Source organism: Schistocerca cancellata, chromosome 9 (assembly GCF_023864275.1).
Source record: "Schistocerca cancellata isolate TAMUIC-IGC-003103 chromosome 9, iqSchCanc2.1, whole genome shotgun sequence".
In the NCBI taxonomy this organism is placed as follows: domain Eukaryota; kingdom Metazoa; phylum Arthropoda; class Insecta; order Orthoptera; family Acrididae; genus Schistocerca; species Schistocerca cancellata.
Genome location: NC_064634.1, coordinates 31,402,980 through 31,475,068, shown reverse-complemented (window position 1 = coordinate 31,475,068; position 72,089 = coordinate 31,402,980).

Here is a 72,089-nt window from a genome sequence, read left to right as displayed (position 1 = left end):
ATAATAATAATATTAAAGAAAATATAAAGGGATGGAATGTAAATGTGTGTTTTCAAGAAAAAGGGGAAAAGTTTTTAGAAGTTTTGTGGAACAACTATGGAAACTGTATAAACAAAGATACCTTTTGGAAGGAATTAGCAAAGGTAAGTGCAACCTTGTATCCTACATGGCAGACAAGAATCCGTAGTGGACTTTATAAAAAATGGGGTGAAAACAGTAGGTTGTTAAGTGACAACACAGTGTTAAAAGGAACAGATGAAAACAAAGGTTTATGTTTAAATGTCAGTGCTTTGCTAACAGAGAGGGATGTGTCTAAGTCTAGGAAAGAGACATTAGACTTAGGAACTAAAGAAATTGAAAATGATCTATTGTTTGAAAATACAGAAATAGACAAAGATGTTGAGTTAGGTTGTCCATAAGTAAACATTGACAAGTGGGAAGGAAGAGTGTTAGTAGACACAGGAAGTCCTGTTTCTGCCATCACTTCTAGAATTAGAGATAAGCTCAGAAATTCTCAACATTTTCCTGAGATGCCAGTTGTTGGATTAAAAGTGAAAGGAGCTACAGGCAGAGCCAGCAAGGTAGTTAAGAAACAAGTGTTACTTACTTTTAAAATTGATAACCTAAATTTTGAACATGGATGCTCAGTAGTAAATGACCTGAAAGAAAATTTCATTTTAGGTATGGATTGGATATTAAAAGTGAATGCTGGGTTTAATTTTACAGCAAAACAAATGTGTATTTTAGAACCTGTTACGCAACAAAGCTGTGTAGTGAATTTGTTAATTTTAAACTGTGGTGACAGCTGTAACCACATTCAATCAGTGTATCATGAAAATGAGGATGTTTATTACCTGGATGAGAACTTAGAGCAAGATGCAGAGGGTCAAGAGTTTGAGAAGTTAGTAGAGAAAAAACTGGGGGAAGCTGAAAGCCTAAATAGTACACAGAAGGAAAAATTAAAACAGTTATTATGGGAATTCCAGGATGTGTTTGATGATAGACCTGGCAGAGTGAAATATTATCAATGTAAATTACAGTTAAAACCTCATGAGCCTTTGTTTATGAAACCATATGGAATACCATTTGCAAAAAGAGACGCTGTGGAATAAGAAATACAAAAAATGGAAAATTGGGAAGTTATAGAAAGAAGTCGCAGTGCCTACAACAATCCGTTGGTCTTTGTAAAAAAGGGAGACAATAGCGTTAGGATTGTATTAGACTCCAGACATCTGCACAAGTATCTCATCAGAGAAAACGACCACCCAGAAAGTATAGATGAGCTGTTAGGTAAATTTGAGTGTGTCAAACATATGACAAGCCTAGATCTCACCGCTGGTTTTCATCAAGTTGAACTTAGTCCTGATTCGAGAAAATATACAGCCTTTTTATATAATGTTATTAGTATACAGTCGTACCATTTGGTCTCAATGTATCAGTTGCGGAATTCATCAGAGCATTAGATTTTGTACTTGGTCATGAAACTACACTCCTGTAAATGGAAAAAAGAACACATTGACACCGGTGTGTCACACCCACCATACTTGCTCCGGACACTGCGAGAGGGCTGTACAAGCAATGATCACACGCACGGCACAGCGGACACACCAGGAACCGCGGTGTTGGCCGTCGAATGGCACTAGCTGCGCAGCATTTGTGCACCGCCGCCGTCAGTGTCAGCCAGTTTGCCGTGGCATACGGAGCTCCATCGCAGTCTTTAACACTGGTAGCATGCCGCGACAGCGTGGACGTGAACCGTATGTGTAGTTGACGGACTTTGAGCGAGGGCGTATAGTGGGCATGCGGGAGGCTGGGTGGACGTACCGCCGAATTGCTCAACATGTGGGGCGTGAGGTCTCCACAGTACATCGATGTTGTCGCCAGTGGTCGGCGGAAGGTGCACGTGCCCGTCGACCTGGGACCGGACCGCAGCGACGCACGGATGCACGCCAAGACCGTAGGATCCTACGCAGTGCTGTAGGGGACCGCACCGCCACTTCCCAGCAAATTAGGGACACTGTTGCTCCTGGGGTATCGGCGAGAACCATTCGCAACCGTCTCCATGAAGCTGGGCTACGGTCCCGCACACCGTTAGGCCGTCTTCCGCTCACTCCCCAACATCGTGCAGCCCGCCTCCAGTGGTGTCGCGACAGGTGTGAATGGAGGGACGAATGGAGACGTGTCGTCTTCAGCGATGAGAGTCGCTTCTGCCTTGGTGCCAATGATGGTCGTATGCGTGTTTGGCGCCGTGCAGGTGAGCGCCACAATCAGGACTGCATACGACCGAGGCACACAGGGCCAACACCCGGCATCATGGTGTGGGGAGCGATCTCCTACACTGGCCGTACACCACTGGTGATCGTCAAGGGGACACTGAATAGTGCACGGTACATCCAAACCGTCATCGAACCCATCGTTCTACCATTCCTAGGCCGGCAAGGGAACTTGCTGTTCCAACAGGACAATGCACGTCCGCATGTATCCCGTGCCATCCAACGTGCTCTAGAAGGTGTAAGTCAACTACCCTGGCCAGCAAGATCTCCGGATCTGTCCCCCATTGGGCATGTTTGGGACTGGATGAAGCGTCGTCTCACGCGGTCTGCACGTCCAGCACGAATGCTGGTCCAACTGAGGCGCCAGGTGGAAATGGCATGCAAGCCGTTCCACAGGACTACATCCAGCATCTCTACGATCGTCTCCATGGGAGAATAGCAGCCTGCATTGCTGCGAAAGGTGGATATACACTGTACTAGTGCCGACATTGTGCATGCTCTGTTGCCTGTGTCTATGTGCCTGTGGTTCTGTCAGTGTGATCATGTGATGTATCTGACCCCAGGAATGTGCCAATAAAGTTTCCCCATCCTGGGACAATGAATTCACGGTGTTCTTATTTCAATTTCCAGGAGTGTAGTTCAAAATTAATCATTTATGTAGATGACATTTTAATCACAGGGAAAACTTGGGAAGAACACCTTGAACTATTAAGGGAGGTATTTATGAAACTCAGAAATGGAGGAATGACATTAAAATTAGAAAAATGTAATTTTGGGCTAGAGGAGTTAAAATTTTTGGGACACATCATCACAGAACAAGGGATTTTGCCAGACAAAGACAAAATAAAAGCCATAGAAAATTTTCCAACACCTAGAAACAAGAAACAACTCAAATCATTTTTTGGCTTCACAGAATTTTACAGAAAATTCATCAGTAATCAAGCATTAAATGCAGTTTGTTTGTACAACTTACTTAAGAAAAATGTAGTGTGGGATTGGACACCAGAATGTGAAGATGCTTTTAACAAAATCAAAACGCAACTATGTAACAGCCAACTTCTACATCGACCAGACATGACAAGTCCTTTCTGGCTAGCTACTGACAGCAGCGATGCAGGGTTAGGAGTACATTTATTTCAAGAAAAGGAAGTAAATGGAAAAATGGACCACCGAACAATCGCATTTGCCAACAGAATTCTTCAAAAACATGAAAAACACTACACAGTGACAGAAAAGGAATTACTAGCTATACATTGGGGTTTTACAAAATTTAGAAATTACCTCTTGGGACATAAAGTAATAGTACAGACAGACCACAAATCAATAAGCTATCTCCAAGAGTGCAGGTTATACCATAACAGACTCACCAGATGGGCCATGTTTCGCCAGCAGTTTGATTACGAAGTGAGGTACATTCAGGGAAAACAAAATGTGGTAGCAGACGCTTTATCAAGACTACCTTTGGGAAGTGATTTGGAGGGAAGTAGTGGGGAGGATGAGAGAATTTTCAAAATTATGTATCTAAAGGGCATTAAAGGGGAAAAGGAAATACAAAAAATCTGTAACGACATTAGGAGGTTTCAGAACCACTATGACAACTGGAAACTAGTCAAAAGTTACATAGGAAAAACTGGGGGAGAAAAGGTAGAAGCATATTATAAAGTACACATGGGGATACTATTCAGAAGACCTAAACCGGATTTAGACTATTGGAAACTGTGTTGGCCTGAGCAACAAATAGATACGCTCATTACTTATGTACATGAAAGCTTTGGCCACTGTGGCACCACTAAGTGTATTCAGAAAATACAGGAGAACATTTATTTTTACAACATTAGCAGAAGAGTAAAGAAAAAGCTATCAACATGTGACGGATGTCAGAGGGTAAAAGTGACTAACCAAACCACCAGGGGAATAATGCAGAACATATTACCCACAAATAAACTCGATCTCGTTGCAACTGACATCTATGGACCGTTACCCAAGACAGGGGAGGATTACAGTTATATTTATGTCATGGTAGACGTCTTCTCCAAATTTATAAAGCTTTATCCCTTAAGGAAAGCTACCAGCAAACAGATAGTTTCAAAAATTACAAGTAATTATTACAACACTGTGGGAAAACCTAAGGCAATACTTTCAGACAATGGGTCTCAGTTCACCTCTAAATACTGGAAAACTTTTATTGAAGACACAGGAATTAAACACATCTTAATATCTGCTTATCACCCGTCAAGCAACCCGGCTGAGAGATACATGAGAGAGATTGGAAGACTGTGCAGAACCTACTGTAGCCAGAACCACACTAATTGGTTAGAGTACATAAACAGTTTTGAAGAAATAATGAACAGCTTACTGCACTCTCCCACTGGATTTTCCCAACACAAAATAATATACAACCAATACCCCTCTAGTTTCTTCACTGAAAACATAGAGTATCCACCTTGCAAAATTATGTCACCCCAAGAAAGAGAAGAATGTGTACGGGAAACCGTGAAAAAACAAGGGGAATTGAGAAAAAGGCGACATGCAGCCAAGGGAAAAGCTACACAGTTCAAACCAGGGGAACTTGTACTTGTCAAGACACAAGAGAAATCAAAATTATTGTCAGCCGAACTTAAAAAGTTTTTTGATATTTACATTGGTCCATTTGAAATAAAAGAAAGCCCACATCCTAATGCGTATAGACTTATCTTTCCCAGATCAAGAAGGTTATTTGGATTAAGAAACATCACTGATTTGAAACCATATAAACATGATTAAGCACATGTCCCTGTTTGAATACAGTTACTTACCTATTTTCCATAAAGCATGTTATCAGCAAGGATTTTACTGGGTGTGTCAAATAGCAACTACCACTCATCCTACAGACCCTGGAAAAGTTCCAGATCTCTGAGAGAATGTTTTTATATTTTTATTGTTACTATTGAATATTAAATTTTGAGACATCTTCTTTACATGCAACGAGCAAGAAGGTGACAAACATTTATTACTTTCCTTTTGTGTTGTTGAATATGGGACATACTTGCACCAAATAAAAGACAATGTAAAAAAAATTGTTGTGCAAGACCCATCATTTTGTTACTATTCTTTTCTTAGGCATAAGATTTGGGTACAATTTTCTACAGCTAATCAGATGTTCACCAAGTTTGATGTCTGTGTTATGTTGTGACCAATTTAAGTGTCCAATTTTAGTATTCATATGTTCTTGTACTGTCTTGACTATGTCTCGCAATGGGAGACAATATTTAAAAATCTCTTCCTTTTATTCAAATGCATATTATATTCGTACATGTGACTTCTCTAGTGTTTGTGTTTATATATATCATGTCCACACTTATAATTATGTTCTTTGTTTTCATTTCTTTTATGTGGCTCAAAAGGAGCAGACAGTTGCAATATTTTCCTATGGACATATGACCTGTCCATCTATGTAGTATATTTATGTTCCTTCTATTATCTTGATTAATCTGTGACTCAATGAGAACTGACTTTGAAATAATTTACATATATTTTTTATATATCTTAAAATCGCATGTGATATATTTGTGTCTGTTTTTGATCATTTTCCATGGGAGCAAAGATTAACATTTTTTTTTACTTTCATATATTACTAAATATTTTTATTATGCTGTCATGCTGAGAGCCATAACACAAAGTGCATTTGAAAGAACACAACTAAAATATTTGCAGGAAAAAGTCATTTTGAAACGGTGTAACGGTCATTGCATACATACACATTATGACAAAGGTCTTCTTAGACACTTGTGGGTTTTATTGTTGTTCTGAAGAAGGTGGTGTTATCTAAGCCGAAATCTGGGTTAACACTTAACACTAGGTGCTTTTTTCGCAATCGAGGCGGGTTTTTAGTTTTTTAATATATTAACCAACGATTGCTGACATGCTGCGATGTTGAAGGTTCTTAAATTGTACTACTCTATGCTCTTCATTGAACTGACCACTGTACCTCCTTAACATTAAACGTCTTAGGTTTTCTGCAGGTGATGCTGTCGTTTATCGTCTACCAAAGTCATCAGAAGATCGAAGGAAATTGTAAAACGATTCAGAAAAGATATTGGCAATCGACCCTAAATAATGGAAAGTGTGAGATCATCCATATGAATGCTAAAAGGAATCCGTAAAACTTCGGTTGCACGATAATTCTGTCAAATCTGAAGACTGTAAATTCAAGTAAACTACTGGACTTTAAAATGGCTATACCACGAAGATGACATGCAACAGACGCGAAATTTAATCGACAGGAAGAAGATGCTGTGATATGCAAATGATTTGCTTTTCAGAGGATTCACACAAGGTTGGCGCCGGTTGCGACACCTACAACGTGCTGACATGAGGAAAATTTCCAACCGATTTCTCATACACAAACAGAAGTTGACCGGCGTTGCCTGGTGAAACGTTGTTGTGATGCCTCGTGTAAGGGGGAGAAATGCGGACCATCACGTTTCCGACTTTGATAAAGGTCGCATTGTAGCGATTTCTGTTTATTGTATCGTGACATTGCTACTCGCGTTGGTCGAGATCCAATGACTGTTAGCAGAATATGGAATCGGTGGGTGCAGGAGGGTGCTGGATTCCAACGGCCTCGTATCACTAGCAGTCGAGATGACAGGCATCTTATCCGCATGGCTGTAACGGCTCGTGCAGCCACGTCTCGATCCCTGAGTCAATTGATGGGGACGTTTGTAAGACAACAACCATCTGCACGAACAGTTCGACGACGTTTGCAGCAGCATGGACTATCAGCTGGGAGACCATGGCTGCCGTTATCCGTGACGCTGTATCACAGACAGGAGCGCCTGCGATGGTGTACTGAACGACGAACCTGAGTGCACGAATGGCAAAACGTCATTTTTTCGGATGAATACAGGTTCTGTTTACAGCATCATGATGGTCGCATCCGTGTTTGGCGACATCGCGGTTAACGCACATTGGAAGCGTGTATTCGTCATCGTCATACTGGCGTATCACCCGGCGTGATGGTGTGGGGTGCCACTGGTTACACGTCTCGGTCACCTCTTGTTCGCATTGATGGCACTTTGAAAGGTGGACGTTACATTTCAGACGTGTTACGATCCGTGGCTCTACCCTTTATTCGATCCCTACCAAACCCTACTCTTCAGCAGGATAATGCACGACGGCATGTTGCAGGTCCTATACGGGCCTTTCTGGAAACAGAAAACGTTCGACTGCTGCCCTGGCCAGCACATTCTCCAGATCTCTCACGAACTGGAAACGTCTAGTCAATAATGACAGAGCAACTGGCTCGTCACAATACGCCAGTCACTACTCTTGATGAACTGTGGTATCGTGTTGAAGCTGCATAGGCAGCTGTACCTGTGCACGCCATCCAAGCTCTGCTTGACTCAATGCCCAGGCGTATCAAGGCCGTTATTACGGCCAGAGGTTGTTGCTCTGGGTACTGATTTCTCAGTATGTATACACCCAAATTGCGTGAATATGTAATCACATGCCAGTTCTAGTTTACTATATTTGTCCAATGAATACTCGTTTATCATCTGAATTTCTTATTGATGTAGCAATTTCAATGGCCAGTAGTGTACATACCTAGGAATTTCAATTAGGAACAGCTGAAGTTAGAAAGAACACGTAGAAAATGTTGTGGGGTAGGCAAATCACAGACTGCGTGATGACCATCTCAAAAGACCTACTGCCATCTCTGCGAAAGGGTTAGTTTACGCTAAACTGAGGTGTCGCAGGATGCGGGTACTGCGATGTTTGCATGCGTCTGGTTAAGGTTAACGATTAATACGCGCTCATCTCGAGATGGATTGGGTCGAAAGGCGAACGAAGGGTGGCGGTTTGAAGGGCAGAGGGAAAAAAAGTGCCAAGGCAAGGGCCAAGGGAATAAAACCTCTGCGATAGTTAGGTCGGGTGGTAAGAGCAGTAGCGGATCTCTTGCTGCCTGCGACAGATCATGCATGGGTAGGTTTTGTTAGTAGTGGGTATCATGCATGTCGATACCTTTGACGTTGACTGGTGCTGTTACTCGGCGGCTGCCGCTGGGGATCGTTGTTGGTCTCTCGGTCAGAGTCAGCAAACCGCTGCACGGTCTGGGATCCTTACCAGATAGGATTAACGGCGTACATCAAAGAAGAGCAGCATGTTTTGTATTATCGCAGAATAGGCGAGAGAATGTCACTGACACATACAGCATTTGGGGTGGATATGCATAAAACAAAGTCGTTTGTCGTTGAGGTGGAATGTTGTCATGAAATTCCCATCATCAACTTTCTCCTCGGAGTGTGAAAATATTTTGTTGACGCTGACCTACATAGGGTGAAACGATCATCATAATAATATAAGGGAAATCAGAGCTCGCACGGGAAGATATGGGAGTGCGTTTTTCCCGGGCTCAGTTTGAGATTAAAATAACAGACAACCATTGTGAATGTAGTTCGATGAGACCTGTGCCAGGAACTTAAGTGTGATTTGAGGAGTATCGATGTAGATGTAGTAGATGGTCTGTGAGTTGAATTCTCTAATGATTCAATCACCACATCGGAATTTCCACATCGAGGAATTCCTTTGGAACCCTAGCTTTTGAGAAGATTTAGAAATTCATGATTTCATAAGTATGCACAGTCCGGGGTTTTTAAGAGTCAATTTTACATAATTTCCTTCCGCTTGTGGTGAATGGTTACTGACGATCATAAGTTTTGTCTTGTATGGAATCGAATGAACTGCGTCCTTTGTAGTTTAAATTATAGCCCACTTATAGAACACATTCTATATTAATTTTTAATTTTTATTGCACAGGTCCTACAGTTGTTGCAATTGTACATAGAGTACTATTTCTGTTTTGTAAAAGCAAAATGGATAGTCATTTATACTCGTATATAGCAAGGACAACATGGCTCACATATCTGAACCCCTTGGAGTGCGAGTATTAACTTTTGTCCTCATACAGAGAAAGATTCATCATGAGCCGTCTAACTGGTACATGATTCTGATATCGAATGAAACGTAGTTCACGAATTATGTCTATGATAATAAGGTAAACGATGAGGGCTACATAACAACATACTATCAAAGTTTTCAAGTCATCAGTATATCGTAAAACTTACACATTCTACAGTATGTGCAAGACACAGCAGCATGGGGTTAAGTGTATGGATGGGACTCGGTTTGCAAGCAAGAGAGCAGTTGCGACACCCCTCCCCCCCTCACTCACCACCCCTGCCTCACGTGCAAGAGCATTTAAGTGGTGAGCGCCTTCTCAGGAGTGGGGGGGGGCAGGGGGAGGGGAGGACTTAGTAACGGAATTATTAGTTCTTTCTAGCCATGTAGAGAACAGATCCGTAATCGAACAGGTGAAAAGGCTAAAAACGTATTTCATTCCCCAGGATATTCACTTGGGATCTGAGGAAGACAACTTAGAAGGTGGTAAGATCAGGGAGAGCTCCATCAATAGCTATCATCACATGGTGGCGTAATTAACATCGATCAATGGACCCGAGACTGCTCATTGAGTGTCTGACAATGAATATGAGGTCCAGTAACATTTGAATAATTAAACTTAGGATTCTGTTGAAGGCTATGAGCTTCACCATAAAAATACTAGATCTTTCCGGCAACGAACGTTGTTCTTCATCTGTGGGGGATATAATAGCATCCCCTCCTTGCCAAGGTTTTAGAGACGTCAGTGTAAAAGACGGTCGCGCGGCCAAAGGGTCGTGGGGATGATTGACACTTAAGATTCTTTAAATAAATCTCTCATAATTGTTCGTCTCTGTACTAACCAAGAAGGAGTATATGGGAGTAAATGGCAGGTGGGTAGGTGGATGTCCAGGCAGAAGGTGTTGAAGCGCTTTCCGAATGGGGAACCCACCAGAGTGCGAGCATCAGGGAAACTAAAACTCCTGTATGAAAAAAAAAATTATAATTCAGATGATTTGGACATTCGTTGCATGGCTTGCTCGTAAACGACAACATATGAACACAAAGGTTAGGATCCCCACTTCGGTGACTGTCCTGTCTACGGGACTAGGCCACAGTTTCATACTACGTGACAAGTTCAGGTCCAATAATTTCAAAGCTGAAGTGTCACTGAGTCATTAGCCTGGCAACAACAGCCTAGTCTGACGAGACCAGTACTGTACCACGGTCTGCACTTGAAAAAAGGCGAATGTGTACCAGTTTTACGACTCATTCGCGATTCTACCCCTCTGACCCTCGGCTGGATCCATAATGATTGGTTCACGTTATAAGGCTTCGGCATGGAGGAGTGACTGTTGGTTTTCTAACAAATGTATGATTATAGAATGAAGGCTTTCACGGCAGGTGTTGTCATCACTTAACACTTCCGGGGTGAGATACCGTGGTGCATACGTAAAACTCTCCCCTGACGTTTCGCCGTCGACTGTGGAAGGCATCCTCCGAGGATAAGCGGCGAACTGCAACGAGAGCGCGAGTGAGCGCCGTATACGAGGTGCATTCAAGTTCTAAGGCCTCCCATTTTTTGTCTAATTAACTACTCACCCTAAATCGATGAAACTGGCGTTACTTCTCGACGTAATCGCCCTGCAGACGTACACATTTTTCACAACGCTGACGCCATGATTCCATGGCAGCGGCGAAGGCTTCTTTAGGAGTCTGTTTTGACTACTAGTAAATCGCTGAGGCAATAGCAGCACGGCTGGTGAATGTGCGGCCACGGAGAGTGTCTTTCATTGTTGGAAAAAGCCAAAAGTCACTAGGAGCATGAGAAATCACTTCGAAGTTGTTATCACGAAGAAACTGTTGCGCAACGTTAGCTCGATGTGCGGGTGCGTTGTCTTGGTGAAACAGCACACGCGCAGCCCTTCCCGGACGTTTTTGTTGCAGTACAGGAAGGAATTTGTTCTTCAAAACATTTTCGTAGGATGCACCTGTCACCGTAGTGCCCTTTGGAACGCAATAGATAAGGATTACGCCCTCGCTGTCCCAGAACATGGACACCATCATTTTTTCAGCACTGGCGGTTACCCGAAATTTTTTTGGTGGCGGTGAATCTGTGTGCTTCCATTGATCTGACTGGCGCTTTGTTTCTGGATTGGAAAATGGCATCCACGTCTCATCCATTGTCACAACCGACGAAAAGAAAGTCCCATTCATGCTGTCGTTGCGCGTCAACATTGCTCGGCAACATGCCACACGGGCAGCCGTGTGGTCGTCCGTCAGCATTCGTAGCACCCACCTGGATGACACTTTTCGCATTTTCAGGTCGTCATGCAGGATTGTGTGAACAGAACCCACAGAAATGCTAACTCTGGAGGCGATCTGTTCATCAGTCATTCGGCGATCCCCAACAACAATTCTCTCCACTTTCTCGATCGTGTCGTCAGACCGGCTTGTGCGAGCCCGAGGTTGTTTCGGTTTGTTGTCACACGATGTTCTGCCTTCATTAAACTGTCGCACCCACGAACGCACTTTCGACACATCCATAACTCCATCACCACACGTCTCCTTCAACTGTCGATGAATTTCAATTGGTTTCACACCACGCAAATTCAGAAAACGAATGATTGCACACTGTTCAGGTAAGGAAAACGTCGCCATTTTGAGTATTTAAAACAGTTCTCATTCTCGCCGCTGGCGGTAAAATTCCATCTGCCATACGGTGCTGCCATCTCTCGGACGTATTGACAATGAACGCGGCCTCATTTTAAAACAAAGCGCATGTTTCTATCTCTTTCCAGTCCGGAGAAAAAAAATCGGAGGCCTTAGAACTTGAATGCACCTCGTATGTAAGTCATCCAGAGGGCGCCACTGTCAATCACGTGACGTCGGCTGTGCTATAATCTCTGATATTGCCAACTTTCTCAATTGAAATTAATCGATTGTCACGCTGTTGCTGCAATATTGACATCCATATCCTATCCAGCTTAATTCCTTCATCTTTTCTATTAAAATCATTGCAGTGTTTGGCAATCTCAAAAGCCTCTCTGTACATTTTATAGACACCTGGTGTAGCTAGAGGATGTCGTTTAACTTTTGCTGATCTTAAACATTCTTTTATTTTCGTGGTGGGTCTGAAAACAGTTTCCACATCGTACTTGCTTGAAATTTTTCCAATGCGGTCAGTGACCTCACTGATAAATGGTAAGAACACTTCCTGCAGAAAGATTCTAACCACCACCCAAAATGTAAAAGAAGGGTGATTAAAACATTAATAGTCAGGGCGCACAAAATATGTGAACCAGCTCACTTAGTTGATGAGAGTGAACACCTTAGAGCGACTTTCAAGAAGAATGGGAATTCCAACTAAGAGATAGATCGTGCACTGCGCCCTAGACTGACAATCAGGACGGACGAGGATCGACACCAACCCAAGGGAAAAGTGTTCTTACCATTTATCAGTAAGGTCACTGATCGCAGTATCAGAGGTTATAGCACAGCCGACGTCACGTGATTGGCAGCGGCGCTCTCTGGATGGCTCGTATACAGGCTGTTACAAAAAGGTACGGCCAAACTTTCAGGAAACATTCCTCACACACAAACAAAGAAAAGATGTTATGTGGACAAGCGTCCGGAAACGCTTAATTTCCATGTTAGAGCTCATTTTAGTTTCGTCAGTATGTTCTTCCACCTACGCTCAATGGGGCACGTTATCATGATTTTATACGGGATACTCTACCTGAGCTGCTAGAACATGTGCCTTTACAAGTACGACACAACATGTGGTTCATGCACGATGGAGCTCCTGCACATTTCAGTCGAAGTGTTCGTACGCTTCTCAACAACAGATTCGGTGACCGATGGATTGGCAGAGGCGGACCAATTCCATGGCCTCCACGCTCTCCTGACCTCAACCCTCTTGATTTTCATTTATGGGGGCGTTTGAAAGCTATTGTCTGCGCAAACCCCGGTACCAAATGCAGAGACTCTTCGTGCTCGTATTGTGGACGGCTGTGATACAATTCTCCAGGGCTGCATCAGCGCATTAGGGATTCCATGCGACGGAGGATGGATGCATGTATCCTCGCTAACGGAGGACATTTTGAACATTTCCTGTAACAAAGTGTTTGAAGTCACGCTGGTACGTTCTGTTGCTGTGTGTTTCCATTCCATGATTAATGTGATTTGAAGAGAAGTAATAAAATGAGCTCTAACATGGAAAGTAAGCGTTTTCGGACACATGTTCACATAACATATTTTCTTTCTTTGTGTGTGAGGAATGTGTAAGTAGGCTGTTTATGTTTTCTTATTGGCAACGTTACGTATGGGAATCACTGGCTGTGCTGTGTGCAGTCTGTGGCTAGTTTGCATTGTTGTCTGCCATTGTAGTGTTAGGCAGCTGGATGTGAACAGCGCGTAGCGTTGCGCAGTTGGAGGTGAGCCGCCAGCAGTGGTGGCTGTGGGGAGAGAGATGGCGGAGTTTTGAAATTTGTAAGACTGGATGTCATGAACTACTATATATATTATGACTATTAAGGTAAATACATTGTTTGTGCTCTATTAAAATCTTTCATTTGCTAACTATCCCTATCAGTAGTTACTGCCTTCCGTAGTTTGAATCTTTTATTTAGCTGGCAGTAGTGGCGCTCGCTGTATTGCAGTAGTTCGAGTAATGAAGATTTTTGTGAGGTAAGTGATTTGTGAAACGTATAGGTTATTGTTAGTCAGGGCCATTCTTTTGTAGGGATTGTGTGAGGAATGTTTCCTGAAAGTTTGGCCGTACCTTTTTGTAACACCCTGTATACGTCGCTCACTCGCGCTCTCGTTGCAGTTCGCCGCTTGTCCTCGGAGGATGCCTTCCGCAGTCGAAAGGCAAAACATCAGGGGAGAGTTTTATGTATGGACCACGTTATCTGAGCCCGGAAGTATTAAGTGATGAAATGTGTGATTGGCCATTTCTTTGTAGATTTCTTGACACTGGTGGTCGAGAGCTGTACAGACTGTCCAAGCCTACAAAGAATTCAGATAACGATAGAGAACAGAGAGGACACTTGCATATGTATATGTTTACTTGCCACGTCCATTTCGAATATGACTTCGTAGTCAGAGAGGACACATTATACTAGCTGTCGATAGAGAATTGAGGGCAGACTTCCATGTGGTTGTTGGGAGAATGTACACGACACATCATCATGATTCTCGGTTGGGGGAAGTCTTTACTTCTGTTCTCGAAGGAGGATACTTGACTTAGAGATTTCACCTGATGCGTAGCAGTTGTGGAAGACCAATGCGACCACTTCACTACACGCATACGAAAGCTGGTACGACGAGAGTTTACATTATTGGCGAGCTGGGTGCACGAATGTACTGGCATTTATAGACATGCTGTTAGGGCTAGGTATACTTCAGAATTCAAATCGTTCTGCAGGCTCATCAAGCATCGATCATAAATGTTAGTTGCAAGTGTAGTTATCCCTTTCTTTTGGCAGACACTAGCAACCAGTGAGTGATCACCGCAGATCTGAGTGTCGATAAATCATGCATAGATTTCAGCTTTAGCTCATCCACCTGAATTATCCAATCTTTGTCCAGGTGTCTTTGTGTGACATTCATATTTATTTGTTTTAAGAGTTAATAGTTTTCTCATTCTCTGCAATTCTTGTGGTCGACCTCATCAATAACAATTTGTTATTCATGCACGTCAGCAGAGAATATTGAAATAAACCGGAAGAAGTTCTGACGACTGTTTTATTTGGTGGTTGGTTGAACACCCTGTTCGTTATCTTGTGCGAGTTACACCACTCAGGTGGTGAGGGTCACCTCTGCCTCATGAATTATCCATTCCAGGATATCTTTCTCATTAAGTGCTGGTGAGTACATGGGAAGCGATCTGACTATTGGCGAGATTAATCAATGGAGATCATTCTGAAATCCACAGGAGCGTGTTGAATGTTCAATTGTAATTTCACATTAAAAACAAGCGACCCTGTGCTGAATTTCCGTTACCATGGATATCCCGATCCATAATGATATTTTCACTCTGCAGCGGAGTGTGCGCTGATATGAAACTTCCTGGCAGATTAAAACTGTGTGCCCGACCGAGACTCGAACTCGGGACCTTTGCCTTTCGCGGGCAAGTGCTCTACCATCTTTTTTTTTAATTTTTTTTTTACTCTCATTTTGTTCGCATGTGTTCGTTGCATCTGCTCGGGGCGGACGTCGTAAGACATCAGTTTAAGTTCGTTGTTGATTGATTAGCTCAGTTTTTTTATTACAGAGGGCTGCTAACCCTCTGACCGAACACGCTGAGCTACCGTGCCGGCGACCATCTGAGCTACCGAAGCACGACTCACGCCCGGTACTCACAGCTTTACTTCTGCCAGTATCTCGTCTCCTACCTTCCAAACTTTACAGTAGCTCTCCTGCGAACCGAGAAAGAACTCTCTTTGGACTCTCTATAGTCTCTCTTTAGACGAGATACTGGCAGAAGTAAAGCTGTGAGTAGCGGGCGTGAGTCCTGCTTCGGTAGCTCAGATGGCAGTCTGCCTTCGGCAGTGTCACAGTGCGGACCGTGTAGCCTGCCGGCCGCGCTGTGGTGCGCGCGCCGGTTTGTTTACGCCGGAGCAGCTTCGCGTGTGCGGTGTTGTGAGTCTAGAACGAGATGGCACACTCGTACAGAAAAACGACTTTGCAGTTCAGTTTTGCGAACGACTACACACGACCAAAGGCACACGAGATTGAACGTTTCTTAAGAGAAGAGGTAAAAACCGATCCACAGAAAATCGTGGGAATCAATTTATCGATCGTTTCTAGTGTCGTCTACGTCAAGCTTGTTGACGAGGTGGCTTGCGAAAGACTTCTACAACGATCACCGAATGGGTATCGTTTATGTCATGCCGACGGGAATGTTGGTGCGGTTACAATCGATCACGCGGGAATGGGGATCCGCTATATACGAGTCTTCGAACTTCCGTTTGAGGTCCCGTCTGAACTTGTTACCGACGCCTTTCGACCATACAGTACAGTTCTATCCCATGTGGCCGAAAAATGGACGAGTTTTACCACGTACCCCGTTTTAAATGGGGTGAGATAAATATGGATAGAACTGCGAAAGCACGTCCCCTCTTATTTGTACATAGGAGGTTGTCGCACGATTATAATCTATGATGGGCAACCTCGCAATTGCTCGGGGTGCGGGAAAGAAGGTCACGTCCGCTCGGAATGCCTGCAGCGACGTTTAGTACAAACTCCACATGATGACGTTCAGGCGCCACAACAGATGACTGTCTTACCGTTGACCGTTGTGGAAGCCCTGAGAGGCGATGTGAGGGAGATTTCCGATGGGCACCAGCAGCTGCCCCCTATAGAGAACATGGACACCAACGGACTGGAACTCCGACCACCGGTTCCACCACAGCAGACTCAGGACAACACACAATAGATGCAGCTGACGACCGCTCCAGGCTCATCCGTGGTGGCTGCCAGTGCTTCCACCGAGAGCGTGATAGGCCAGGACCAAGACGGAGGATACGAAACCCAAACAGCCGATGCGGAAGCAAGGCAACGGAAACAGCATTCGCCAAAGAGAAGAAAGAAGCGTCGACTGACTGCTGCTGACGATAGCCATAGTCCAGAGGGGACAGTGGACGACAACGACAGTTTCCACTTGAGACCAGTGGATTCAACAGATACCGAGATGACGATGCAGGAATTACACAGCGACGACCACTTGAACTCTCCTTCTGGTGACCGGAAGGCGGAAGTGGTGATGACAACTGTCCAACATCAGAGCGGTGACGACGTTGCCTCCCATCCTTCGACCAGTTCCGGAAATATGCTGGGGGACTGGGCGCAAGAAATGGACCAACGGGAACAGAATGAAAATACGAACACGCCGATTGAGGATAGTCCTGGCCAGAGGCTGGGAGGGGTCGGGAAATGTTGAACAACTTAGTGTGGTGAGGAGCGCCGGGAGTGCAGATAGACGCTTAATGACACCGCCCTACAACTGATGAACACACGCCAGGATTACCGCATTGCCACGATAAACATTAATGGCATTCGGACACCGCTAAAAATTCAAATGCTGAAAGATATGTTACGCGCTGCGGACGTGGATATTGTACTACAAGAAGTGCGTTTCACGTCGCCGCCAGAGTTCTACGGCTACGAGGCACATTATTTAGTGCACGATGAAAGTGGATGCGGTGTGGCGATCCTCACCAGGGAAGGAATAGGACTGGAGGACGTCATGTCCCTCCCTTCGGCACGTGGCATAGCGATCACTGTCGACGGCGTACGTTTCATCAATTTATACGCGCCATCTGGCTCCACAAAACGCAGAGAAAGGGCGACCTTTTACACTGACGAGATAGCACCGTTGTTCGCTGGACGCTATGATAACTATATAGTGGGCGGCGACTTTAATTGTGTCGTCGACAAAAAGGACCAAGTACCACATTATGTGCCATGCATGGAACTGCGCTTCTGGATACCTGGGAACTGCAGCATGGCGACAGACCGGGTTATACGTTTATAACGGGACATTCGGCGAGTAGACTTGATAGGGTGTATGTGACATGAGCTCTATGGACGGCGATACTGGATGCCGAAATCTGGCCAGCGGCTTTTACGGATCATATGGCGTACGTCTTGAAATGACCCCTTTCAACAATTATACATTACTGTGCTTAACCTGACACACAATATTTTTAGAGCAACGCAATCTGACTTTCAAAAATCCCTACAAAAGAATGGGCCAGACTAACATTAAACTATACCTTTCACAAATAACTTACCTCACAAAAATCTTCATTAATATGAAACGTCCCCTTTGAAAAATTATACAAGACTGTGCTTAAACTGACACACAATATTTTTAGCGCAACACAATCTGACTTTCAAAAATCCCTACAAAAGAGTGGCCCTGACTAACATTAACCTATACCTTTCACAAATCACTTACCTCACAAAAATCTTCGTTACTCGAACTACTGCAATACAGCGAGCGCCACTACTGCCAGCTAAATAAAAGATTCAAACTACTGAAGGCACTAACTACTGATAGGCATAGCTAGCAAATTAAAGATTTTAATAGAGAACAAACAATGTATTTACCTTAATAGTCATAATATATGATCATTTAACTGAGAGAGACAAACTTTTTTACTACGGCAGTGACAGATGTTTACGTAATTACACCGTTGGATAACTTCACACTCACGAAATTGTAATTTGTCTGTACTTTGTGAACTGTTCATATTTTTTCAGAACCATTGTGATACTATGAGAACTTTGAATGATGTATTTGGTATGGGATCACGATTTTTAAAGTACATTTGAGGCAGATGACACTTTTGACATGAGCAGAGAATTTTTTTGGGTTTTGAAATTATTGGAGGAAGCTACGACGATTTTGAGAGTTGACTGAGGTGTTATGATGTTATTATTACGACGACTATGTGTATTATGCTGTTGCGGTATGTTTATGATCAATAAGCTGATGCTATATGAGGAATTTGATTATGCTATATATTTATTATGATGAAATATTGAAGTGTCGTCGCGAGATTGACGTGTCGACGAATATGTATATGTGTAATAGGGTAAGGAGTAATGAATAGTGGTTAGGGACTCTGACTTGTGAAAAAGAATGTTGGAAACCAAGAATCGTACTTTAAGAGTTATGAAATGCGTGTAAATGCATGAATGTATCACAATGCCGACGAAAACGTTTTGAACACTGTTATATTCATAGGATTTTGTTTCTACACATTTGCAACGTAAATTCTCGACCTGTGAAATTTTTATATGATACTGTCACTGTAGCGGAAACTGCTGTCGTAAATATTTCGGTAAGAAAGGTAAGTGACCATGACATAATGCATTGTGAGCGGCCAGGTGTGCCAGCCGCCTTGAGAAAAAGCCATTAGGCTGTGCATTTCAGAGGCGCAGGTGGAGAAAAAAAAAGGGGGGGGGCCATTAGCATCGCTATTGACATTCCTTTGCAGAAAGCACCGGAAATACGACACGCTCATTACTAGGAAACATTCTTATATCTGCACACCTGATTATGACAAGTATCTTTCTACGAGAGTTGAGAGAATTTCTACTAACTTATGAAATGCCACATGACTATTAAAGGATTTTTTACGCTTTACTTTGTACATATGCTCATTTCGTTTAATACCTAGTTTCTAGCTGCACTGCAGCATTGTTTAAAATAAAATTTTATGAATGTACTAATATAGATATTTTATGCCTACAGATCCAGTAAACAATAACTTAAAAAAAAAACGAAGGAGCACAAAAAGACATTTCCCTTCACAGGACTTGCATACATAATTTTCTTTTCAACTACTTGGTAATATTTTTCGTAGAATAAGTTGTGGTGCACCACTTTAATTACATAGACATTAAGATGTGATTATACATTTCCTTTATCTGCATTGTTGACTTTAGTGTACTATTTTTTCTGCTTGAGCTTTCTCATGTTTAGATATAAGTTATTAAGCTAGTTTTACTACTGATTTATTTTTCTTGTTTGCTGCACAGTGCCTTATATTAGTTGTAGTCCTGCAATTGCTTTGCCTATTTAAATTTTTGTCATTGAGGTTTGTGTTAATTGTTTTATGCTGCTGCATTGCCTCGTCCCTTAGTTTAGCATCTGATCTCAGTAGATTTAAGTTAGCTTAAGAGGGGGTAGCCTATAAGAGAATGAGTTGCGATGAATTTTAAGACATGCACTGAGAGGTTATATGAGAAAAATACAGAAAGCATGATTGGTTAGGATTTTTTTTTTTTTTTTTTTGGTGGAAGCAAAGGTTGGAATAAGACGAAAGATCTGTGGAATGAAGTTTTGGGTTGGACTGCAGTACCAAATGTTACACTGAAAACAAACCCTGTCCTTTCCTTTTGTGTTATCCCACTATGTGTTTGTGTACCCTTGTGTATTTGTTTTCTTCCTGTCTCTGTGTAGTTTCATAGAATTTTTTCTTCTTCTAATACTAAGCTATATTCACTATGATGAGGAATACTGTCATCCTCACATATAATTGGCATTAATAATATGTTATTTACCTTGTAAATATGCTTAGACATTATTTATTCTGTTTTTTTTAATGCTCATGTGTGAAGTTGATGTTTCAATAACTATTCTGATCTTTTATTTATTCACTTATGTCATAATTCCTGTAACACTGATGTATATGTTAGTTCGATTCTTCTGTAAAGCCTGTACTACAAATGTTATCTGTATTGTTATGTTCTTTAATGATGTATTTTGTACCTTTATAATTGTATTCTCATGTTATAATATTGTAATTGACACCAGTTCATCAAATTAAGTAACTTGTAAGCATTCATTTCATTGCACACATTTCTGTTGGTCATAGTAATGCACAATATTTGAGAAGTTGGGACTGTTAGTGTTTGCACGTGTGTTACTAATTCAGCAAGGGACTGGATAACAGCGTTGCTGGTTCTAAGGACAATTCCAAAAACTTAGCGAGTGTACAAGTGGTGGTTTATTGACTTGCTATATTGTCTGCAAGACTTCTAAGGACAATTCCAAAAACTTCGTGAGTGTACAAGTGGTGGTTCATGGACTTGCTATATTATCCGCAAGACTATTAAATGGTGATTGTGCACCTGCACAGTCACAACAGATGACTGCTGGTCATCTCTACAAGGACTACAGTGGGTCTGCATCTTTGATGACCCACCAGTACCATTATTTCTACAAGGACTGCAGTGGGTCTGCACCTCTGGTGGCCCACCAATACCACAATCTCTACCAGGACTACAGTGGGTCTGCTCTGTGATGACCTACCTACCAATATTCTTCAAAACGTCGAATGACTCTGCTGTGGGTTTGCTCTGTTGTGGCCCATTACCTGTCAGCATGTCAAGAGTCAGCACTGTCTTTCCGTTGGAAGGACATCACTACTTCTTCAAGAGTACATGGAAATCCACTACTTCCGTGAGCATTGTCTTTTACTGCTCAGACTTTGAGAAAAGAAACGGCAGTTTGACTGTGATGTATGATCAGGACTGTGAGAAAATTTTAGTTTTTGACCAACATTGTATCGATAAGTGTGTGCATTTGATTACTTTGTTATTGTAATTATGAAAATTTTTTTCAAATCTGTATTGGCCACTGCCCAAAACAATTTGTAAAATTTTTTGTGGGGAGCATAGGGGCTATGTAAGTAGGCTGTTTATGTTTTCTTATTGGCAATGTTACGTAGCGCTCTGTACGAAAATCTCTGGCTGTGCTGTGTGCAGTCTGTGGCTAGTTTGCATTGTTGTCTGCCATTGTAGTGTTGGGCAGCGGCAGCTGGATGTGAACAGCGCGTAGCGTTCCGCAGTTGGAGGTGAGCCGCCAGCAGTGGTGGATGTGGGGAGGGAGATGGCGGAGTTTTGTAATTTGTCATGAACTGCTATATATATTATGACTATTAAGGTAAATACATTGTTTGTTCTCTATTAATATGTTTCATTTGCTAACTATCCCTATCAGTAGTTAGTGCCTTCTGTAGTTTGAATCTTTTATTTAGCTGGCAATAGTGGCGCTCGCTGTATTGCAGTAGTTCGAGTAATGAAGATTTTTGTGAGGTAAGTTATTTGTGAAAGGTATAGTTTAATGTTAGTCAGGGCCATTCTTTTGTAGGGATTTTTGAAAGTCAGATTGCGTTGCGCTAAAAATATTGTGTGTCAGGTTAAGCCCAGTCGTGTATAATTGTTGAAAGGTGTCGTTTCAGTCTGTACGATTTCACTAACGCGTCAGAAAATATGGCGGAGTAAGGGTCACTGGAAAATGAATTGTGCACTTTTACGTGACACTGAATGTCGCCGGACGATAGAGGCGGCCTGGGAGACCTGCGTTCGCCGCCAACGAGCATACACCTTGGTTCTCCAGTGGTGGATTAAATGCGTAAAACCAACGTTACGGAGAACGTTGATACGATACGGTCAGGACAAATCGCAGTGGAACCGTACGACGGCTGATTTTTATTTTCAAGCTCTGAGGGAGCTGATGACCAAAAACCTTCGCCGGAAAGGCACACGGCCATGCGCAGGATAAAAGCCAAGTTATTACAGCTGACGAGACTAAGAATGGAAGGTATAATGGTCCGGGCGAGATTGGCGGACACAGTTGCTGCCGAAACCCCCTCCATGCACCACGTAATATGTGAACGCCAACGACGACGCAGGACATTGATCAGGGAACTAATCTCTGAAACTGGTCATCAAGTTGTGAACCAGCGTGATATTGCGCATGTGTTTACTGACTATTTCCGCCAGTTATATGGACCTGTACAAGTGAACCACGAGACACTACATGATGTCATCTCGGAAATGCCAGATAGAGGACCACCACTGGATGCAGAGACTTTCATCACAGCGATAACGGAGGACGAGCTGACAGATGCAATTGCCAGGGGGGCTCCGAACAAGTCCCCATGACAGGATGGCTTCCCAATTGAATTTTACCGCGCCTTTGCATCCCTCATGGGACGGACCTGGATTCAGATGTACAACGAACTCCTGTTACCGCAGACTGAGATACCTGCCGAATTCACGGAGGGTATCATCATCCCAATACCCAAACCACGCGGTGGCAGAAGGCCAGGAGATTATAGACCACTCACTCTCTTGAACTGCGACTATAAGATTTTCGCGCGCATCCTTGGGGCTCGCCTGCGGTCTTCACTTTCTGATAGACTCCTCATAGATCAAACTTGCCTCGGCGGTAAGAGTAACGTACATACGGCGCTCGGTGACTACCGAGATATCATCGCATTAGCAGCGGCATGCCGAGTGCGTGGGGCACTCGTCGCAATTGACTTCGATCATGCGTTCGACAAAGTGGATCATACCTTTTTGCATGCGGTGATGGGCAGATTGGCGACTGTTACACGGCGTGCGATCAAGGGTCTCGGTGAATGGACGGGGCAATGACTACATTGTTATTTCAAGGTCAGTTCGTCAAGGTTGCCCCCTTTCGATATTTTTGTATGCAATGGCTTTGGAACCCTGTCTATATGGTCTCTGAAGACGGTTGGAGGGAGTACCGTTGCCACAACTGACCTTTCATTGCCGCGCATATGCTGACGATGTGATGCTGGTGGCACGGACAGGCGAAGAAGTACGTACGGCGTTGGCATGGATACAGCGATAGGGGATGGCGGCAGGAAGCGTGCTTAATCTACAGAAATCACGCTTCATGAATGTCGGTCGAGGATTAAAACCGGGGGAGGAAGGCCCGCTCATGTTAGTTAAGACCATAAAATGCCTAGGTATTACGTTCCACACGGATGTGCAGCGGACAGCAGCGGATAACTACCGACGCGTATTGAAGCTGATGCGGACAATGGTGCTGTTACAGAAATTAAGAGCCTTGGATATGATTCAGAGGGTGACTTATGTTAACGTATACCTCGCACCGAGACTCACTCACGTAGCGCATGTCCTGCCTTTAACGCGCACAATGGCACCACGGATACAAGCAACTTTCGGAACCTACGTGTGTGTGGGACACCTATTTAAGATCCAATACACAACGCTTACGCTACCACCTGGAGAGGGTGGACTTGGTCTAGTGAACGTATATGAAAAGGCACGGGCGTTATTCGTTAGTACGTTTCTCCGACAGTGGCGCGGTCAATTTCACAATATCTCGGGTGCGTTGGCCGATGTACTAGCGCCGACTTCAATGCTGCCCCCAGTGAATGTGGGCCATATTTCACCGAAGCTGTCACATTTCAAGTCTTTTTTTTTTTTTTTTGAGCTTAGCTATGTCAGAGATTCCTTCCCAACAACACGACTACCGACGACGCGAGATGTATACCAACTCTTACTGCGCCGGTGTCCCAGGAATACCCTGGAAAAGAAGTACCCAGACAAGAACTGGCGACAGATATGGCGCATTATACGGAACGTTTATCTCCCAACGTCGGTACGCTCAACATGGTATGTGGTGGTAAATAGGAAGTTCGCAACGAATCAACGGCGGCACGCGATTCATTTGGCAGACACTCCGCTATGTTTAGGCTGCGCAACAGTGGACACTGATGAACATCGTTTAGCATGTAGTGGGACGGCTCCAATGTGGCACTTGGCACAACAGATATTGGCGTTCCTGTTACGCTCCGCCCCTCACACAATTTCATCAGACACACTTTTGTTCCCCCAAGAATCTTATTTTCCGGTCCAAAAAACCAATTCAGTGACATGGGTACGGGGAATGGTGGTGGACTACGTGTATAACGAATCGGAAAAGGACAAAACTGATTTTTGGCATTTTCTCCTGGATGGACACACGAAGCTGCAACAGCATAAGAAATATGGGCAAGACTTCGCTAATTACTTGCGACTTACATTTACCGACCCGCCGGCCAGATGGGGTGTGACGGGTGAGAGATGAGATAGACGAAGAAGCCGAGATAGACATCGATCACACTTACGGACCCTTGGTTAATTTCGAGAAGACGACCCAGTCTTACACCAACGTCTGGAGAACGAGTCGATAGATGGCTCTCTTGCTCTATCGAACGTCGTGTCGTGAGCAGGTGTCGCCCCCGACACGAATTTCATTTCATTGCTACAGGAGCATGTTTCTTTTACATTTGTACTATCCGCAATGCCTTCTGTCTTTCATTTGGACATTTTCAGTTTTATTCATTTCCTTAATTACTTAATTTCCTAATTAGGCACTATTTGTCAACATATGGACATTGTAGACACTATTTATGCGGTAGTACAACAAAATGTATGTCAGCAAAGGTGGTAAGCGTGACATTGGGAATTAAAAAAAAATTTTTTAAAAATAAAAAAAATAAAAAGTGGTAATCTTAAAAAATGGTAGAGCACTTGCCCGCAAAAGGCAAAGGGAAAAAGCGAAAAAAAAAATAAAAAAATAAAATAAAAAAGATGGTAGAGCACTTAAAAGAAAGTTGGTAGAGCACTTGAAAAAAAAAAAGATGGTAGAGCACTTGCCCACGAAAGGCAAAGGTCCCGAGTTCGAGTCTCGGTCGGGCACACAATTTTAACCTCCCAGGATGTTTCATCCCGATCCATAGTTAGGACATATACAGGTAGACTACAGCTGATAATCCTGTGCCAATTTACTGCTACAAAATTTTGATGTGCTTCAACAGTGAGCATTACGGAGATGATATTATTAATGAAGACCAATAAAAATTCCAGTCATAAGTAGAGACTCAGAAATTATCATAATGAAGTCGCATGTGCATAGATACAGTCAATGTACGTTTCTTGCAAAATTTTTGATTCAGTGGTGGTTTGTATTGGTACATCTTGTTGTCTTGAACTGCGTTGACATCGTTACATTTTTGGAGGAGTAATTGCTTATTAATTGCAGAGTTTTATAATGTGATTTAGTATAGGGAGAAGGAAATTAGTGGGATCATTACTTTATAAGTTATTTTTGTTCGAGTAATCACGAGTTTCCAATATTAAAATGTTGTGTTATTGCTAGGGAACGCCTAAATTGACAACGACGCGAACAAGGAATTCAGTCAGCAAGAGTGCAGTGGAAGTAGACTCTGAAAATCGGGAGAGCATAGATAGTAGTTTTAATATGAAGAATCAGCAAGAAGTTAACTAGCAGGCTAGCTTAGCGTATCGCACAGAGGAAATTTACGAATCATTGGTGTTGTGGAAATTGGTCTGACAGGTATTTACAACGGTGTGGACAGTTTAGGTCCCGGTATAAAAGTTAACGAGGAGAATAAGGTAGTTCCACAGAACCCGCCTCTATAGGGCACGAAGAAATGTAACAGTGTCTGTCGTCAGTTGTGAATACTCCTCCTCACCCCACTGCATTTGACTTGACAATATTTTTAGTCCAGACTTTAAAAAAGTGTTAGAAAGGAATAAGAGATATTTTTTCTAAAAAAAATGGCAGACATGGCTAATGATGAGCAGAGCAAGGGGAATAAAGAACAGTTCACAAACGTAGATAAGAAAATTGATGGCGTGAATAAAAGGACTCGGAAGTGTAACGAAATTAAGTCATATGACGCTGTGTTACTTAGTTCGGTCACGCACTGAGCTATAGGCGAAGAAAATGGTTCTCAGAGATTTACTTTTCGTAAGTTTGAGATTCAATTTTGATTATTTATCCTCAAAAGAACCCTTTTTACTTCGAAACTTAACAAAAGTAACTACATCAGTGTTTGGCTACAAACGCCAAAAGAACATAAAACACCAAAACTCCCGTAAATAAGTTCGTGAATAAAAAAGGAAATGGCTATAATTTTATTCAGTTATAATTATAAGAGACAATATAGTGAGAATGCCGTAATATGACGTCTTATTGAATGCTAGCAGTGTTTACGTTGTTGACAGCTCTCAGATTCAGAATTCCCATGTACAGCGTGTCTTGCGTCTACAACAGACGTGTAGCTCTGTTGTGATTTTTTGACCCTTAGAATATAGTGGCGAACGCCGCAACTTACACAGGGTGGCGCAAACCCGGACCAAAAGACGTAAATACGTCTGATAAAACACTGCCCATATACGAGGTGCATTCAGTTCTAAGGCCTACGATTTTTTTTTCTCCGGACTGGAAAGAGATAGACACATGCGCATTGTTTTAAAATGAGGTTCTCGTTCATTGTCAATACATCCCAGAGATGGCAGTACCGTACGGCAGATGGAATTTTGCCGCCAGCGGGGAGAATGAGAACTGTTTTAAATACTTAAAAGGGCGACGTTTTCCTTACTTGAACCGCGTGTAATCATTCCTTTTCTGAATTTGCGTGGTGTGAAGCCAATTGAAATTCATCGACAGTTGAAGGAGACATGTGGTGATGGAGTTATGGATGTGTCGAAAGTGCGTTCGTGTGTGCGACAGTTTAATGAAGGCAGAACATCATGTGACAACAAACCGAAACAACCTCGGGCTCGCACAAGCCGGTCTGACGACATGATCAAGAAAGTGGAGAGAATTGTTTTGGGGGATCGCCGAATGACTGTTGAACATATCGCATCCAGAGTTGGCATTTCTGTGGGTTCTGTGCACACAATCCTGCATGACGACCTGAAAATGCGATAAGTGTCATCCAGGTGGATGCCACAAATGCTGACGGACGACCACATGGCTGCCCGTGTGGCATGTTGCCAAGCAATGTTGACGCACAACGACAGCATGAATGGGACTTTCTTTTAGTCGGTTGTGACAATGGATGAGACGTGGATGCCATTTTTCAATCCAGAAACAAAGCGCCAGGCAGCTCAATGGAAGCACACAGATTCACCGCCATCAAAAAAATTTCGGGTAACCGCCAGTCCTGAAAAAATGATGGTGTCCATGTTCTGGGACAGCGAGGGCGTAATCCTTATCCGTTGCGTTCCAAAGGGCACTACGATAACAGGTGCATCCTACGAAAATGTTTTGAAGAACAAATTCCTTCCTGCACTGCAACAAAAACGTCCAGGAAGGGATGCGCGTGTGCTGTTTCACCAAGACAACGCACCCGCACGTCGAGCTAACGTTACGCAACAGTTTCTTCGTGATAACAACTTTGAAGTGATTCCTCATGCTCCCTACTCACCTGACATGGCTCCTAGTGATTTTTGGCTTTTTCCAACAATGAAAGGCACTCTCCGTGGCCGCACATTCACCAGCCGTGCTGCTATTGCCTCAGCGATTTTCCAGTGGTCAAAACAGACTCCTAAAGAAGCCTTCGCCGCTGCCATGGAATCATGGCGTCAGTGTTGTGAAAAATGTGTACGTCTGCAGGGCGCTTACGTCGAGAAGTAACGCCAGTTTCATCGATTTCTGGTGAGTAGTTAATCAGAAAAAAATCGGAGGCCTTAGAACTTGAATGCACCTCGTACATGAAAACATACCCTCAAACACATGCAATATGAACTGTAGTAAAACATATGATAAGATAAAGTAAATAGTAATAACTTCAGTTTAATATGGACTCAGCAATGTCAACACTGATTTGCGAACACAGTTTATAGAAACTGCCTTAATTTTTTCAAAAAGCAAACACTAAGAAATGCAAAAGAAAATGAGTTTACAACTGAAGCAGTTTGAAGTCCTTTGAGTCTTTGTAAGGGGTGAATGCTTGGCGTAGCTACTTATCCGAGTGTGTTGTCGTGACATCGACGGCAGTTCGTTGATGCTGGCGGCGTAATGACGGTAGCTCCATCACACGTCGAACTGCCTGTTGTTTAGTATATGACTGCTATGCAGTAATATTATCGTCTTTGGTATTTCATTGGTCACAGGCTGGTTTTATTTTTTTTTATTTACTCGTCAAATTCCATAGGACCAAATTGAGGAGCAAATCTCCAAGGACATGGAACGTGTCAGTACATGAAATTACGGATAAAACGGATAAAAATAAAATGGCTCCCAAAAGAAGTCAAGCTATAAGTTTATGTAAACAAAATCAACAATATAACAAGAATCAGCTTAAGTTTTCAAGGAACTCCTCAACAGAATAGAATGAGTGACCCATGTGGAAACTCTTCAGTTTCGATTTGAAAGCGCGTGGATTACTTCTACGATTTTTGAATTCTTGTGGTAGGTTATTGAAGACGTATGCGGCAGTAAACTGCACAAGAGTCAAGTAAGTCCAATCCAAATGCACGTTGGATTTATGCCGAGTATTAATTGAATGAAAGTGAAATTAAATCATTTCGCTTTGCTGAATTGTTTGTTAGAAACGGTAAAAACTTTGTCTTACTGTGATTTACCGTTACTTTATTTTCTACAAGACATGAACTTATGTCATGAACTGCTGTATTTGAAACGAACCATTGTTGCACATACTATCCTTTACTGCCAAAGTAGTGTCATCAGCAAAGAGAAATATTTTAGCTTTACCCGTAATACCAGAGGGCATATGATTTACATAAATAAGGAACGGGAGTGGCCTTAACCCTGATCCCTGGGGCACCCCCCATTTGACCGTACCCCACTCAGACCCCACATCACAGCCATTCTCAGTGCTGTGAATAAAGACCTTTTGCTGTCTGTTGTTAAAGTAAAAGGTGCACCAGTTGTGAGCTACTCCCCGTATTCCGTAATGGTCCAACTTTTGGAGCAATATTTTGTGGTCAATACAATCAAATGCCTCAGTTAAATTAAAAAAATATGCCTACAGTTCGAAACCTTTTGTTGAACTCAGAAGTAGATATCCTTTTGTACTGAAGCAGCTTTATTGAATTAATAAAGGCAACGATCCTGGTGCACATCGTATACCAGTCACTTTCCTTTCGGAGTATGTTGATACAATAACTCCACAGTTACAAAATACAGTCACATGCAACCGCTCGCGTATCTAAAGTTCCATATTTAAACAGTGGAATGTTGCACTAGTCAACCGATACCGAAGAAACTAAACATGAGTAATCCGCTGAATTACAGACCCACATAGCTAACGTCGATTTGGAATACGATTTTGGAACACATACTGTATTCGGACATTATCGAGTCCATCGAAGAGAAGTTTTTACTGGCAAACTCTCAACAGGAATTCAGAAAATTACGTTCCTGTGAAACTCAACTGGCTATTTATTGTCACGAAGTTATGAGTGCCATCGACAGGAGATATTTAATTGACTCCACATTTTTAGATTTCCGGAAGACTCATGACACTGTTCCTCAAAAGCGACTTCTTAATCAAATTGCATGACTAGTATGAGTTGAGCGATTGGACTCGTGTTTTCCTGTCAGTAAGGTCACAGTTCCTAGTAAGAGAAGGAAAGTGATCGAGAAAAACAGAAGTACTATCTGGCGTTCCACAAGGAAGTGTTATAGGCCGCCTGCTGTTCCTGATCTACATAAACGATTTAAGAGACAGTCTTAGCAGGCCGTTTGCATACCATACTGCCATTTCTTATACAGTCGTCATTTTATCAAAATCAGTTGCAAATTTGTTTAGAAAATATATCTATATGGTTAGAAAAGTGCCAATGGAATCTGAATAATGAGTAGTGTGAAATCATCCACATGAATACCAAAAGGTATCCGCTAAAATTTCAATAAATCACAGAAACCTTAAAGCTGTAAATTCAATTAAACGTTTATGGATGACAATTAGAGATAACCTGTAACATAGATAATTTTGTAGGGAAAGCGAACCAAAGACTGTGATTTATTGGCTGAATACTCAGAATATGCAACAGGTCTACATGAGAGGCTGCCTACATCACCGCTGTCCGCCCTCTTTTGGTGCATTGCCATGCGATGTGGGATCCTCATCAGATAGGATTGAAGGAGGACACACAAGAGTTCAAAGAATGGCAGCTCGTTTTGTGTTATCGCGAAATAGGGAAGATAGTGCCAAAGACATCATACGCGAATTGAGGTGGCAATAAATTAAAACACTGTTTTCACTGGGGCAGGATCCTCTCGTGAGGTCTTAGGCATTAACTTTCTCTTCAGAGTGTGAATATATAAATATATTTGAGCCTACATACATGGGGTGAAGTTGTCAGCATTATAGAAAGGGCGAAATCAGAGCCGGCACCCCAAGATTTAGTTAGAGAAATGGGTTGAAGATGTTTCGATGAACCCTGTGCCAGGCATTTAATTATGAATTCTGGAGTAATTATGTAGATGAAACTTAATGGGAGTGTAGCATCTACGTACGCGGTAACAGGACTTATTTCATGTAGGAGATAGACTGTATATCCGACCTAAATTAATTACCTAAATTAGCTAAATTATTTACCTGGTTAGCAAATTTGTGATTCATGACTGGGTTTATAACAAAACACGTACGATTTACATAAGTGAAACTTTAAAGTGAGGTAAGCTGTTGTAGCGAGAATACCAAGACGAATTATAGGCTAAGAACACAAATACTGAAAGTAATATTATAGCCAAATACAAAATTTATTACTTCACTGACAACTTGATCAGTAATTTAAAACAAGGACCTGTGCTGCATTAACCGCCAGCAGCCCCACAAACAAGCTACATAGCTGGCGAAAGTGCTGTAATTGTTGTTCTTGTGGTCTTCAGTCCAGAGACTGGTTTGATGCAGGTCTCCATGCTACTCTATCCTGTACAAGTTTCTTCATCTCCCAGCACCTAGCCGCAACGTACATCCTTCAAAATCTGTTTAGTGTATTCATCTCTTGGTCCCCCTCTACGATTTTTACCCTCCACGCTGCCTTCCAACACTAAATTGGTGATCCCTTGATGCCTCAGAACATGTCCTACCAATCTATCCCTTCTTCTAGTCAAGTAGTGCCACAAACTTCTCTTGTCACCAATCATATTTAATACCTCCACATTAGTTATGTGATCTACACATCTAATCTTCAGCATTCATCTGTAGCACCACATTTCGAAAGCTTCAATTCTCTTCTTGTCTAAACCATTTATCGTCCATGTTTCACTTCCAAACATGGTTACAATCCATACAAATATTTTCAGAAAAGACTTCCTAACACTTAAATCTATACTCGATGTTGAGAAAATTCTCTTCTTCAGAAACGCTTTCCTTGCCATTGCCAGTCTACATTTTATATCCTCTATACTTCCACCATCGTCAGTTATTTTGCTCCCCAAATAGCTAAACTCATTTACTACTTTAAGTGTCTCATTTCCTATTCTAATTCCCGTAGCATCACCCGACTCAATGGGACTACATTCCATTATCCTCGTTTTGCTTTTGTTGATGTTCATCTTATACCCTCCTTTCGAGACACTGACCATTCCTTCGACAACTCTTCCAAGTCCTTTGCTGTCTCTGACAGAATTACAATGTCATCGGCGAACCTCAAAGTTTTTATTTCTTCTCCATGGATATTAATACCTACTCCGAATTTTTCTTTCGTTTCCTTTACTGCTTGCTCAATATACAGATTGTATAGCTTCGGGGAGAGGCTACAACCCTGTCTCACTCCCTTCCCAACCACTGCTTTCCTTTCATGTCCCTCGACTCTTATAACTGCCATCTGGTTTCTGTACAAATTGTAAATTGCCTTTCGCTCCCTGTGTTTTACCCCTCCCACCTTCAGAATTTGAAAGAGAGTATTCCAGTCAACATTGTCAGAAGTTTTCTCTAAGTCTACAAATGCTACAAATGTAGGTTTGCGTTTCCTTAATCTGGCTTCTATGATAAGTCGTAGAGTCAGTATTGCCTCACGTGTTCCAGTATTTCTACGGAATCCAAACTGATCTTCCCCGAGGTCGGCTTCTACTAGTTTTTCCATTCGCCTGTAAAGAATTCGCGTTAGTATTTTGCATCCGTGACTTATGAAACTGATAGTTTGGTAATTTTCACATCTGTCAGCACCTGCTTTCTTTGGGAGTGGAATTATTATATTTTCTTGAAGTCCGAGGGTATTACGCCTGTCTCATAAATTTTGCTCACTAGATGGTAGAGTTTAGCCAGGACTGGCTGTCCCAAGGCCGTCAGTAGTTCTAATGGAATGTTGTCTACTCCCGGGGCCTTGTTCCGACTCAGGTCTTTCAGTGCTCTCTCAATCTCTTCACGCAGTATTGTATCTCCCATTTCATCTGCAGCTACAACCTCTTCCATTTCCATAATATTGTCCTCAAGTACATCGCCCTTGTATAGACCCTCTATATACTCCTCCCACCTTTCTGTTTTCCCTTCTTTGCTTAGAACTGGGTTTCCATCAGAGCTCTTGATATTCATACAAGTGGTTCTCTTTTCTCCAAACGTCTCTTAGTTTTCCTGCAGACAGTATTTATCTTACCCCTAGTGAGATAAGCCTCTACATCCTTACATTAGTCCTCTAGCCATCCCTATTTAGCCATTTTGCACTTCCTGTCGATCTCATTTTTGAGACGTTTATATTAGTTTTTGCCTGCTTCATTTACTGCATTTTTATATTTCCTCCTTTTTCAATTAAATTCAGTATTTCTTCTGTTGCCTAAGGATTTCTACTAGCCCTCGTCTTTATACCTACTTGATCCTCTGCTGCCTTCACTACTTCATCTCTCAAGGCTACCCATTCTTCTTCTACTGTATTTCTTTCCCCCATTTCTGGAAATTGTTGCCTTATGCTCTTCCTGAAACTCTGTATAACCTCTGGTTTAGTCAGTTTATCCAGGTCCCATCTCCTTAAATTCCCACCTTTTCGCAGTTTTTTCAGTTTTAATGTACAGTTCATAACCAATAGATTGTGGTCAGAGTCCACATCTGCCCCTGGAAATGTCTTATAATTTAAAACCTGGTTCCTAAATCTCTGTCTTACTATAATATTATGTATCTAAAACCTGTCAGTATCTCCAGGCTTCTTCCATGTGTACAACCTTCTTTTATGATTCTTGACCCAAGTGTTAGCTATGATTAAGTTGTGCTCTGTGCAAAATTCTATCAGGCGGCTCCCTCTTTCATTTCTTAGACCCAATCCATATTCACCTACTACATTTCCTGCTCTCCCTTGTGCTACTACCGAATTCCAGTCACCTATGACTGTTAAATTTTCGTCTCCCTTCACTATCTGAATAATTTCTTTTATTTCATCATACATTTCTTCACATTCTTCATATCTGCAGAGCTAGTTGGCATATAAACTTGTACTACTGTAGTAGGTGTGGGCTTCGTGTCTATTTTGGCCACAATAATGTGTTCACTGTGCAGTTTGTAGTAGCTTACGTGCACTCCTATTTTTCTGTTCAATATTAAACCGACTCCTGCATTACCCTATTTGACTTTGTATTTATAACCCTGTAGTCATCTGATCAGGAGTCTTGTTCCTCCTGCCTCCGAACTTCGCTAATTCCCACTATATCTAACTTTAACCTATCCATTTCCGGTTTTAAATTTTCTAACCTACCTGCCCGATTAAGTGCTTTAATATTTCCCTGGAATTTAAGTCCAGCTACTCAGAGAGGTTCAGCGCGGGATGCAATTATCGTATGGCAGTGACACGTGGTAGAAATGCTAATGTATTAATGCAGAACCCATTAACACCGTAAAAATCTGTTCCAATTGCGGGCGCCAGATCGCCAGAAAACCAAGAGAGAATTCATAACTTTGCTGGGGCTCTTGGTGCTTGAGTTGCTGCACTGCTTGGGTCTCGCACGGGTACCAGAGTAACATAGACGGCAAAACTTACCAAACTGTTGACCATGGGATGGACAAACGTCGTGACACTGTACGAGCAGTATGATTACACGGGGCACGTGCTATATGATCAGTTATAGCAACAGCAACCTTGTCAATAACTTCCACCGGCAAGCTCACCCTGTTTTTGATTGCCATTACCATCTTCTTTAAGCCATTTAATGACATGGGACGATCCTCCGAACTTCCAGTCGGTGACACTCTCTCACTGCAGCACTATAATTGTTGCCATTCACATGAAACAGCTTCACCAGCAGCACTAGGTGTCTCTCCATTGAGTTCACCAACGTTACGGCTTGTCAGATGACAGCATGGAGGTTATATTGGTCATACAAAAAAATGGTTCAAATGGCTCTGAGCACTATGGGACTTAACAAAATGGTTCAAATGGCTCTGAGCACTATGGGACTTCACTACTGTGGTCATCAGTCCCCTAGAACTTAGAACTACTTAAACCTAACTAACCTAAGGACAGCACACAACACCCAGCTATCACGAGGCAGAGAAAATCCCTGACCCCGCCGGGAATCGAACCCGGGAACCCGGGCGTGGGAAGCGAGAACGCTACCGCACGACCACGAGATGCGGGCTATTGGTCATACATTTTACATAGCCAGATTTGCTGTGGTGGACAAAATTGTAAAAAAAAAAAAAAAAAAAAAAATTACCAGCGTAAATAGTTTGGCGCACTCACTTGCATTCGGGGGTACAACGGTTCAAACCCGCGTACGATCATACTGATTTAGGTTTTCCGTGATTCCCGTAAATCCTTTCAGGCAAATGCCGGGATAGTTCCTTTAAAGGACACAGCTGAACTCCTTCCCCATCCTTCCTAATCCGACACCACCGCTTTCCAGCAATGTTCGGCGGAGATTGAGCACTCGCTCGCCTCTGGTGAACATGGACTTTCAACTGCCAGTCACTTCCCTGCAGTAAGCCTAGCCCAGGCATACAGCTTGGCCGCGGCTGCTGAAGCGCACATTCTCGCGTTCAGCCTCCTCTAGTCTCCCAGCAATGGGCCAGAGGCTAACCTGTCGCAAATACGACAGATACCACCAAAGATACCACAAGCGCACCGAACTTAGTGTTTGCCCAACGTGCATATTACGTTGAAGTTGCTAGCGCGAAAGTCAACCGAATACTAACAATACCTGATGTTTTTCAAAATTTATGAGAGCTGTACCACCTATATATTCAAGACTTCTGGTTTTATTTCGTACGCTCGCAAATTGACATATTGCATCTCATGTTACGCGGTCAAAACTTCATCTTACATCTTCTCTCTGTTATCCACAATCAGTTTTATTCACGGAGATACAGAGCTATGTTAACATGTGCGCGACACATGTTTGGTTATGAAATTTATAATCTTGTAGTACCATTTGTTAGTGTGGTAAGTGTCGCATTCAGTATTCGGCTGTTGATATTCACATGTGACAGGCCCAATGGTTGAAGAGACGGCATCACAATTACAGACACTTTGCGTAAACCAGTTAAGCTGGCCACTGATGCATCGTATATATGGACCCTTCAGCATAAACTAAGGCCTGGAGATGGCACACTGAAGTGCCGAAACCGGTAGCTACACAGTAAGTGACATCACAATGACGGCTGTAGGTGTTTAGTTCTTTTTTTTCTTTTTTTTTAAGTATTAAACGACGTATTCCCCCAGACTTCCAGTCAAAGGGGTGGAGATTCAAAAGGAAATGGTTTCGTTCGGCTACTTGGACACCATTTGCAGCCATTCATGGATTTCCTGTTCCAAAACATGCCACCTGGCCACAATCGTTCACGATTGGTTAGAAGAGCATTCTGGACAATTAGGGCGAGTGATTTGGCCACCCAGATCGCTCGGCATGAATCCTGTCGAAAATTTGTGAGAAATGGTCGAGAGATCAGTTCGTGTATTGTTGTGTCTAGACAAGACAGCCTAGACACAATGAAAGGCACGCGCTTAAACTCACGCAGGCTGGCGTGAGGTCTGAAACAGGATACGTAATGAATGCTATAAAGAAAAGTACGTAGCTTCTGGAATACTTAACTTTAATCCACATTTGTAGAACTTCGCTCTTGATGATACATTAATAGAATCTCAATATCAATTGAATACGGCGCCTTGCTAGGTCATAGCAAATGTAGCTGAAGGCTATGCTAACTTTCGTCTCGGCAAATGAGAGCGTAATTCTCAGTGAACCATGGCTAGCAACGTCGGCTGTACAACTGGGGCGAGTGCTAGTACGTCTCTCTAGACCTGCCGTGTGGCGGCGCTCGGTCTGCAATCACTGATAGTGGCGACACGCGGGTCCGACGTATACTAACGGACCGCGGCCGATTTAAAATCTACCACCTAGCAATTGTGGTGTCTGGCGGTGACACCACATGCACAATCTCCCGCACCGGCAACATTGCAGCAGTTATGGACGGATATAGGGACAGCATGGCTCAGTATCCCTGCAGGGGACTTCTAACGATTTGTTGAGCCTGCACTAAGCAGGGCAAAAGGGGGTCTGCTGCATTAGTAGTTAACCCATGACTTTTGTCGCCTCAATGTGTATTGCTTTCACCCGGACATTAAGAAGATGGAAAAGAGGTACCAAGTATGATGGAATGAAAATATAATAGCCTACTGTTGTTGGACATTAAAGAAAGACATTAAAAGTGAAGATTCGGCGAGAAAATAACAAATGGCAAAATTTGGAAGTTAAATGTATAACAGAATCTTCAAACGTTGCTGAGAGAAGAGTTTATAAAATTTTTACAATGGTGAGTCAAATGAAAACCTTCAACATTTTTTTAAATATTATTTAGTGAGCAGAAGTGGTACAAGACTGTAGCACTTTTCAACATAATCTCCCCCACGCTCAATGCAAGTCCTCCAGCGCTTACATAAGAAAAAAAATTTTTGGTAGTCCGCGCAACCACTTATGCAGCGCGTAGCGTACCTCTTCATCAGAACGGAGCTTCTTTCCTGCCATTGCGTCTTTGAGTGGTCCAAACATATGGAAATCACTTGGGTCAACATCTGTGAGCATGGTGGGTGAGGAAGACACTCAAAATGCAGGTCAGTGATTGTTGCAACTGTTGTACGGGCACTGTGGGGCCTTGCATTGTCATGTTGCAGAAGGACACCTGCTGACAGCGATCCACGTCGCTTTTATTTGATTGCAGGCAGCAGATTATTTTTTAGGAGATGTGTGTATGATGCACTGGTGACAGTGGTCGCTCTATGCATGTAATTCTCCAAAATGACGCCATTTCCATCCCAAAAGAGAGTCGGCATAACCTTCCCTGCTGATAGTTCTGTTCGAAACCTCTTTGGTTTTGGTGATGAGGAATGGCGCCATTCCCTGCTCGCTCTCTTCGTTTCCAGTTGGTGGAAATGAACCCAGGTTTCGTCCCCAGTAACGATTCTTGCAAGGAAATCATCACCTTCTCGTTCAAATCCGAAGAAGTTCTTCACAAGCATCAACACGTCGTTCTCTCATTTCAGGAGTCAGCTGCCGTGGCACCCATCTTGCAGATACTTTGTGAAATTGGATCACATCATGCACAATGTGGTGTGATGACTCATGACTAATCTGTAAACATGCTACAATGTCATTCAGTGTCACTCGTCGGTATTCCTTCACTATGGCTTCAACTGCTGCAATGTTCTGTGGAGTCACAACTCGTTGTGCCTGACCTGGATGAGGAGCACCTTCCACTGAAGTCACACCATTTGCGAACTTCCTACTCCTTTCGTAGAATTACTGCTGTGACAAACATGCATCACCGCACTGAACCTTCATTCGTGGATGAATTTCAATAGGTTTCACACCTTCACTACGCAAAAACCGAATAACAGAACGCTGTTCTTCCCTGGTCGCAAGTGGGGCGGCCATCTTTATACGATACTGCGACGGTATGTGTGCATCTGCACTATGCTGCCACCTACAGGCCATTTTGAATGCACTTTGTAGCACGCTTACCAAGTTACAGGATAACGGTGCGAAATTACGATTTGTTATTACAGATTTAAGGTTTTCATTTGACTCACCCTCGTAGTGCGTTTCAGAAAAAATTAAAACGATAATTATGTGAATAAAGGTTTGGTTTGAAGATTATCTTTTAGTCTTTGTGCTTTAATTATTTAAAATAGGCGATGTTATTGTTTTTGGAAAAATTCTGAAGCTTTGGAAGGAAACGATAATAATACAGAATAATCATTTTGTATGAGACAGGCGAAATACGATACAGAATAATCATTATGTATGAGACAGGCGAAATACCCTCAGACTTCAGGAATAATATAATAATTCCAATCCCAAAGAAAGCATGTGTTGACAGATGTGAAAATTACCGAACTATCAGTTTAATAAGTCACAGCTGCAAAATACTAACGCGAATTCTTTACAGACGAATGGAAAAACTGGTAGAAGCCGACCTCGGGGAAGATCAGTTTGGATTCCGTAGAAATGTTGGAACACGTGAGGCAATACTGACCTTACGACTTATCTTAGAAGAAAGATTAAGAAAAGGCAAACCTGCATTTCTAGCATTTGTAGACTTAGAGAAAGCTTTTGACAATGTTAACTGGAATACTCTCTTTCAAATTCTGAAGGTGGCAGGAGTAAAATACAGGGAGCGAAAGACTATTTACAGTTTGTACAGAGACCAGATGGCAGTTATAAGAGTCGAGGGGCATGAAAGGGAAGCAGTGGTTGGGAAAGGAGTAAGACAGGGTTGTAGCCTCTCCCCGATGTTATTCAATCTGTATATTGAGCAAGCAGTAAAGGAAACAAAAGAAAAATTCGGAGTAGGTATTAAAATTCATGGAGAAGAAGTAAAAACTTTGAGGTTCGCCGATGACATTGTAATTCTGTCAGAGTCAGCAAAGGTCTTGCAAGAGCAGTTGAACGGAAAGGACAGTGTCTTGAAAGGAGAATATAAGATGAACATCAACAAAAGCAAAACGAGGATAATGGAATGTAGTCAAATTAAGTCGGGTGATGTTGAGGGAATTAGATTAGGAAATGAGACACTTAAAGTAGTAAAGGAGTTTTGCTATTTAGGGAGTAAAATAACCGATGATGGTCGAAGTAGAGATGGTATAAAATGTAGACTGGCAATGGCAAGGAAAGCGTTTCTCAAGAAGAGGAATTTTTTAACATCGAGTATAGATTTAAGTGTCAGGAAGTCGTTTCTGAAAGTATTTGTATGGAGTGTAGCCATGTATGGAAGTGAAACATGGACGATGACTAGTTTGGACAAGAAGAGAATAGAAGCTTTCGAAATGTGGTGCTACAGAAGAATGCTGAAGATAAGGTGGGTAGATCACGTAACTAATGAGGTGGTATTGAATAGGATTGGGGAGAAGAGAAGTTTGTGGCACAACTTGACTAGAAGAAGGGATCGGTTGGTAGGACATGTTTTGAGGCATCAAGTGATCACCAATTTAGTATTGGAGGGCAGCGTGGAGGGTAAAAATCGTAGAGGGAGGCCAAGAGATGAATACACTAAGCAGATTCAGAAGGATGTATGTTGCAGTAGATACTGGGAGATGAAGAAGCTTGCACAGGATAGAGTAGCATGGAGAGCTGCATCAAACCAGTCTCAGGACTGATGACCACAACAACAACAACATTATGTATTGTATCTATAACACCTGCTTTTGAGAAATCATGTGGCACAGATTTTAAAAGTGCCGGGTTGCGTTACCGCTGTAATTCTTAGGCGCTTGGACTACTTTCGGCCAAGCGGTATCTACAGATACGGAGAATTCTAGATGCCATTCCATGCTAGCTACAGTGGCGACTGTGTCTGCAGCCAGGGGCCGTGTACCTCTCATTGCGCTGCAGGGTTAATAATCCAGCCGGCAGGTGAGTACGATGGAAGTCGTTAATGGAAGCGGCGTGCATTTTTGATGGGGCGCGTACGGGAGAACGCGTGCGGGGCGCCCATCCGCCCTCATTCCGTATTCCTCATCGAGTCTCCGATACACCCAGCTGCGGTCCGTCCTACGCATCGTTGCGCAGCCAACACGGCGCCCATAATCCTCAGGTGTAATGCGGCGAATTTCTGCAACGGGGCACGCACTGGACCGGCCTGCATGCTACTGCAGCACATTGTATTGAGTTACGGGTTAGTACCACGTGCACAGCTCAGCAAGGGAGCTCAAGCCATGGCATTCAGTGTTTCATTTACTCACATATACAGTATCACTAACCGTAAGGCGCGGTTGCCACTCATGCGATACAATAAATAATATGGTAGGTACTGTGACTGGTGACACGACGCAGAAGCAACCGGAATTGGCGGTGTGCTCAGAAAAGTAGTTGAAGCGACTTCAGTTGTTCACACTAGCATGGCAGTGATACAAACTACGACACAAATCTGTATCGTATCGCCCAGTGCAACAGGGAATGCTAATTTCCTTACGCAACTGTGTCGCACGATACAAATTCCGGTAACCAAACGCGTCTCGAAAAAAAAAAAAATTGATGTGCGTGAAATGAATCTACGCCCGTCGGTCTATTTTGTCTCATAGGAAAGCTTCTACTTTTTGCATTAATTTAAAAACTACAGATTTTAGATTCGCATCTGTTCCTTTTATCCAATCTTTTTCATTCGATTGCAAGGATTATAACCCAGAAGGAAAAAAAAATTTTTTTCACGTATTTTAGTGCTACAACACAGCTTGATAATGTACTGGTTTTATTTTCGCTATTAAGAAAGGCATAACACCGTTCGAACAGGACTTGGAGGCCCAACGGTACCTCCCGGCCATCTTGTCGTCCTCAGCTCTTAGGCGTCACCGGATACAGTTACGAACGGACCTAAATGGCTCTGAGCACTATGGGACTTAACATCTTAGGTCATCAGTCCCCTAGAACTTAGAACTACTTAAATCTAACTAACCTGAGGACATCACACAACACCCAGCCATCATGAGGCAGAGAAAATCCCTGACCCCGCCGGGAATCGAACCCGGAAACCCGGGCGTGGGAAGTGAGAACGCTACCGCACGACCACGAGATGCAGGCAGAACGGAGGGATCTGTGGTCAACACACCGCCCTCCCTGCTGTTGTGGATTTCCGTGACCGGTATCACTGCTTCTAAGTCAAGTAGCTCCTCAATTCGCCTCACAAGAGTTGAGTGCGCCCAACTAGCCAACACTAGTCGGCAGACCCGGATGTTGACCCATCCAAGTGCTTGTCAGCACTTAGCTTTGGTGATCTGACTGGAATTGGTGTTATCACTGCGGTAAGGCCGTTGGCTCTTTTCGCTGTAGCCCACAGTTATTATGATAATTCTCAAATAAGTAAACCACAAGACATATTTGGAAAATTTTGCGTTTAAGAATGTAGTCGCTGGCCACTTCAGATTTCATGTGCCAAAAATGAGCTAACATGTTGAAATTGTTTTGAATAGTGGAAGGAGAGCGACACCTCTTTCCGGTCTTGAGAAAATACCTGAGATACATTGTATGTTATCCGCGATCAGGTTGGAAGGCTGTATGAGTACATCACACGTAAGGCTATCGTCATCTGCTATGGCCTCTTATGTGTGCTGCGTAAAAGTGAAGCTGGAAATGAAAAACAGTAATAACTTACTGAGATGACAAGACACTGATACTAAGCAGCCAATGAGACAGAATAACTGTTATTTCAGTCAGTGTGTAAGTGTAGTGTCATATCGCTGACTTTGTTGTGGAGTATCTTGGCGGGCAGCCGCGACTTCAGAGTTGAGCGCGGGACACAGAACTGTTTGTTGTGTTGTGGGCAGTTCTGCGTGTGAGAGGCATTGTTAGTATGGAGGTTTAAGTGTTGTTATAAGTGCTATTACAGTAAAGTGATAAAATATGCAAATGAATCAGAGTAAAGTGCGCCAAGAAGTAATTTAAAAATGAGCAGTGCCGCTGATAACGTATTTGTGTATCCTCTTGTTGCGCGTCGTACCGTATATCAATCTTCCGCGCCGTGTTCTGTCTCTCAGAATGAACTGATGTGAATCAGCAAAAAATTTGTTACCATAAAAGAGCGCAGTCAAGTGCCAGTGTCTTGTAGCGAGCGTGAGGACGTGCGTTCGGTCATCGCGTTTCCGCACCATCAAAATGAGCCGCGCCGCGACGGTTACGCGCACGCTCGTACAACTGAGAACTGTGAACTGTAAATTTAACTTTGAGAACAGTGTTAAAATTTATTACTAGTGTCAACGAGGACTGGTACCAAAAATCTGTCTATGCGTGGCGAACGTAAGAACTTTCGTTCGATCATTCGGCTTCCGCATCATCAACAATCACTCGCGTCGTGTGGTTACGCGTACGCTCGTCCGAATGAAATTGTGGACTGTTGATCATCCATTAATTGGGATAACACTTCTGAATTAGAATGTAGACAATGCAACCTTCGACTTTCTTTTATCGTTTCAAAATGTAGATGTTCATAGCTGACGTCGAACAGTGTTTGTTTTAACGTCGAGTGGCTCCCCTAAACCCGCTTGCATATTTCGATAGATAATTTCAGACAAGCCGGCAGCAGTGTGGAACAGGACAATACGACCTCCGCGGAATTATCAGGTACGTGGTGTGGACAGGGCGCACGGTCGAGAAAAACAGAAGTACTCCACAGTTTAAGGGTCCCCCACCCCCATTTTTACTCCCGGGCGTGTTACTTGGCGACCATGACAGGACTCATCTTCGGATCAGAAGTGCCGTATAATTAATTTGGAGAGTGAACTACACTCCTGCAAATTGAAATAAGAACACCGTGAATTCATTGTCCCAGGAAGGGGAAACTTTATTGACACATTGCTGGGATCAGATACATCACATGATCACACTGACAGAACCACAGGCACATAGACACAGGCAACAGAGCATGCACAATGTCGGCACTAGTACAGTGTATATCCACCTTTCGCAGCAATGCAGGCTGCTATTCTCCCATGGAGACGATCGTAGAGATGCTGGATGTAGTCCTGTGGAACGGCTTACCATGCCATTTCCACCTGGCGCCTCAGGTGGACCAGCGTTCGTGCTGGACGTGCAGACCGCGTGAGACGACGCTTCATCCAGTCCCAAACATGGTCAATGGGGGACAGATCCGGAGATCTTGCTGACCAGGGTAGTTGACTTACACCTTCTAGAGCACGTTGGGTGGCATGGGATACATGCGGACGTGCATTGTCCTGTTGGAACAGCAAGTTCCCTTGCCGGTCTAGGAATTGTAGAACGATGGGTTCGATGGCGGTTTGTATGTACCGTGCACTATTCAGTGTCCCCTCGACGATCACCAGTGGTGTACGGCCAGTGTAGGAGATCGCTCCCCACACCATGATGCCGGGTGTTGGCCCTGTGTGCCTCGGTCGTATGCAGTCCTGATTGTGGCGCTCACCTGCACGGCGCCAAACACGCATACGACCATCATTGGCACCAAGGCAGAAGCGACTCTCATCGCTGAAGACGACACGTCTCCATTCGTCCCTCCATTCACGCCTGTCGCGACACCACTGGAGGCGGGCTGCACGATGTTGGGGCGTGAGCGGAAGACGGCCTAACTGTGTGCGGGACCGTAGCCCAGCTTCACGGAGACGGTTGCGAATGGTCCTCGCCGATACCCCAGGAGCAACAGTGTCCCTAATTTGCTGGGAAGTGGCGGTGCGGTCCCCTACGGCACTGTGTAGGATCCTACGGTCTTGGCGTGCATCCGTGCGTCGCTGCGGTCCGGTCCCAGGTCGACGGGCAAATGCACCTTCCGCCGACCACTGGCGACAACATCGATGTACTGTGGAGACCTCACGCCCCACGTGTTGAGCAATTCGGCGGTACGTCCACCCGGCCTCCCGCATGCCCACTATACGCTCTCGCTCAAAGTCCGTCAACTGCACATACGGTTCACGTCCACGCTGTCGCGGCATGCTACCAGTGTTAAAGACTGTGATGGAGCTCCGTATGCCACGGCAAACTGGCTGACACTGACGGCGGCGGTGCACAAATGCTGCGCAGCTAGCGGCATTCGACGGCCAACACCGCGGTTCCTGGTGTGTCCGCTGTGCCGTGCGTGTGATCATTGCTTGTACAGCCCTCTCGCAGTGTCCGGAGCAAGTATGGTGGGTGTGACACACCGGTGTCAATGTGTTCTTTTTTCCATTTCCAGGAGTGTATTTCTGTATAACTGTTAATTTGGATTGTTGAGTGACGTCACGCTAGCTGTGTGATGTGTACGTCAAAGTACTTGTGACACAGTGTATATACTCGTCCGATCAGCGACATTGCAAAGAGCTAGTGCTATGTAGTAAACATACTCCAAAGTGGCGCGCTTTGACGACCCTAGCGGTACCTATGTGCTTAGGGGAACAGTTATTTGGCAACCGTTAAGGAAGATAACGCTGGTGGCACCTATGGGCAAAAGTGAAACCTTTTTGGCAGCCATCACCGTATACGACGTGAGCGGCAGCAAGGAGCGAAGCAGCAAATATTACCACGCTGTGCAGAGAGGGTGCAGTGCTGACAGCCGGACGGCGTCAAATGAGTCGGCGCTACGCAGCAGCCGCGACTACGGAGCCAGCAGACAACGCAAAGTAAGTCGCTCATCACATTACCTCACGCAACTGAAGCAACGAGAGTAATTATCTGGCAGTGCAGATTACTTTCTATAAGTGTGTAATTACAGACAGTAACAGTTGAAATACTTTTGTTCATATAATTACGAGCCATAATTACTTTGCCGATCGTACAGTAAAGTAAAAGTCTCTGTCATACCCTGCTTACTTAGTAGTCTAATTTTTTAACAACAGTTAATACAATTGCAGAACTATATTTACGATAGCTTATATTTCATTGTTCTTTTTCTGATTACTTGATCTTGTATGTTACATGTGCTTCTGAGCACGAATTACAGCGTTGAATGCATATGGCGTTGTAGTTTGGTTGTAGTTATTGCCATCCATTCTATGCTATGAGTGTTATTGTGATTAATTAATTTCTCGCTTGGGTGACTTTGTGGTTCAATATGGCAGCTAATGAGCTTGGTGCAACTGCAATAGAGAGGGAGGTGAAAGCAGATTTCTTAGGCGAAAGTAATCAGATGGAGACAAAAACAGAAGCAAGTAGCAGTGAAATGTCGAAGGATTCCTCCTTCCGTTCATTTTCGCTTCGCTCAGCTTTTGTTTGTCAGCTATGTTTTTACTTCTCTTGTATCTGAGAAGAAGTGCTCTTTGTTTACGTAGCGCTTTTCTAACACGGCTATAAAACCATGGCGGATCTTTCCCATCCCTTAAAACCTTACTCTAGACGCACTTGCCTAGGCCATACCGAACGATGGCTTTGAATTTTTTTCCATTTGTTCTCCACATCTTCGTCCTCATCACCGAATATTTTATGCTGACTGCTGAGATATTCTGAAATTTGTATCCTGTCACCCTTGCTGAGCAAATATATCTTCCTACCTTTCTTAACACTCCTTGTAGGAACCGTCGTCATAAATACTGTCACAGCCTTATGATCACTGACACCTTAATCTACGTTAACTGATTCAATAGGTTCAGGTCTGTTTGTTGCCAGGAAGACAATATGGCAACTAATGAGCTTGGTGCAACTGCAATAGAGGGGGAGGTGAAAGCAGATTTCTTAGGCGAAAGTTATCAGATGGAGACAAAAACAGAAGCAAGTAGGAAGGAAATGTCGAAGGATACTGGTATAGGTGACAGTAGTTTATTAACAGAGATGGGATGTCCAAACGCGGTGTCGTCACCAATCATGGAGACATCCAAGCTAGATGAGTGTAAGCTTAGGTCTGACCTGTCCATCGTAGACATGCTCAAAACAATATTGAATAATAACAAACAAATAAAGGAAAAAATTAAGCACCACAGGCATGAAATCATACAATTAAGGGAAGACATTAAGTGATCTATAGTGCATGATTACAAACAACTAACGGAAGATGTTAAGCGATCAGTAGAGCAGATAAACGAAGGACTCAATGAAACGACTGACGAAACTAATGAGGCTCTAAAAAAGCTGGCTGAATCAAGTCATTATAGGGTAAAGGAAGTTACCATTCCACTTGAGCAGAACGTTGCAAGCAAGACTAAACATTTTAGAATGGTAGAATCGCCTGTCGAAGAGATGAAGGAAGGACTTACAAACAAAAAGGGTTGAGGTTTACGACGAGCATTTCGAACAACTAGAAGAGGAAGTGAAACATTGTAAATACAGGATATCAAAGGAATATTTGCAACGATATTCGTCGCGACAGATGCAAAATGAAGTACGCAACAGTCTATACCAAGGTAGAAGGTTTGAGACAGGGTGTGACCAGAAATTGAAGAAATTTTTTCAAGGTAATTATGAGGGGAACTTGTATTTAGGTGAACCAGTGATGACAGATGCAATAGTGTCCCTGACCATAAGTAAGCTACCAACTGGAGTTCAGGATAAGTTGCTTGCTATCCGCTGCTCGTGGTCTCGCGGTAGCGTTCTCGCTTCCCGAGCACGGGGTCCCGGATTCGATTCCCGGCGGGGTCAGGAATTTTTCCTGCCTCGAGATGACTGGGTGTTGTTGTGTCGTCTTCATCATCATCATTCATCCCCATCACAATCGGAGGTAGGCAATGGCGAACCACCTCCACTAGGACCTTGCCTAGTAAAGCAGTGCGGGTCTCCCGCATTGTTCCCCTACGCTCTGTAAAGAAGCATGGGACTTCACTTCCATTTCATCTCTAAATAGGAAGTAGAGGCAATGAAATTAGTATCAGGACAATTAAACACGTTGTATGAGTCACAAGGAACAGGAGGAGGAAAAGATGATAGAAGAGTATCAGGGAACAATGAAAACAATATAAATAATACCCATTCAAAACATGAAAATAGACATAGTGGACGACATTGTAATAATTATAATTATGAAACTTTCTGGCAGATTAAAACTGTGTGCCGGACCGAGACTCGAACTCGGGACATTTGCCTTTCGCGGGCAAGTGCTCTGCAAGGTTTCGCAGGAGAGCTTCTGTGAAGTTTGGAAGGTAGGAGGCGAGGTACTGGCGGAATTAAAGATGTGAGGGCGGAGAGTGAGTCGTGCTTGGGTAGCTCAGTGGTAGAGCACTTGCCCGCGAAAGGCAAAGGTCCCGAGTTCGAGTCTCGGTCCGGCACACAGTTTTAATCTGCCAGGAAGTTTCATATCAGCGCACACGGCGCTGTAGAGTGAAAATTTCATTCTAGTAATTATAATTATAATTGCGGTGGGTTCTGTGACCATGGTGGTCACGGAAGCGGTGGTGGCGGCTACGGACATCAGAACGCAAGGCACGGTGCATCAGATGACCAGGTGCGAAACTGGAAACATCGCAAGTGGAAAGCATATATAACATACTTTGAGGGAGTAATCAACAGCATACCTCATGCCACAAGGGCAAACACAAAGTGGAAAACATTAAACTATACTAGTGAGCAAGAGTAATGACTGAGTGACATATTGTCATGTCTGATTCTGTATATACGTCAGTTGCTGTTGTCCTTAAGTACAGGCATTAATCTCTGATTATTATGAGGATTTATGAGACATTAATTTCTGATTATTATGAGGTTTTATGAGGACAGTCTAATAGAGTGAGATTTAACTAGGATATCTTACAGCCATATCCAAATTTTATCTTTCTTTTTACCTACTATCTGCCTAACCTAGATTATGTGTATTACATTTCTTCTTGCCCACACAGTGATATGGTTTGAGTGATTACTAGTGTCTAGCGTGTACAGGTTGTGCTATCCTAAATTTTTTCAATTAAAAGTGTCTTACTATTCCTGCTTAATGATTGCTCTTATTTATTTTACCATTCAGTTAGTAACTAAATTTAACTTAGAGGACATCCATATTTTTTCTTCTCAATAGCCTATGTTTTTATTATGTCATATAAAACATCGTAATGTCTACTGTAGTAGTAACAGACTAAGGCTAAGTTGAATAGGCATTGCTAGGGCATCACTGAGAGTGCCATTAAACTGTTTCACGTACGCCAATGGACGGATTACCGCGAGGCGAGAGTGGCGTGCTGACGACTCTACTGCACATCTGCCAGTCGGCCCAGCACCGACGCTACAGTCACTACCCATCCCTTTCGTTGCAAAGAACGCTCCATTGTGATGCAGTGTTGTGAGTAGTGAAATATTATTTTTTCTTTTCCCTGGACTTTGAAAGCCTAGTGCTGATGGGGGTAGTTCTGTTTTTGCCTAATAGTGTCATCAGTGATATTGCCTACCAAGAGTACCAGTGAACGCATGTTTTTTTCTACGATTCTATTTTTTTATCTCTTTCTTTCAGGCACCTGTCAGTCATATCTAACCTACTGCATTTGTAAACTTTTCTATTACAGAGACCTAATATTTTTGTCTCGTGTCGTATTAGCTCCTTGACTATCCACTCTATTGTAACTATGTTTTGCTTCCGCATCGTCAACAATCACCCGCGTCGTGTCGGTTATGCGTACGCTCGTCCGAATGAAATTGTGGACTGTTAATCATCCATTAGTTGGGATGACACTTTTGAATTAGAATGGAGACAGTGCAACCTGCGACTTTCTTTTATCGTCTCAGAATATAATTGTTCATACCAGACGTAGAACAGTGTTGTGTCTTAACGTTGAGTGGCTCCTCTAAACCCGCTTTCATTATTCGATGGATAATTGCAGCCAAGCGGGCAGCAGTGTGGAGCAGGACAATATGACCGCCGCTGGATTGTCAGGTACGTGGTGTGGACAGGGCGCACGGTCAAGAAAAGCAGAAGTACTCCACAGTTTAAGGGGCTCCGGAAAGGCTCAAAATCATGAAAAGTTCAATTTTTACTTTTTTGCGTTTTCTGAATCTGCAGACTATTACCTTTTAATAGATATATAATTTATTCAATTCCGAAGACTACAACTATTTTTAAATTTTTTTTGAAATGTGTTCTACATGGGCGTGACCCACTGTGGCGTTGTTAAACTGCTGTCAAATGGTGTTATTATTAACGTCCGTGTTCATGAGGTACATTTTAGTGATGTGAGATAAAGTATGTGTTGTGGCTAACCTATTTTCAGAGACTTAGCAGCAGCTGAACTGTTGAAAAAGTGTATTCAGGGAAAAATTCAAAACCCCAATGGAAGTGTAAATAGTGTTATATGGTCGAGAATCCCCAAGACTGTATTTGTTGGAATAGAAACACTTCACTTTGGTGTGTATGATGCTGTTACGACTTTCAATGATGGCAACATTGTAAGGTGCAAGGTATTTAGAAATATGGGAATGAAGATATGTTCTAATATGGTAAGAGCGATGCTTGCTTTAGACAAGGAACGCCTTCGGGCTGCAGACAGGGCTGTAAAGAGTCTAGAAATACAAGCAAGAGTAAACAGGAGGAGGAACAAGAGGATGCTGGAGGAGGAGTTTGCAGAGGATGAAGATAATCCATCCTATGGACCTGGAATGCACTAAAAAGTTAATCCAATCTTTGGCGCTCGATTCCCAAAACTTTTATTTTCTCATACTAATTACATGTTTTCTAAGGATCTTCCAAAAATATTTGTTTCAAATTTTCAGTAAATGTTACACAGTACCTTCTGCATAATTTAACACAGCCTTTTTTCAAAAAACTGTATATTTTTGAATATATAAATAAAAATTGCAAAAAAATGTTGTGAATTTTCATTACAATTGAAAAAAAATCATCTTTAATAACTGAACTAAAATTTTGTAAAATCGCTGTGTTAAGTTGTAGCCCATATTCCAATAAATAATCTGTAAAAAGTTCAACTTCCTACCTCAAATACTTTGTAAGGAAAGATGTAATTTATAAGCGTTATTTTAACATTGCAAGTATAGGGCGTTCCGGAGCCCCTTAAGGGCCCCCACCTCCATTTGTACTCCTGGGCGTGTACAAGTGCTCGCTGATTTCAAAAAACCTTGTCACGGTTGTAACAGAGATATGAATGGTAAACTCCTTCTCTTCTGAAAGAGAAAGTGCACAAAGGTGAATAGGGCGTATTGGGATTTTCCTTATCATCATGGGCCTCTACATATCTTCAAACACACTGCCTGGCTCTCTACTGATTTCGTCACCCACTGCTACATCGTATATGGCGACTGATCTCACCTGAAACCCAGCAACGCTTCTTCTAGATATTCCTCAAGCGAAACTGAACAGTAGTGTAAATTGTGGCTTTATTCATTTATGACAATTGTTTAAATATGTACCACTTTCAAAAAGTGATGGTCTTACAAAAAATTAACTTCTCATGGTAGCATTTTTAACGGCATTCACACCCTCTGACCAACCTACGATATAATAGTTGAATAATTTCTCAGCAGACGAAGCAGGAAGTCGACAGTCTGTGACCTGCTTTGCCAGAGCAGCTCATACTACTTGCTAGAAAAAGTGGAGACTCTCTATATTCATTCGGTAGAAATCTTTGAATTTATGTTCGTGTTAAGCAACCATACGAGAAGTCACAGAGGAACTGTGTTTGATATAAGTACGGGTGCATCCAGCACTCATCACTTCCAGTTCTTTGAGCTTTAAGACATTAGAAGCGCAATACCGTCCTCTTCAGAAGAGTTGATGATTGCAACTGAGACAGAAACGTGTTTCGTGCTGTCACGTTGCTTCTGACATTGGAAGTCATATCGCGGATGGTATCGCATATTGCATCGCCCCAGTGGGAACACGAGTGTCGCAGTAAATGGTGTCGCGTCGCGCGACGGTTATTGCGACGTAGCGTATCGCAAACCGTAATTCCTCAGTGGGACCTGTGCCGGAAACAGTCTAAAGGAGAGACCTGAGGAAGGTGGAACAAATCAATTTCAACCACGAGCGTTCGCAGCTGTTTACCCAAAGCAGTTGGTGTCGTCCGTAAGTGCCGCGTAGCAAACATTAAATCAGCGGATGATCATTACACATGATAAGAATTTCTTCAGGTTTGGAAAGAGGCCATTCAATGAGATGCTGGTAAAGTAGTCGTACAAGAATTCATATCGTGTTCTTTTGACACTTACTTGGCATCTCTCTATATGCAGCCCCATGTTTTCTTTTACGGCATTCGTGTACTGTTAGCTACTTTCTCAGATGTTCATTAGAGAAACTCTCGACCACAGAGGGTCCCTCCCATCATCAAATGCTTTGCTACATACGTGTTTATCCACAAATCTCCCAACTATTTTTCTAAACGTGTCCCACAGGTGCGATACGAGTATGTTACTTTCATTTACTTTGAGTATCAACCTCCAGTCCCATAAACGACCCCTTACAGTTGCATGTGCATTATGCCACAGTTTTATGGCGTAGGTGTTTCCTTATGGATGCTATATAACATACCACACATTCCTACTAGAAGAAAATTGCTTATAATTATATCTCCAGAAACCAACATATGGTGTTCTGAAGTTCCGTATTTAACAGCTATCATTTTATTTACCGATGAGGCAGGTTCCACAAGAGACGCCATAGTAAATTGCCCCGTTACGCACGTTTAGGAAGGTGAAAAACCTCGAAGGATCGTGGAAGTGAAGCACACAGATCACTTCAGTATCAGTGTAAGGGCAGAAATTGGTGCTCGCAGATACAGGGCCAAATATTTCATCAAATTAATTAACAAGTGCTGCGTATCACCGAATTCTGCCCTAGGAATTACCGGCCTATTGCAGAAAGTTACTCACGCAGAAACGGAACAGTTGTGATTTATGCACAGCCCTGACCCATTTTCAACTGATCATATTACAGTACATCTCCGTAACGTTTCGTGGACGAAGGATTGGTTGAGGAAGTCTGCTATAAGTAGCCTCCCCGTTCGTCAGATATTAAAGCTATTACAAATTTTTGTGTCATAGTTACAAGAAAAACACCACTTTTTTAATTTTATAGCTTTTTTAATAAACAAGAGCAAAACCCCCATAGCCGGCCGGAGTGACCGAGCGGTTCTAGACGCTACAGTCGGAAACCACGTGACCGCTACGGTCGCAGGTTCGAATCCTGCCTCGGTCATGTATGTGTGAGATGCCCTTTGGTTAGTTAGGTTTAAGTAGTTCTAAGTTCTAAGGGACTGATAACCTTAGAGGTTAAGTCCAATAGTGCTCAGAGCCATTTGAACCAAAACCCCCATAAGTAATTAATTTTTACTTTTAGACAATTTTTAAACTTCTAAGAGAACATCATCACATCTACATTTCTTCATGACAGCAGGAATCGCTGGCATGGAGCAGGAGAACGCTCCAATGTTCTACAAGCTTGCACAGAACGCCTTGCTACAAGCAACCGATTCCGATTGCCATCAAGGCATATAGCCTACAGACTGATCCACAAAAATGTAGACACTCTTTGGTAGTTAATATCTTTGGAGCAAAAAGACATATCGCTGCAACTTTTCACGGCAGCGTATGCCATTATTTCTCAACAAATGGTTCCAATGGCTCTGAGCACTATTCTGAGGTCATCAGTCACCTAGAACTTAGAAATACTTAAACCTAACTAACCTAAGGACAACACAAACATCCATGCCCGAGGCAGGATTCGAACCTGCGACGCAGTGGTCACGCGGTTCCAGACTGTAGCACCTAGAACCGCTCGGCCAATTTCTCAACATACACACATCAAAAAAGTTTTGCATCACCTCGGTTTCAAGAGTTCCGGAACCTGTGGAGAAAATTGGAATAGAGATCAACATAAACATCATTTCCCCATTTTTTATCGCTCATGAAAACCACACATTGCATTTTGCAGTACGATATGCCGAGACCTTTAAACGTTGTGATCCAGATTGGTGTACGCACCGGTACCCCTAATACCTAGTAGCACGTTCTGTTGTATTGACACATGCCTGTATTCTTCGTCGCATACTATTCAGAAGTTCATCAAAGCACTGTTAGTCCAGATTGTCCCACAACTCAACGGCGATTCGACGTAGGCATGTTCAAAAGGGTTCATGTCTGGAGAACATGCTGGCCACTCTAGTCGAGCGATGTTATCCTGAAGGAAGTCATTCACAACATGTGCACGATGGTGGCGCGAATTGTCGTCCATGAAGACGAATGCCTCGCCAACACGCTGCCAATGTGTGTGCACTATCGGTCGGAGGATGGAATTCACGTATGGTACAGCCGTTATTGTGCCTCCCATGACCACCAGCGGTTCAGTCGACCCCAGATAATGTCACCCCAAAACATCACTCTCTGTACAGTGTGTCTAAGGCGTTCAGCCTGACTGGGTTGCATCCAAACACGTCTTCGACGATTGTCTAGTTGAAGGCATATGCGACACTCATCGGTGAAGAGAACGTGATGCCAATCCTAAGCGGTCCAATCGGCATGTTGTTGGGCCCATGTGTATCGCGCTGGATGGCGTCGTGGTTGCAATGATGAACCTCGTCATGGATGTCGGGAGAGAAGTTGCTCATCCTGCAGCATATTGCACATTGTTAGGTCGTAACACGACGTCCTGTGGCTACAGGAAAAGCATAATTCAACATAGTGGCGTTGCGGTCAGGGTTCCTCCGAGCCATAATCCGTAGGAAGCGGTCATCCACTTTGGGCGGCCTGAGCGAGGCATGCCATCGACGTCCGGTCTCTCTGTATCTCCTCCATGTCCGAACAACATCACTTTGGCTCACTCCGATGCGCCTGGACACTTCCCTTGTTGAGAGCTATCCTGTCACAAAGTAACAATGCGGACGCGATCGTACCGCTGTTTTGACCGTCTAGGCATGGTTGATCTACGGACAACACGAGCCGTGTACCTCTTTCCTGGTGGAATGGCTTGAACTGATCGGCTGCCGGACCTCCTTTGCCTAATAGGGACTGCTCTTGCATTGTTGTTTATATTTTTCGGCGGTTTAATGTCATCTCTTAGCAGTCAACGTCTATCTTCAGGTATTCTGGGAACCGGGGTGAATCAAAACTTATTTTTATGTGTGTATATTGGAGCGCGTTTTCCAGCAGATGGCATTGCAGCAACGAATGAAGTAAGATTATAGTCTGAGTAATGAAAGGTCGTACTGAAGTTGTACTGGGAGTACGGAAACATGATAGACGGGCAATGGCAATGGCAGAATGTGTGCGGAACTTAGTCTCCAACACGTAAAACGATTTATCGCATTCGGCATAAATTTGAAGCCGGTGGAATTGTTAAGGACTTGCATAAGGAATGATCCGACCGACCAAATACATAAACATATCCAAATTCCAGTGCTGCTGTGTTGCAGCATTGTACTAGGTCACCTCAAAAGTCAGTGAATCAGCGTGCACATGAAATCGGTGTAAGTCGATGAAGCATAAGTCGAATTCTGAAGTCTGCAAAGTGTACGTTCCAAGATCTCTGAATGTAATGAACGAGGGCGACTCAAATCGAAGGATGTAGTATTGCTAGTGGTTTGAAAGCTAGGGTGCATGGTTTGCAGGAATGGTCATCTGGTCTGACGAGGCACTATTCGAACTGAACGACACTGTAAATTGCCATAACTACGTGTATTGTGCTTCGGAAAGTCGTAATGGTACTTGAATTACGTAGCCTCACCTGAACCCCTCGATACCAGTAATATTCTACTGTATTTCTGTTAACTACTTAACATATTTCTGAGACAACATTCGGATTTGATTTCACTTTTGATACATCGATATGTTTATATTGAAATGATATTATTCTTATGTGTATTCTTTCTTTTGTCACTATGATCTTTTACGTACTTGTAGCTCTGATTTTTGGGCGCGTAAGCGATTGTTAGTTGGTTGTTAACTTGTTAGAGAGTCGGACCTTGAGAAGGTCAAGTCATGGACGTCATGTAGTAAAGACGCGTATTGTAGTCCGCTTATAAAATGTGAACTTTAACAGTGACTGTGAGGAAGATGTTTTCAAGTATGTTTTGTATTGTGAAGTGATGTTTGCGTGTCCCGTGATATTGCAATAAAAAGGAAGTGTAACTTAAATTCGGAGTGCTGTTTGGTTTGTGAAGCGCATCTACAAAACTTTTGAATATAGCAGAATAAAACCTAGGCCCCTATGCATCCGAGCTTGGAATCATAACCACCTAGATTTTCAACGATTGAGCGATGATTTTACGACGAGGAAACACGAAAAGATGAGTGCCTAGTTTTTTGATTATTACATGAAATGACTTTATTAACTGTGCTCTAATGACACCTGCCACATAATATGACTTGTTGCCCGAAAATGCAGTATATAGCAGCGCGAGCAACACCACAATCGTTATTAAATGCTGACCTTTGTTGTGGTAGGGTTGTTAGAAAGTCCTGAAGTTCATGTGAACAAATATGTTAATCTACCAGGTGTTAATTTGTGGTGTGGCCTGTCATCGCACGTTTTGATGGTCCTTTCTTCTTTGAAGGTACCGTAACTGATGAGGTGTGTCCTCGTATGCTGCAAACGTGGAATTTACCTGCCATCCGAGAGGTATTTGCAAATGAAAGATTTTAGTCTACATCAATATATCGCTACGCATTACTGCCACAGAGATGTCAGAGTCTATATCAATGAAAATCACCCTGGACAACGGATAGGTCTGAGAGAAGCTGTTGAGTACCCACCCACGGTCTGCAGACCTAAAACGTCTTGACTTTTGCCTATGCGACACCTTGAAAAACGAAGTTTGTCAGCAGAAGCCAGCCAAACTCAACGAGCTACGTGAAACCATTGAAGCGTTCCATGTGGCTATCACACCAGCAGTCCGTCGGTCACTGCGAAGACGAAAGGCTGAAGGATGCGTCAGGATGCAGGGTAACAACATTCGCTGAATGAATTGTAGACGTCAAAGAAATTTCTTCGGCCTATGTGCATTTACCTAAAGCCATCATTTAACAAGCTTTTTCGTAGTTCAGTCAACAGTTCAGCGCCATCGACGTTGTTTGGCTGCTAATGGTGTCCTTTTAACACATAAAAGAATCTTCCCACCGTGCTGCAATTGTTACAGTATGTCCTTTGTGTTTATTATCAAAGAAGATCTACATTTTTTCTGGACCCCTCTGTAAATCTGATGCCAATCTCGCTGAACATCGAAAGTGGTCATAAAAAAAATTTGAAAATTTAATTGAAATCACGAACGGGTTTATTAAATAGGGTATGGGTACGTTGGACTGCTGTCTAATGGGATATTTAAAGGCACTGGAGTGTGGTCAATGGAAGCCCTCCCGGCTAGTCCCGTCTTCCAGGTAAGGAAGTCGTGCCGGTCCCCAACACGAATCCGCCTGGCCCATTAGTGTCGAGGTCGGGTTTGCCGACTAGCCTCTGGATGGTTTTTAAGGCGGTTTTCCGTATGCCTCGGCGAATGCTGGCTGGTTTCCCTTATTCCACCTCGGTTACGCTATGCCGGCGATTACTGCGCAAACACTGGCTCTACGTACGCGTACACCATCGTACACCATCATTACTATACCAAGCAAACATTTGGAGTTACACTCGACTGGTATGAGATGTTCCCGGTAGAGGGGAGGAGGGGGGGGGGGTTCAGTGGTGAGCCGAACCGCACAAGCACAATAACCCTGGGTTTGGTCTGTGATGGCGGGAGGGAAGGTGGGGGGGAGGGTGGACTGCTGTGGCCTGTTGTGGGGTTGTGGGGCTAGGACGGGACGAAGCCTCTCCATCGTTTCTACACTCCTGGAAATTGAAATAAGAACACCGTGAATTCATTGTCCCAGGAAGGGGAAACTTTATTGACACATTCCTGGGGTCAGATACATCACATGATCACACTGACAGAACCACAGGCACATAGACACAGGCAACAGAGCATGCACAATGTCGGCACTAGTACAGTGTGTATCCACCTTTCGCAGCAATGCAGGCTGCTATTCTCCCATGGAGACGATCGTAGAGATGCTGGATGTAGTCCTGTGGAACGGCTTGCCATGCCATTTCCACCTGGCGCCTCAGTTGGACCAGCGTTCGTGCTGGACGTGCAGACCGCGTGAGACGACGCTTCATCCAGTCCCAAACACGCTCAATGGGGGACAGATCCGGAGATCTTGCTGGCCAGGGTAGTTGACTTACACCTTCTAGAGCACGTTGGGTGGCACGGGATACATGCGGACGTGCATTGTCCTGTTGGAACAGCAAGTTCCCTTGCCGGTCTAGGAATGGTAGAACGATGGGTTCGATGACGGTTTGGATGTACCGTGCACTATTCAGTGTCCCCTCGACGATCACCAGTGGTGTACGGCCAGTGTAGGAGATCGCTCCCCACACCATGATGCCAGGTGTTGGCCCTGTGTGCCTCGGTCGTATGCAGTCCTGATTGTGGCGCTCACCTGCACGGCGCCAAACACGCATACGACCATCATTGGCACCAAGGCAGAAGCGACTCTCATCGCTGAAGACGACACGTCTCCATTCGTCCCTCCATTCACGCCTGTCGCGACACCACTGGAGGCGGGCTGCACGATGTTGGGGCGTGAGCGGAAGACGGCCTAACGGTGTGCGGGACCGTAGCCCAGCTTCATGGAGACGGTTGCGAATGGTCCTCGCCGATACCCCAGGAGCAACAGTGTCCCTAATTTGCCGGGAAGTGGCGGTGCGGTCCCCTACGGCACTGCGTAGGATCCTACGGTCTTGGCGTGCATCCGTGCGTCGCTGCGGTCCGGTCCCAGGTCGACGGGCACGTGCACCTTCCGCCGACCACTGGCGACAACATCGATGTACTGTGGAGACCTCACGCCCCACGTGTTGAGCAATTCGGCGGTACGTCCACCCGGCCTCCCGCATGCCCACTATACGCCCTCGCTCAAAGTCCGTCAACTGCACATACGGTTCACGTCCACGCTGTCGCGGCATGCTACCAGTGTTAAAGACTGCGATGGAGCTCCGTATGCCACGGCAAACTGGCTGACACTGACGGCGGCGGTGTACAAATGCTGCGCAGCTAGCGCCATTCGACGGCCAACACCGCGGTTCCTGGTGTGTCCGCTGTGCCGTGCGTGTGATCATTGCTTGTACAGCCCTCTCGCAGTGTCCGGAGCAAGTATGGTGGGTCTGACACACCGGTATCAATGTGTTCTTTTTTCCATTTCCAGGAGTGTAGATACCCAGTTCATATAAACAATACACAATGGCCAATCCATCGATAATGAGCGTGTGTTACAGGAGTGTGTGACCGATGCAGGGGATGCAACCCGAATGCAGCCAGGTTTGTGTGAAAGAGTCCGTCGGTCACTGCGAAGACGAAAGGCTGAAGGATGCGTCAGGGTGCAGGGTAACAACATTCGCTGAATGAATTGTAGACGTCAAAGAAATTTCTTCGGCCTATGTGCATTTACCTACAGCCATCATATCACAAGCTTTTTCTTAGCGGAATCCAAAACGATTTCCACAGAAGAGATTTTTGTTGCCCAGGCGTGATTACTAAACGTATTCCGTAATTCTACTGCAAATTGACTGGGGTAAGGTACGGAAATAAATTATTATTTTTGAGAAGAACTTAGTCTCTGCGTAACTGTAGTGTTAACCTCAAACAAAATATCACATAACTTTCTGCGAATTATTTTTTCCTGTAAATATTAGGATATCGTTCACAACGAGATAATAATACGCAGACCTTCATAGTTCTTAGAAGCCATAAGGGTACTTCATTACTACCGAGACCATCAGCTGTGTGAATCTTGCTACTTTTAAGGACACTAAAAGAGGCTAATACGACCCTTGTAGGACTCGTTGATAATATGTCCATTCATTTTAAAGGTGTTTGTGTTTTCAAATATATGCACTGCACCCACCAACAGTGGTATTCAAGCTCTGATAGTTTCAAAACATGCAGAATGTATAAATCTAATGACGCAGAAAAAAAAATCAGTAACCGCCATCTGACTGGTGAATTGAGAAGCAGATAGTCACCCAAAACACGTAATTCCATAAATTTTGCACTACGAAAAGAAGACTTGCATATTGCACACTGAGTGTTTAATTCATAAAAACCGTAGATTACGCAGAATATGCTTTCTGCTTATAGTGTTCAAATGTGCAGTGAGGCTGTCTTCTCATTTGTGCAGACATACATTTGGTACACAAAAGAAATATAGCTAATCATCAGATGAAGGTTAAATACTGACTCTCCTTACTATATAACATCGCAATAGCGAGTGATATTACATAGCACAATATCTTACAAACAGCAGTCTTCACAGCAGCATACGTTGACCTTCATTCATCAGCGTTATCAGCACCTGAAACCTAATAGCATGCAGAGAAGGATTACTTATTACTAATAGAGTTTAGTGGCTGCTCAACAGGGTTTGTCTATTCAGCGGAGTGCAACGAAGTCGTTTAGTTAGATCACGTAAATAACAAGATGGCTCCCAGAGAACGTGACTGAATGCAAAGGATAATAAGTTTCGCTGCAAATGAAAGCGGGAGAAAGGAAATAACATTCAGTAAACTGTCACGAAATGCAACAAAATTACTGCCCATTAGGGATATTTCAATCTACAGTTGCAAGATTTACAGTTACTAGCAGAGAAATATCGTCTTCGTGACACATAATTCTGACTGGCCGATGAACTGAGCGTTATATTTCAGAAGTGGATAACGTCATTGAATTTACATTATCATAGAGAGAGAAAAAAATGTGACAAACAATCACCTAACCTTGTGTGGTGTAGCGTGCCTGTGGTACCAATTAGTGATTTCCTCAACCCTGCTCCACTCGCGAATAGCGCTTGGGAAGAATGATGGTCGTTAAGCCTCTGTATTAGTCTTATTTCGCGAATGTTTTTGTCATCGTTATTTTTCAGTACGTATGTTGGAGGAAGTAACATGTTGTCCGACTCTTCCACGAAAGTGCTCTCTCGAAATTCCGACAGTAATCCTCTCCGTTATGCTCAACGTCTCTCCTGTAAAGTCTGGTACGAGAGTTTGTTGATCATCTCTTTAACGCTCTTGCGCTCACGAAAGATCCTAGTGACGGAACACACCGCCCTTGGCCAGATCTCCTCTATCTCTTGTATCAGTCCTACGTGGTAAGGATCGCAGATGGACGAACAATGCTCAATAATCGCTCGAACAAGCGTCTTGCACGCCGCCTCCTTCGTGGGTGAGTTACATATTCACAAAATTCTTCCTATGACTCTCAGCCACGCGTCTACTTTTCCTGCTGTTTGCTTAATATGGTCATTCCACTTAAGTTCGCTCTTGATATTTATTCCTAGATATTTTACACTAGATACTGTTTTATACTATTTGCGATGAACAGTGTAGTTGTGAAGTTGAGAATTTCTCAATGTCACATTTATTAACGTCCAAGGACACCTACCACAGCCGCCACCATTCACCAATCCTCTATATGTGATTCTGCTACGACGTGAAAGGTAAATTGTTATAATTTTACTGAGATGTAATGATTTATGAGAGGAGTCATCATTTCACTATGAACCCAGTTGTTGTTGTTGTTGTTGTGGTCTTCAGTCCTGAGACTGCTTTGATGCAGCTCTCCATGCTACTCTATCCTGTGCAAGCTCCTTCATCTCCCAGTACCTACTGCAACCTACATCCTTCTGAATCTGCTTAGTGTATTCATCTCTTGGTATCCCTCTACGATTTTTACCCTCCACGCTGCCCTCCAATACTAAATTCGTGATCCCTTGATGCCTCAGAATATGTCCTAGCAACCGATCCCTTCTTCTGGTCAAGTTGTGCCACAAACCTCTCTTCTCCCCAATCCTGTTCAATACTTCCTCATTAGTTATGTGATCTACCCATCTAATCTTCAGCATTCTTCTGTAGCACCACATTTCGAAAGCTTCTATTCTCTTCTTGTCCAAACTATTTTTCGTCCATGTTTCACTTCCATACATGGCTACACTCCATACAAATACTTTCAGAAATGACTTCCTGACACTTAAATCTATACTCGATGTTAATAAATTTCTCTTCTTCAGAAACGCTTTCCTTGCCATTGCCAGTCTACATTTTACATCCTCTCTACTTCGACCATCATCAGTTATTTTTCTCCCCAAATAGGAAAACTCCTTTACTACTTTAAGAGTCTCATTTCCTAATCTAATTCCCTCAGCATCACCCGACTTAATTCGACTACATTCCATTATCCTCGTTTTGCTTTTGTTGGTGTTCATCTTATATCTTCCTTTCAAGACGCAATCCATTCCATTCAACTGCTCTTCCAAGTCCTTTGCGGTCTCTGACAGAATTACAATGTCATCGGCGAACCTCAAAGTTCTTATTACTTCTCCATGGATTTTAATAACTACTCCGAATTTTTCTTTTGTGTCCTTTACTGCTTGCTCAGTATACAGATTGAGTAACATCGGGGAGAGGCTACAACCCTGTCTTACTCCCTTCCCAACAACTGCTTCCCTTTCATGTCCCTCGACTCTTATAACTGCCATCTGGTTTCTGTACAAATTGTAAATAGCCTTTCGCTCCCTGTATTTGACCCCTGCCACCTTCAGAATTTGAAAGAGAGTATTCCAGTCAACATTGTCAAAAGTCTCTCTAAGTCTACAAATGCTAGAAACGTAGGTTTGCCTTTTCTTAATCTTTCTTCTAAGATAAGTCGTAATGTCAGTATTGCCTCACGTGTTCCTGTATTTCTACGAAATCCAAACTGATCTTCCCCGAGGTCGGCTTCTAATAGTTTTTCCATTCGTTATTGTTATTTTATGGATATATGTGTTGAAAATTTCCTCTCAGAGACAAAAAGTAGCCTTGATGAACTACCTTTGCTATTACTACTATTATTATTCATTTAATTACTGCTTTGATTTCATTATTATTATTATTATTATTATTATTATTATTATTATTATTACTGCTTCAAGGAATTAGTTCTCTAGTAATCAGTCTCCCTAAGAAAAGAGTATATGTCTTTGAAATGAATAAATAAACAAACAGATAATACAAAGATGACGTTTATGTTCGGGGTATTGTGCATGATAGACTAGAGATCTGCTGCTGCACGCTGGCTGTAGGCCCTACTCGATGTCTCTGCCTGTCGTCGAACTGCGTTCTGAATGTGTAAGAATCTACTAAAACTACTTAAACTACGGTTCAATTCTCCTTTCTATGGAAGCCTGTCCGTCGAAGTGGATTTCTTCTATAAAATTCTTTAAATTACTGACCGTATATGGTGTGAAGTTTCAAGCTTCCACAGTCCAAAGAAATGTCTCGTAGGCATGCACAGATATTTGAAAATGTTAAACCATATGATGGAGTATAATTTACGCAATACACACCTTGTTTATGCTGCCGAGAAATTGGTTTATTTGATTATAATTCTTGCAAAAAATCAGAAAATGCTTTTGAATTGAAGATAGCGGTCTCGCAACAATGCCTTCCCTCTTAAGCCGTAATACATCCGTCCATACTCATTACGATCAGAAGCTAGACTATATCTTTTCCAAATGGTTAACATCGAACCAAAGCTCTCTTCAGCCTAGTTTACATGACGACACTACGTTGCAGGCAACCACGCTACCGGCCACTGCGCATGCGGCCTTGCGTTTGCGCAACTCATCAGTGAAACTAAACACTTTCGGCGTGTTCCAACTTTGGCGACACTAGTTGCATGAGTTTTGAGGTTATGTGTGTTCGTAGAGTGTAGACAAACTGAAATATGCAGTGAGGAACAGATAATAATGTTCGCAATTTGGGTATCTATACTTTAGATAGGTGTTTGTGGGATTTCAATGATGCTGATTACAAAAATAGCAATATATTGCTGTTCCTGAGACCTTCACGTGCGATCAGAACGCAGATAGTTTGACAATATCTGAGCTGCAGGACAAAATTTATTGAAATAGAAACACATATACAACTGAATTAAGAAAATACAAGCAAACGTAATTCCAGCTGTGGAAATGCTCTCGTCTACAAGGCTAACATCCCATTGTTCGAGGTAGCCGACTTTTTTTTTTTAAACAATATTGTTGACAGGAGAGAAGGCTACACAAATCAAGAAGCTGCATTCTTTATACAATATTCTTCTATTTAAAACGTCGTAGCAGTGCTTCCCATTCACATACGTTTGAATTTTGAAATATTGCCACTGTATCTTCAAGAGAGTAGTTTGCAAACCATTCTCCTCTTAATGCGGCCTACTTAGAATAGTTACTGTTGTTATGTTAATAATTATTCCTGTTAATGTTAATAATTGTTGGTGTTAACGAAAAAACATCATCACCAACTAAATCCGCGTCTTATAGCATGCCGAGTGTTCTCGATGAAACGTCCCCTTAGAAAAATTTGTGAATTACTGTACTGGTAAATCCCTTACGTTATTTGATTTTCAAACAGCTGAGCAGAACTGAACGTACTCAGACATTTCGCTCTTTACCTATTCTGATCAACGCTAGAATGACACACAATATTTTTTAGCGCAACGCAATCTGACTTTCAAAAATCCCTACAAAAGAATGGCCCTGACTAACATTAACCTATACCTTTCACAAAGCACTTACCTCACAAAATCTTATACAGCGAACGCCACTACTGCCAGCTAAATAAAAGATTCAAACTACTGATAGGCATAGTTAGCAAATTAAAGATTTTGATAGAGAACGAACAATGTATTTACCTTAATAGTGTTCAAAAGTCATAATATATATATATAGCAGTTCATGACATCCATTCTTACAAATGTACTGTTTCTGATGGACACACGTCCAGATCATCCGCTCTCAAAAATCCGCCAACTTACTTCCCCACATCCACCACTGCTGGCGGCTCACCTCCAACTGCGCAACGCTACGCGCTGTTCACATCCAGCTGCCCAACACTACAATAGCGAATATTCCAACAATGGAAACCAGCCATCGATTGTAATGTAAGCAATGTAATATGTAATTTCAGTTTCGGTGACAGTGCTTCATGCATTACAGTATCTTTATTCCTTATCGCATAATTAACTCTATTTAGAAAAAAACGTGAACAGTTCTGGTGATATTCTAAGATAATTAAAAGAACTTCTTCGGTCTTCCATTACAAATTATTTCAGCAACGATGCTGAGCAACAGAGCTGACGTCTTTTCTCCACCCAGTCACGAATCGAAACACGTCTCTTATTTTTTTCTTATGCAGTGATTTCTCGCAACAAGCTTTAACTCCATCACAACTCGTGCGACGTGCAGCTGCCAAAACTTTCATCTCAGACACGACTCAGAATTTCGTGAAAAGATATCGGCGAGACGATAAAAGCGTTTGTTTTAAATAGTCCAACCCCAACTCGTGTCTAATTTGCCATACTACAGTTAGAGTTCCTCTTCTTACAACTTTCTCGATATCCTCTGTTGATCGTATCGGCTAAGGATTTCATACCGTGAAGCAGTACTCCATAAAGCGTACTACCAGTAAGACATTTACTGTGTGAAGACTCCAATAAAGTTGTACCTAATTTCACTTTCCAGGTATGTAGTTGAATTGACAGCTATAAAAATTTGTGTCAGTTATGACATAAACGAAATGTAACGGAAATTTTAGAGTACCCATGCACAGAACTTCGCTCTGTTTATTGTTCACTGTTAAATGTCATATATCTCACTATAGAGATTCGTTTTGATATTCTGATGACTGTACTAGATGGTAAACTGGAGCAACATCTGCAGGCAATCTTTTAGGGTTGCTCGGTTGTCGTCTAATCATTTATATAGATTAAGAATAACGTAGAGCCTATAACACTTTTTCCGGTAACCCTAGACGTGACATGGTTTCACTAGATAACTTTTCGTCATTTATTATGTACTGTGGCCATCCTGACAAGAAGTCACGAACCCACTTGCGCTACTGAGGCGATAGTCAATAGGCGTGCTATTTGATTAGAAGCCAGTTATATGTCAACAGCCTTCTGCGAATCTACAAAAATGAACTAGAAATCCAGTGTCGACAGCACTCTTTACTTCGTGTGAATTAATTACCAGTTGTGTTTCACAAGAACGGTAGTTTCTAAATCCCTGCTAGGTATACTGCAATAAATCGTTTTCATATAATGTGGGAACACAGTATGTGTTCCAGAAACCTAACCATTTACCTTTTGCTTACATTGATGATTATGATGATGTATGGTTTGTAGGGCGCTCAACTGCGCGATTATCAGAGCCCGTACAAATTTGCGACCTTTGCTCAGCCTAATCTCGCCATATTCATGAATGATGATAAAGTGATGAGGACAAAACAAACACTCCCTGACCCCGCCGGGAATCGAACCCAGAACCCCGTGCTCGGGAATCGAGAACGCGACTGCGAGACCACGAGCTGCGGACTTGCGTACGTTGGCCTGACCTGTGCAACTTTGCAGTCTTCAGGTAGGGGTAGTATTTGATTCCTAAAATAGAGCTATTTCGTCAGCATACTCGAAGAGGAACCCAGCAGTATAAAGCCTGTAACGAAAGACTTGCCTTCACTGCTCCGGGGCAGCTACTTCCAAATTACTCACGTTTGCCGCTATTTTTTATTAGAATTCTGGAGTATTTATAAAATCTTCTTTGGCGAAGAAATGTCTGGAAACCTTGTTTAGTAATTCTGTGTTAATGGTTAAAATGGCTCTAAGCACTATGGGACTTAACATCTGATGTCATCAGTCCCCTAGACATAGAACTACGAAAACCTAAGTAACCTAAGGACATCACACACATCCATGATCGAGGCAGGATTAGAACCTGCGACTGCAGCAGCAGGGCGGTTCCGGACTGAAGCACCTAGAACCGCTCGGCCACAGCGGCCGGCTCTGTCTTAATGGCGATGTCGTCGGTTAAATTACCGTTATCGTAGCTATCATGCAATGGGTATGGTTTATACGACCAGAATCTCTTTCGATTTCCTACCACATTTCGAGACAGAGTTTCTATGTCGAAACTGCTGAGAGCATTTCACACTGACCCCCCACTAATTTCTAGCATCTGTAAACTGTAGTCAGTCTTGAAGATTATCCGATCTCTTAAATCGGGCTTTCACTTTCCATTGCTGTAGATACAATTTCCTTACCCGTTTTGTATACCATGGTGGGATTTGTTATGTCTCTTAATACTCTACTGGCCTTTAAAAATGCTACTCCAAGAAGAAATGCAGATGATAAACGGGTATTCATTAGACAAATATATTAAACTAGAACTGATATGTGATTAAATTTTCATGTAAGTTGTGTGCATAGATCCTGAGAAATCAGTACCCAGAACCACCACCTCTGGTCGTAATAACGGCCTTGATACGCCTGGGCATTGAGTCAAACAGAGCTAGGATGGCGTGTACAGGTGCAGCAGCCTATGCAGCTTCAACACGATACCACAGTTCATCAAGAGTAGTGACTGGCGTATTGTGACGAGCCAGTAGCTCGGCCACCATTAACCAGACGTTTTCAATTGGTGAGAGATCTGGAGCATGTGACGGCCAGGGCAGCAGTCGAACATTTTCTGTATCCAGAAAGGCCCGTGCAGGACGTGCAACATGCGGTCGTGCATTTTCCTGCTGAAATGTAGGGTTTCGCAGGGATCAAATGAAGGGTAGAGCCACGGGTCGTAACACATATGAAATGTAACGTCCACTGTAAAGAAGAGCCATTAATGCGAACAAGAGGTGACCGAGACGTGTAACCAATGGCACCCCATGCCATCACGCCGGGTGATACGTCAGTATGGCGATGACAAATACACGCTTTCAATGTGCGTTCACCGCGATATCGCCAAACACGGATGCGACCATCATGATGCTGTAAACAGAACATGGATTTATCCGAAAAAATGACGTATTGCCATTCGTGCACCCCGGTTCGTCGTTGAGTACACCATCTAGGCGCTCTTTTCTGTGATGCAGCGTCAAGGATAACCGCAGCCATGGTCTCCGAGCTGATAGCCCATTCTGCTGCAAACGTCATCGAACTGTTCGTGCAGATAATTGTTGAATTGCCAACGTCCCCATCTGTTGACTCAGATATCGAGACGTGGCTGCACGATCCGTTACAGGCATGCGGATAAGATGCCTGTCATCTCGACTTCTAGTGATAAAAGGCGGTTGGGATCCAGCACGGCGTCGCTCCTGAAGCCACCGATTCCATATTCTTCTAACAGTCATTGGATATTGACCAACGCGATCAGCAATGCCGAGGTACGATAAACCGCAATCGCGATGGGCTATAATCCGACCTTTATCGAAGTCGGAAACGTGATGGTACGCATTTCTCCTCCCTACACGAGGCTTGACAACAATGTTTCACCAGGCAACGCCGGTCAACTACTGTTTGTGTATAATAAATCGGTTGGAAATTTTCCTCGTGCCAGCACGTTGTAGGTGTCGCCACGGGTGCCAGCCTTGTGAGAATTCTCTGAAACGCTAATCATTTGCATATAACAACATCTTCTTCCTGTCGGTTAAATTTCGAGTCTGTAGCACGTCATCCTCGTGCTGTAGAAATTATAATGGCCAGTGGTGTAATTTAATTGATGTAAAATCTTTCAACTGACGTCAACGCAGTTTCTTTGAATCCAAGTCCCGTCTGGTCGATGCTTAAAGAATAGTATCGACGATATGGAAACTGTCGCTTAGGAAGGACCCATATGTACTTTTGTCAATTTTTAAACAGACATATTTTGCATTTATTTTTGGTGAATTTGAATGTTCGAGTGCCGACTGCTGTCAGCGATCGCACATTATGTTTTCAAATTTCCTGTCTACGCATTCTTACATCTGCAATTAAATCAGTGCTTAGTGCGCTAAGTCTGTTCCTACTCCGCTCCTGCGACATTCATTGTGCCCCCGCTGTAGCCTGCTGCAGGTGGCGCTATTCGGTGCGTCCCCCTTTAAGCCCAGCGCATGCCGTGCCAGCTGACAGGTGTTCACAGTCACACGAGTTGGGCAAACAATTTCAGGAACTGAACGGTGTGCCCCGGCTGAATACCTCCCAGCGAGTGAAACTTCGGCAGTAGCGGAATTTCATTTCGATAGGAACGGCGCCGCGCGCAGCCGAATGTTCGCGACTGTCGTATCGCGTTCGGAGAATGGACGGCTTTCGAATCAAAAACCTACGGCAGTTTAAATTCTGATGGAAAGTAGAAAGTTGTGCGGCTACAAGCCACCCGTTATGAGCAAAGGGAGATGGTATTAAACCCGAGAGTAAGACCAGCTGAATGATTTTGATGTACATTTCGTTCGCATAATTTCAGCCTGAACTGACGCACACCATTGATGAAATATGAAAACTGTAAACAGTTTGGTTTGCTGTCTGAAAGTTACAAACACTTTTATCCGCACTAGAAGTGACCAGTGCAAGCGGATTATCGAAAAGTTGGATGACCAGAACATCAGATGAAAATGGAATTAACATGAGATAAATACAACGAACGTACACATTGTAAGGTTTATAACTAAAACAGCAACCAGTCACATGTAATAACTTTTGCAACAAGGTCTAAAAAACACCTGCGTGACCTGTGGCTCAACAACTTTAGCTTACCAGCCTTTGCCACACATCTTGCAGAAAATAATCACACAGTAGACAATACAGAAAACCAACCTCCAGATCTTATGAATCTTCTACAAGAGACTGAGGTTCATATATACACTGAAGAGCCAAAGAAACTGGTATAGGCATGCCTATTCAAATACGGAGCCGGCCAGGGTGGCCGAGTGGTTCTAAGCGCTACAGTCTGGAACCGCGCGACCGCTACTGTCGCAGGTTCGAATCCTGCCTCGTGCATGGATGTGTGTGATATCCTTAGGTTAGTTTGGTTTAAGTAGTTTTAAGTTCTAGGGGACCGATGACCTCAGAAGTTGAGTCCCATAGTGCACGGAGCCATTTGTTTCAAATGCGGCGATATGAATACGGCGCCGCGGTCAGAAATGCCTATATAAGAAAACGAGTGTCCTTAGCAATCTATAGATCGGTTACTGCTGCTACAGTGACGGGTTATCAAGAATTAAGTGAGTTTGAACGCTGTGTTAAATTCAGCGCACGAGCAATGGGACAAAGCATCTTCAAGGTAGCTGTGAAGTGGAGATTTTGCCGTACGACCATTTCAAAGGTGTATCGTGAATATCAGGAATCGGGTAAAACATCTATTCTTCTTTAACGCTGAGGTCTGAAGAAGATCCTGCAACAACGGGACCAACGACGACTGAAGAGAATCGTTCAACGTGACACAAGTGCAACCCTTCCGGAAATTGCTGCAGATTTCAGTGCTGGGCCATCAACAAGAGTCAACGTAAGAAGCATTCAACGAAACGTCATCGATATGGGCTTTCGGAGCCTGAGGCCCACTCGTGTACTCTTGATGACTGCACGATACAAAGCTTTCCGCCTCACCTGACCACGTCAACACTGACTTTTGACTGTTAAAGCCTGAAAAAATGTTGCCTGGTCCGACTAGTGTTGTCTGAAATTGTATCGAGCGGATGGACGTGTATGGGTGTGGAGACAACCTCATGAATCCATGGACTCTGTATGTCAGCAGGGGACTGTTCAAGCTCGTGGAGGCTCTGTAATGGTGTGTGGCATGTGCGGTTGGAGTTGTATGGGACCCCTTGCACGTCTACTCTGACAGGTGACAAGTATGTAGGCATCCTGCACCCATTCATGCTCATTGTGCATTCCGACAGACTTCGGCAATTTCAGCAGAACAATGCGACACCCTACACGTCCAGAATTTCTACAGGGAGGCTCCGTAAAAGATCATCTGAGTTTAAGCACTTCCGGTGGTCACCAAATTCCCCAGACATGGACATTACTGACCATATCTGAGATGCCTTGCAACGTGCTATTCAGAAAAGATATTCTCCCCCTCGTACTCAGTTCCCTTCAGCACTACCTTAGACATTAGACGAGTCCTTGTCACGTCGTGTTGCCGCTCTCTTGAGTGCTCGCGAGGCCCTACACGATATTAGGCAGGTGTACCAACTTCTTCTTCAGTGCATATGAACACTCATCCCAGTGGAAAAACAGCGCCATCCAACTCCTCGTTCCTAAATAATTTCCGTGAGGTCTTCTCATCGTTTAAACGTGCGTAATAATCTCAAAGCCGTAATACTTTAAATTTGATTTCATAAATATGTTTTTACCTACCTTTCATGAATGCAATATAAACTACTTCCTTTTTAAATTCGCGTTCAAAGGATACTGCCACTATTTATAATACCAGTTGTAACTATATATTCAACGTTCAGACTTACAGGGTGTTTCAAAAATGACCGGTATATTTGAAATGGCAATAAAAACTAAACGAGCAGCGATAGAAATACACCGATTGTTGCAATATGCTTGGGACAACAGTACATTTTCAGGCAGACAAACTTTCGAAATTAGAGTAGTTACAATTTTCAACAACAGATGGCGATGCGGTCTGGGAAACTCTATAGTACGATATTTTCCACATATCCACCATGCGTATCAATAATATGGCGTAGTCTCTGAATGAAATTACCCGAAACCTTTGACAACGTGTCTGGCGGAATGGCTTCACATGCAGATGAGATGTACTGCTTCAGCTGTTCAGTTGTTACTGGATTCTGGCGGTACACCTGGTCTTTCAAGTGTCCCCACAGAAAGAAGTCACAGGGGTTCATGTCTGGCGAATAGGGAGGCCAATCCACGCCGCCTCCTGTATGTTTCGGATAGCCCAAAGCAATCACACAATCATCGAAATATTCATTCAGGAAATTAAAGACGTCGGCCGTGCAATGTGGCCGGGCACCATCTTGCATAAACCACAAGGTGTTCGCAGTGTCGTCTAAGGCAGTTTGTACCGCCACAAATTCACGAAAATGTCCAGATAGCGTGCTGCAGTAATCGTTTCGGATCTGAAAAATGGGCCCATGATTCCTTTGGAAGAAATGGCGGCCGAGACCAGTACTTTTTGAGGATGCAGGGACGATGGGACTGCAACATGGGGCTTTTCGGTTCCCCATATGCGCCAGTTCTGTTTATTGACGAAGCCGTCCAGGTAAAAATAAGCTTCGTCAGTAAACCAAATGCTGCCCACATGCATATCGCCGTCATCAATCCTGTGCTCTATATCGTTAGCGAATGTCTCTCGTGCAGCAATGGTAGCGGCGCTGAGGGGTTGCCGCGTTTGAATTTTGTATGGATAGAGGTGTAAACTCTGGCGCATGAGACGATACATGGACGTTGGCGTCATTTGGACCGCATCTGCAACACGGCGAACGGAAACCCGAGGCCGCTGTCGGATCACCTGCTGCACTAGCTGCGCGTTGCCCTCTGTGGTTGCCGTACATGGTCGCCCTACCTTTCCAGCACGTTCATCCGTCACGTTCCCAGTCCGTTGAAATTTTTCAAACAGATCCTTTATTGTATCGCTTTTCGGTCCTTTGGTTACATTAAACCTCCGCTGAAAACTTCGTCTTGTTGCAACAACACTGTGTTCTAGGCGGTGGAATTCCAACACCAGAAAAATCCTCTGTTCTAAGGAATAAACCATGTTGTCTACAGCACACTTGCACGTTGTGAACAGCACACGCTTACAGCAGAAAGACGACGTACAGAATGGCGCACCCACAGACTGCGTTGTCTTCTATATCTTTCACATTACTTGCAGCGCCATCTGTTGTTGAAAATTGTAACTACTGTAATTTCGAAAGTTTGTCCGCCTGAAAATGTACTGTTGTCCCAAGCATATTGCAACAAACGGTGTATTTCTATCGCTGCTCGTTTAGTTTTTATTGCCGTTTCAAATATACCGGTCATTTTTGAAACACCCTGTAGCTTTATCATTATAGTAGCAAACTTATCTTATTGTGTTTACGTGCTGTACACAGTCCTTCGTTGTATATAACCTTGATATGTGTAACCAAACTTATCTTATTGTGTTTACGTGCTGTATACAGTCCTTGGTTGTATATAACCTTC